Genomic DNA, 72089 nt, shown 5'->3' with positions numbered 1-72089 from the left:
AGTGGGATTTTTTTTTCTAGTTATTTTCTTTTAGTTGACAAAGCAGCATCCTTCATCCCACTCTGCACTGTGTTCCCGATAACATTTTTCTGGGAGACCGTTGATGTCTCCTGTCTACTGTAATCCCCATGGATTAATCCTACTGCTTTTTGGGTCCTACCATTTCTTCCTTCTTGGTCTGGAATACATTGAGTATTTGTCTTGTGTTTTGTTTTGTGTGCAGAAAGAAGGTCTAGAATGCTGATGCTTTGAGCATCAAATTCTTTCTCTCATTGATTCACAGCTTTGGAATTCTACAAGGGGGAGGAAAAAGAAGCTGTTATGGAAAGTGGAGGGCTTTGTTCCATGGTCTCTTCATAACCAATATTGCTGATGAGACATTTAATGCTGTCTGATTTCTGTTTCACTTTCTCTTTATCCTTGGAGGATATGGGTCTCCACTGGTGCCAATGCATCAGTTAGTTCTGGCTGTGTAACAAATCACCCTAAATTTCTGTGGCTTCAGGCAACAATCACTGTTGAGCTCACCATTCTCTGGATTGAGGATCTGAGCATCAGGGGTCAGCCAGGGTCGGTCATGCATCGGTGCTCAGTTGGTCGTCAGTCAGGTGGCTCTGCTTATGGAGAGCGGCTGGCTGTTGGATAGGGTGATGGGGACAAAAGACTTTTTATGTCCCATCTTTTTTTCTCATCAGTGACGCCTTTCAATTTGAAAATGCAAGTGGACTTATGTGGATCCTGAGAAACTTAACAGAAACCCATGGGGGAGGGGAAGGAAAAAAAAAAGGAGGTTAGAGTGGGAGAGAGCCAAATCATAAGAGACTCTTAAAAACCGAGAACAAACTGAGGGTTGACGGGGGGGTGGGAGGCAGGGGAGGGTGGGGGATGGGTATTGAAGAGGGCATCTTTTGGTATGAGCACTGGGTGTTGTATGGAAACCAATTTGACAATAAATTTCATATATTGAAAAAAATAAAATAAAATGAAAGTGGAATTTTTGCTCTGCCAAAAAATATATAAAAATATTTGTACATTATATTTATATATGCTATTATATGTATATATTTAATTTTTATCATATAACACATATATTTAATATATACATATTTTATGCATATTATACAACACTTACATATTTAACATATACATACTTTTATACATTTTACGTATACATATTTTATTTACATTATGTATAGCACCCGTACACATTTGTAATATACACATTTTATTTACGTTATATAGTAGTATCCGCACATGTTTGTATTTACATATTTTACTGACATAATGTATAGCATCCATACACATTTGTATATGCATATTTTATTTATATTATATCTATCTGTACACATTTGTATATACATATTTTATTGACATTATGTATGGCACATATTTTATTATATATGTATACATATGCACATAGAATATATGTTGTATATATGTAATGAAATTGTGTATATATTTACACATACATATTTCATGCATTTTAGTGTATATTTATTATATTTATTTATTTTTTTTTAACTTTTTTTTTTTTTTTTTTTTTTGGGACAGAGAGAGACAGAGCATGAACGGGGGAGGGGCAGAGAGAGAGGGAGACACAGAATCGGAAACAGGCTCCAGGCTCCGAGCCATCAGCCCAGAGCCCGACGCGGGGCTCGAACTCACGGACCGTGAGATCGTGACCTGGCTGAAGTCGGACGCTTAACCGACTGCGCCACCCAGGCGCCCCTTATTATATTTATTTTTATGTTTATTTATATTTATGCATGAAATATTGATAGGTTTATACACACACATGTGTGCACACATAATTTCTCTGATTGCATTTCCTCCAATCATTGTGTCTTTCCTCCGTCTTTTAAAACATTTCGTGAGGGCAGGGTTGGACCTGCTGGATCTCACCCAGAGCATCTCAGCCTCAGCCCTACTGGCCTCCGGGGCTGGACCACTGTCCGCTGTGGGGCGTCCTGCGTGCTGTGACACGTTCAGAAGCATCTCTGGTCTGCACCCATCTGATGCCAGTAGCAACCCTCCCCAGATGTGGCAACCAAAACCCCCCGTGCACACGCCAGGGGTCCCCCGGGTGTGGGGGCCCAGCCACTCGACAGCACGCTGGCCTTCTAAAGGCTCCTCTCCTCCTCTCTCTCCATTTGTACCTTGTTCTGCATCCTGCAACGTTATGTCCCCAAGGTGGGCTTCATGAGGGCGTCGGCCACCTTTATCCTAAAATTGGGCTCCTATGCCCAGTAAATTTCAGGGGCAGCGATTACCTAAGGGAGCATCCCCAGCACATCGCGGTTCTATGGAGCTCTTTCCCGACCATGGAGAGGAGGACGAGTCAAAGTAGTCTGCAAACAGCTTACCCAACTGGACACTCCCCTGTGGGTTGAGGCCTGAGCACGGCTCCCTCTATGAGGCACAGGCTGTGGGGTATCACGCCATGAGGCAGGGCTCATGTGCCTTCACCTGGCACGCCCTCCGAGGAGACCTGAACTCATCGGAGACCTCGGTCTTCCTAGTGTCCTCACTCCCATGACACAGTCCTTCCCAATGCTGCTCTCTGCTCTGTTTACAAACAGTCCTTGGTGGTTATGTCGAGCGCACATCAAGCAGCCAAGTGCTCTGCAAACACAAGGGACAGGCTAAGTGGCCCAGCTGTTCGGAAACACACAAACACAATTAACCTATTGCTTCATTCTTCATTTTTTCAACGCAAATCTTGAAGATTCTCTCGAGAATGAATGTTGAGCCCCAAACAAAGCACCAGCAATGTTTCCAAAAAAAGTTTAAAGATTATGGCAAAATACCCAGAACATAAAACGTACCATTCTAACCTTATGTGCAAAGCTCAGTGGCACTGAGCACATTCACGCTGCTGTGTAACCATCCGTCTCCGGAACTTTCCATCTTCCCAAACTGAAGCTCTGTCCCCATGAAACCCTGACTCCCATTCTCATCCCCAGCCCCTGGCTGCACCTTATCCTATCATCTCTATAATGTGACTCCTCTAGGGACCCCATATACGTGAAATCGCACGGGATTTGTCCTTCTGTGTCTGGTTTATGTTACTGAGCGTCATGTCCTCAAGGTCAATCTGCATCGTAGCAGGTACAGAACATCCATCATTTTCAAGGCTGCGTCTATTCCAGTGTAACTGCATTCTGTGAATTGACCACACACTGTTTATCCCTACATCCCTACATCCATCCACCCATCTACCCACCCATCCACCTACCTCTCTGTCCATCCATCCATCCATCCATCCATCCACATATTCATCTATCCTTCCTTCCTTCCTTCCTTCCTTCCTTCCTTCCTTCCCTCCCTCCCATTGACAAACTCCTTTGCCACATTTCAGGATATTTTATTTATATGACAAAACATGTTAACTCACACCAAATATGGGGCTCCTGGGTGGTTCAGTCGGTTGAACATCTGACTCTTGGTTTCAACTCAGGTCGTGATCTCATGGTGCATGGGTTCAAGCCCTGCATTGGGCTGTGTGCTGACATTGTGGAGCCTTCTTGGGATTCTGTGTCTCCCTCTCTCTCTACCCCTTCCCTGACCATGCTCTGTCTCTCGCTCGCTCTCTCTCTCTCTCTCTCTCTCACACACACACACACACACACACAGAATAATTAAAAAAGCATTCAAAAAAGATTTTACAACATTTGAAAGTATTCTGCCCTGGAGGCTGGTGGCCCATAGATGTGCATTCATAACCAATACCTTAACTGAAAAACCTCTTTCATGGAATCACTCTAGACCTTAGATAACAAATATTGGCTTTCAAACACAGAAGACCATTTCAAACTGCAAGAGGACAAGAAAAAGCATAGCCAGAAAGCATTAAAACCCTACCAAAACTGTGGCTTCATAAGTATGACAACGTAACAATTTTTTTCTGCAATCTTAACCAAATTCCCTATTGCTCTCGGTACAGAAGTTAGCTTGCTTAAGATCTAATGCCCAAGAGACTGAAGGCTTGAAATACCGTTTCAGGAAGTTGACTGGCTTCTGACACATTTTGTGGGATGTGAAATTTCCCCTAAAGGTGGAAACTCAGAATGCACAGGGTAGATTCTGTCCAGAGTAACACACACCTGTTCCCTGTCCTCCCATCACTGCCCATGAAGTCGGGAATCATGGACAGAAAGGTAGAGTTGGGATGTTGAGTACAATCCAAAGCCCCATTTCTTTGCACAGCCCTACCTCAATCACCTTGGATAAAGATTCCCTGCATCACTGACACACCTTCTTTTCCAAGACTTGTCTCGTTCCTACTAATCCCTGAAGATCCTGCTTCCCCTTCCGTGTCTTCCTTATGGTTTTCCTTGCTGGCTCTCCAATTTCTAATGTGTGAGTGAACAGTTTCCTGTCCTGTCTCCTCATGTTGTTTGCAAGAACACCCAAATGCATGGATGACATCCTACCTACGTCTCTTGGTTTCCCCAGACCCCGAGAACTCCAAAGCCAGGGTTTGCTTAGCTATCTTTCTACTCCGGGGATCAGTGAACTTTCTGGGGCCAGATAGTAAATATTTTCAGCATTGCGGGCTGGCCGCTGCTCAGCTACACCATGGCCACGAGAAAGCAGTTGCAGATGGTGCATAAACAAATTAGCATGGCCCTGTGCCCATAAAATGTCGTGTCTCAAGATATTATCCATCCTTTGAACTTTCTTAAATATTTAAAAATGTGGAAACCACTCTTGGCTTATGGTGGTTCAAGAAAGGTGGGCGGCAAGTATGATGTGACCCACAGGCCAGAATTTGCCAGCCGCTCTCATAAACTGATAAGGATTTAAACGCTCCGGACGTCGTCCAAAACCCCGGGGAGACTAATGAAATCGGTCGCGCTTGGGTTTTCTTTCAAACCGTGCTATTGTTTTGGAAGACGGCTTTTATGATTCCTCTCCTTTCCTCAAGTTGCAATAAAATGCAATCGTATTCGCGGTTGATAGAATCTAGTCCAAACCAATATGAGGTTTGGATATGCATAGTGAAACCGAAAATCGTCCTTCAGATCTCCTCATGGAAAGTTGCATGGTCTGGTCTGCCTCTCAAGGCTCTGCATCGGTGATGTAAACGGGCACTTGCTTTGGTCCATGGGAATCTCCTTGGGCGACTGAAGAAAAAGCAGTCTTCTGGAAGGGCTAATTTGCTCAGCATCTGTGCAATGGTTGATTGTTCAAGAACCTCTGTGTTTGGCTACTGTACTTGAGATTGGAGAAATTACAGAAATTCTAGTAAATTCATCATTTAGTAATACAGCTGCGAATGTCCCCAAGGGCTCCTTTTCGAGCCCAGTATATTTTTATCAGTTTAGCATCTCAAAAGATGTCTTTCGTGTGGAGAAAACTCAGAAGCCAATAAAGAAAATAAAGTAAAAGATACACTCTTCCTTGGAAATGTGTCCACCATCATCGTGAAGGCAAAGAGGAGGCTGTTATTTTTATCTCGTAAGATGGTTTTGAACACAGAAACGCTCACATCATAATGGTTTGGGTATCTCCCAAGATCGTCGCGCTCCATGGGCTTGGGATTCGTATGGCTTCCTCCAACTGGTTCCTGCAGAGCAAGCTGGTTCCAGCCTGTCAGACTCCCAAGTCGCGGGCAAAACCAATCGTATTTGCACAGCCTAAAGATGATGCCCAGCCACTGTTAGCTCTTCTAAAACATTCCAATGCAACCACACACAGAACCTGTGACCCGCTCACCACACACTTCTGAAATAGTTGCCTGGGTTCCTAAACATGGGAGTCGCTTTGCAAAGTAAAGAAGGATCCATTTTGCCAATCTGCCGCACCTCCAAGCCGCATGGTAGGCGTGCACAGGTCTGTCTGACAGAGGCCACTGCTTGAAATCGCAGTCTGGAATCTCAGGCCACGGGACCCTCCCTCGTGGCAGTGGCCAGACCCCCGCAGGCCCCACGGGCTCACAGGTTCATGATGATCACCCCATCCCCCACCAAAACCCTGCGTCTGCCAACATTCTGTCCGTCTTGTTCTATTATTTTTCTTGCAAAGCCAGAGCCACCGCAGTATCTTTATAAACCAGTACCAATTACACCCACTGCCAACCAGACAGCAGCCTAGACAGACGGCAGGTCCAATCTGGGAGGGTCCGACATTATTAGGTTTCCCTAAAAACCAGCCCTCTTTGTCCCTAAGTGGTCCAAACGGTTGCAAACCATTTGCATTTTTTAATGTATTTTTTCACGTTTATTTATTCTTGGGAGACAGAGAGGCAGAGAGAGAGAGAGAGCACAAGTCAGGGAGGGGCAGGCAGAGAAGGAGACACAGAATCCAAAGCAAGATCCAGGCTCTGAGCTGTCAGCACAGAGCCCAACACGGGGCTTGAATTCATGAGCCGTGAGATCATGACCTGAGCCAAAGTTGGATGCTTAACCGACTGAGCCACCCAGGCACCTTGTAAACCATTTGCATCAGACTATATGGAAACGGATTCTGAGTCACAGGCGGGCTGGCAGTCAGGTCTATTTGCAAGGAAATGTGCTCAACACTGGACGTCTCCAGTGTGGCAAATACAGATGTTCCTTATCGTTAACCAGGATGAGTGTGTGTAGGGGAGTGGGAGGCATTCGTGCATTTCCCAATCCCTCCACGAACAATGAATCGGAGCCTCCCAAGGTTCCTCCCACTAGATTTAAATGCAAACAGATGTGTGGATACAAGTAAGCAAAGAAGATAAATCACCGGAAAAATACGAAAAGCGAAGACTAGTTATGCATGGCCATGCACTTCAACATTTCTGCTTGTACTTTGAAATTCCACTCATACTGAAACATCATTATTAGAACCTCATTAGACAATTCCAAACCGTCTCTCTCTCTCTCTTTCTCTCTCTCTCTCGTACACACATGGACAGAAATAGAACAGATTTCTCTGTGATGAAACCCAACACCGAAAGGAGCTACATTTCATTGATTCTGACACAAGGTAGGTGCAAGGTAAAGCCAACTTCCCATTAGAGGAAGTTTCTACTGGACGCCCCTCACTTCTGACACCAGCTGCAGGGGTCGGGGTCCCAGAGGTCACCCTCAGTATTGGCAACTCACTGGAAGGACTCCAGGACTCCCCGAGAGGCATCATGGTGGAGGTTTTGATGTATGGCAGACGCAGGGCAAAGGAGGCAGATTGAAGTCGGTCCCCGGAAGAGGTGCATAGGGCAGAGTCTGGGAAAGTACTGAAGGCAGAGGTCCTGTGGACCCGGCCCCATGGAGCCGATGACGGTAGGAGCTCCCCACACAGTGGTGTGTCACCATATGCACGGAACAACCCCGGCCAACGCCAGCCTCCGTCTCTACTGGGGGACTCCATGGTCAATGACGCACGTGGTGGACATCAGTCTCCAGCCCGTCCTGAGCTCTGAGCTGCCATTGCAAGACCCAAAGCCCCCAACTGGCATCACATCATTGCCTCTAGCGTGGACAGCCCCCATCCCAAAACTGCCAGCCAGCTCACCACCCAAAATCACATTAGAAGATCCAGTGGTCCAAGATCTCCAGCCAAAAAAAAAGATACTCCTTTAGGCAGGACATCCCAGGGACTTAGAGGTCACCTCCCCAGAGCTGAGGGCAGAGGTCAGACCTCTCTTTAAACAGGTTAGTGTCTCAACTTACAAAGCAGGGCTCAGGGCACACGCTGTATGCTTTACAGGAAAAGGCTTATGGTCTCTGAGCACTGTGTGTGTGTGTGTGTGTGTGTGTGTGTGTAATTAAACTATTATGTACTCTGGCTACTGGATTTCATCGTTCATGCTTCAAATCCTCTGTCCCCCTCTCTCTCTGCCTCTCCCCTGCTCAAGCTCTCTCTCAAAATAAATAAATTAAATAAATAAATAAAATGTGTGTTTATATGTACAACATTTTATGTACATATATGCATATGTGTGTATACATGGCTGGTTAAAATCATATCCATGTCTAGACATGGATATTATATTGTATGCATATAGAATTTGATGCATGCACAATTATACATATATATACGTATGTACACCATATACTATATAGTTGTTTAAAAATTATATATATATAAAAATATGTCTACACATATGTAATATATTTTGATACAACCAGCAAGTTGTGGTTAATATAATATTCTAGATGTATTAAATTATACATGCACATATATGTTCATACATATATATACTTTTAAACCAGCTGTGCTTCCCAGGGCAAGGCTATGGTAAGGCAAGTGGGCTCAATATTTCAGACACAAAATTTCAAGGGGCAACAAAAAATTCAACTCAATGCAATATTATAATAAAACACATGCTAAAAAAAAATCCATGATGAATAAACTACCGTGATTTTTAGCAAAGACACATTCCCTTTCTCCGAAAGTGGCTGTTTTCACGCCCACTCTTAAGGCTCAATAAACACTGAGGACAGCCGGGAAACTGACATACCTTTCCCCTGTACTGCCTCAGGGTCGTCATTGGGAGGAAAAAAACCATGATTTGTCACCAGGAAACCATAATGGGATTAACACAGTGACTACTTAATTTAGCTTCAGTTGGGACAACTGCACAGAAACCAGGGAGAGATGACATTGAAATGACCACAAGGCGGGGCACCCAGGTGGCTCAGTCGGTTAAGTGTCCGACTTTGGTTCAAGCCATGATCTCATGGTTTGTGGTTTCAAGCCCCACGTCAGGCTCTGCGCTGACGGCTCAGAGCCTGGAGCCTGCTTCCGATTCTGTGTCTCTCCTGTTCAGGCTCTGTCTCTGACTGTCTCTCCCTCTCAAAAATAAATATTAAAAAATTTTTTTCTAAAAAAAGATAAAAGAAATAACCACAAGGCTGTTCATGCACTGGACTGATACCAACAATGCTGTTGTCTGAGGCTGACGTGTTGCACAAAGTCAGTTTCTAGGGTGTAATCTGTGGCAGCTGGTTGAGTCATGCCAACCCAGGAAGGGGTGGTGTTTGGGGAGCAGAGTTTGCAGAGATAGGATCAGACAGCAGGAGCACGCATGTCTCATCAGGAGCACTGGAAAGAAGAACTCTCTCCAGGAGCTTCATAAATGAATACAGAGAAACAACCAACGGCTGCCATGTTGCCCAGAGAGCTTCCGGGAACACCACAGGAGTTACAAACCATGGGAAAAGCAGAACCGGGCAGACTGCCATTTGTGAGTCCTCAAAATTTAAGAAGATGGGGAAAACTGGACTGCTGTGGCAAGCACTATGTTAGGATTTTGCCATTTGGGTCCTCTGTTTAGAAACATCAGACAGACCGCCACGTGCCTATGGGGTATATACAAATGTATAGTCTCCACGCTGACATTTACTTGGGAGCGTGTGACGTGGTTGTGCATGGCCTATGACAGGAACCCATCACAGAGACCCTTCATGTGCAGCAGAAGGATATGGGCCACAATGAGATGCCTGCAGTGACCCCTAAAGATGGCCTCATGACAAGACCCCATACTTTGTCCATTGACCATTTTCATGGAAACTAGGGAAGGAGGAAGGACAGAAGGAAGGCACCCCAGGCAGAAGAGAGAGGATCCTGCTGTCAGGTGGCCTAAATACGGAGGGCTGACCCCATATTTTCTATACCCAATTGGGACGGCTCTTCCTCACGGAGCTATAGAAGGGCAATTGTGCTGTGAGCCTAAGTCCACAATGTGGCTGACACCGTCCAAAGCAAACTCTACCGCCTTTACAGAAACAACAATTTCTTGCTTACTGCGAAGTACCTTGGCAATAACTCTGAGTTTGAAGAATTAATTCCCCAAAAGAATCCTAAAAAAGAGCACAGCACAGTATCTGTCCTCCAATACCCTTTCCAGTAAATTCTTCCAGCCTACTGGGCTTTTCAGTTGGCAAATAGCAACCACGTGGAAATTTCTCTGCCAAAGAGAACTCTCTTTGAGAATATGTATTTACTTATTTGTGGGTTTTTTATTTAATAAACTATGAGAAAGCCAACTTTTCCCCCTAACCACAACTTAATGCACTCTAAATAGCCGTGTTAGATTATGGACACCATTTGTAAAGGTACCTCATTAACCTCTTCCCTTTAAAAAAAAATGAACTGAAAGCCAATATTTACAGAAATCTGATGCATCTCTTTGAGTTTGTTCAAAAGCTTTAGCTCCCAGTGATACCCAGGAGCAATTCTTAAGCAATTCTTCAAAATGTATAGTGGCTCGTCTTTGGGTGTGATGTGATTTTGCTTGTGAGGCTGAGTCACTGACTGCATTGTTGGGCTGAATACGGAAAAGACGGGTTACACCCATGAAGACAAAGGTCCTGTTTCATGACGATGTGGCCTAGGAGGAGCTGATCTTCAGGAAGACAGATGTCTCAGGCTCCCAGGACAACAAGAAGGCACCCAGGTGAGGAAATCAGAGATGTGTCCTTTACCATCCGAGTGTATAAACAGTAGAATTTCTTGGGCATCTGTTCGCAGCCAAGGGACAATCCTGCAGCTTTGAAGCCACATCCTTGCTTATTTTCAGAAAGTGAACAGACTCTTTTGTTTAAAAAGTATTGGTGGGGAGAAAAAACATTTCTGGCCAGTTTGGTTACTTTGTTCTGAAACGCTCCCCCGAGCCATCAACCACCAATAAATAAAGTCCCCACAAACAATTGATCCAATGGAAGACTCATTCTGAGTTCAGAGCTCTCGGGGGAGAAACATGTGTCGTGTGCATGTGAGTGGCTATGTGGAAATGGAGGTTTCTTTGCATCTGCTGGATCAGGGAGATTAAAAATGAAGGGGTAGGCACCCATAGCTACCTTATAACCCAAACTCTCTTTGTTAACGCACAAAGGGGAGGAATTTCGAATCATGGGCTCTTATCATCTGGAAACAAAACAAAATGGCATCAGGTTTGGACATCTGGTTTCAATTGACCTGAATATAAGTTTTTGTGCTGACTTTTTTTTTTTTTTTTTTGATCCACTGCAAGACCAAGGCCCCTGTAAAAATAACCACCGGGAAGTGGTTATGGCTCGTTCCCCCATATATGTATTTAAAATCTTTATTTAGAATCGATGTGAACCCCAAAATAAGCATAAGGTCTGTAGTGTGGATCTGAGGGAGTCTACTCAAATAGCCACTAATAATTATCTAAATGCAGAAGGGAAAAACCAATGCATTGACCAACTGTTGCCAGTGACTGGCATCTTATGTTGAGTCTTTTGTCTTCCCTGATTTCCTTTCTTTCATTGGGCAGCAAGTGTGAAAAGGATAGCCTTTTCTAACAGTCCTAACAGTTCCGTGGAAGCCATGTTTGCTGAGAACCAACTATTTCCTGCTTGGCACTTCCCAGATCACAGCATGAGCCCCCTTGTAGCAGAGTGGGGGCCACGATGCTAATTCTGACCCATCCGTTGTGAGCCAAGAGGACAAAGGCCACAAGTGCTGGTGTGAGACAGCCATGAGCTTCTTTTCCTCTCTGGTGAGGTGGCTGCCAAAGACGAAGAAGGAGATGCCGCATCAGGTGGGGCTGGAAGGGACTCCAGTGAGTAGAACCCCTGGAGATGCTCCAGGGGCACAGGGTCACATGGAGGAAATGATTCTTTGCTGGCTTCGACGTTGACATCGGGGGGACTTGGCCACCTAACCCTTCTAGGTGGACGTAGCTGGTCATGAGACAGGTGTCTCCATCATGACCTGTGAAGATATTGGCGCTCAAAGAGCTAAAATGACTTTTCCTAGGTCATGAACCTAGCGTTGGTAGAGACAGAAACTGAACCCTGTTTTCTGATACAACCTTTACATGACTGTGTAGTTCCGTCTTCCGTGACAAGGAGCTGTCATTAGGGCAGCGTCAGACCAAGGTAAAGGTTTTGTTTGCGCTCTCCAATGTGCCTGTCCTGCTCGGTCAGGAACTGTGGCCTCCCACGGGGCTAAGCAGCAATTGAACATAAATGCAAATCACCCTGGCAGTAGAAACACATTGGCTCAAGTTCAGACAGAAGAAATGGTGGTCACCTCATCCTTGTTGAAAAGCAGAATCTCCACCAGGGAGGTGCGAAGGGCAGCATGTGATTGGCGTGGAGGCAAGAGCTCCTGGAGATAAGGCTGGGAGTGGGATGGAGTGAGTGTAGTGGGGAGAGAGATAGCCTAGAAGCAAACCGCCATATCAATCCATGCCAGGAGAATTCAATCTTGAGCGAGTTTTCGTAGGAAAATACAAAGGCTTTGGGTACCAACCGTGTTTGCTCTGCTTCAGACAAAGCCGTCATGCTCTTACTTGCCTTTGGCAGGGCGTGTTGAGTGAGATGAGTAGAACATTCGTTCCAGACTGCCATTCCATGTGGAAGGCGCTTGAGGGTGAGCAAGGACTGTAAATGTACATCATGGCATCAGCCAAAGGCCTCTCTCCTCTGTCTCCATGCAGTGAATCCTACAGACTACTTTTCCTTAATCGATTGGATGCACAAGAAGACGTACCTCAACAATGGTTAGCAGGATTCAGAAAAGTTCATATGTCCAAATGAGGAACAATTTTAAGTTTTTAATTTGGGATATCATTCAACACATTATCCATCTATCTATCAGTCAATTGATCAGCTGATCTATTGATCTATCTCTCCATTCATCCATCCATCCATCATCTATCCATTCATCCATCCATCCATCCACCCACCCACCCACCTATCATCTCTCTACATACCTATCTGCTTATCTATCTATCCATCATCCACCCATCATCTATGTATCTTCTCTTTATCATCTATCTATCTCTCTATGATGTATCTATCAATCCATTTTTCATCTGAGACAACCTTCTCTGTGTACCTTTTTGAAACAGCTAAAGTAATTTTGAAAGCTGAGATGCGCATCATTGTATAGAATCACCCAAAGATTATGTATATCTAAATATATATATTTAGATAAATAATATATAAATATATATTTACATAAATACATATTATTTACCTAAATATATATTTACATATATAAATATATAAAGATTATATATATAAAGATTATATAGACAGACGGATAGATAGATAGATAGATAGATGATAGATATGATGGATGGATAGACAGATCAATAGATCGATAGATCGATAGATAGATGACAGATAGATAGATAGATATGATGGATGGATAGATAGATTGATAGGTAGATAGGTAGATATTGCTTATACATTGTTTGGCATTCAATGGACTTCAACTATATTGCCAATTTTTTCCACTTAGAGAGTTTATTCCCCAAAGTGAGAGAGGCAAAAATAGATTATCACTCCTTCACCAAGTTATTTAACCATTTGCTTCCCCAAACTTCCTCTTTATAACCAGTTTTGAAAGTCTGTATGATTGTATACTTTCCAAAACCCACCTCCCTCAACTACATCAAACTGCCATCTTGAAATTTTGGAGCAAATTCTCTATGGTTGAAACAAAAGATTAAGTGCTTAAAAAGAATCCACATGTCTTTATATTTAAAGTTCATCTGTAAACACCATGCTCCTCAGACAACAGAGAACCAGGGCAGAACATATCTATGCTCAATTACAAAAAAAAATAATATTAACCACAATAAGTGCAGGGTTTTTATGAGTCTGCTAGAGTTTGGCAACACGTTTCACACATGCAATGGTCATCCTTGCCCCTGAGATGTAAGTATTCTTACACCTGGTCCCCCGTGAGGAATCCGCTCCCAACAGGTAAACCACACTCAGTGCAAAGCTGTGTTGCAAACCTGTGTCTAAAAGTTCTGAACCGACAGCTTCATAGATTTGAATCCAGGCTCAGGCTATCTTGGAGAGGAGCTCCTTAATTGAGCTGCAAATAAGAAGTCAGATCCAGAGTTCAGTCCTGAAACGCCAGAACCCAGGCTCTGTAAAAGGGTTCAGCATGCCACATTCAGAACCTCGTCATTCCTACAGGACGCTTAATTGTTTCATCAATCCCAGCGGGACACTGGCCGTCCTGCCCCCGCCTTCATTGTCCCCCACAAGACGTTACGCGTACGAGCTCACGATTTTTAGTAAGATTACCGAGCTCTGCGATCCCATCGTTAACCAATCTTACGACATTTCCATCATGCCCATAAATGCCTGACAGTTATTCACAGTTAACCCCATGCCCCCTGCTCCGGTCCCAGGCAATGTGCATCTCTATGGACGTGCCTTTTCTGAGCATTTCACATAAATGGCATCTACAATGTGTGGCCTGTGCCTTCTCGCGGTGCATGAGGGTTTGGAGATCACGAATCGCACATCGTGTGTCGATAGTGTATTGCTTCCTTCCTTCCTTCCTTCCTTCCTTCCTTCCTTCCTTTCTTTCTTTCTTTTTTTTGTAAGATGTTTCTAGGGCACTTTTAGGTTCACGGCGACACCAAGGGGTGGTGTAGAGATTCCCACACACCCCCTGCCTGTCCCTGCTCATGCACAGCCTCCCCCATGACCGGCATCCCCCCCGGACGGTGCTTTGGTACAAGTGATGAACGTGGACGGACCACCCAGAGCCCAGAGTTTAATTTACGTGGGGCTTTATTCTCGGTGGTGCACATCCTACGGGTTTGGGCAAAGGTACAGTGACCTTTAAGCACCATTACGGTCCCATACGCAATAGATTCACAGCCCGAAAGACCCCGTGTGCCCCTCCTTGTCCAGCCCTGCCTCCTCCCCAACCCCAGGCCACCACCGATCTTTCTACTGTCTGCATAGTTTTCCCTTTTCCAGAATGTCCTACAGCTGGAATCACGGAGATGAAACCTCTTCAGACCAGCTTCTACCCCTTAAGGAATCTGCATTGAAGTTTCCTCCACGTCTTCTCGTGGTCTGGTAGCCGTGTCTTAATTGAACATTTCATTCTCTGAATCAGTCTCTTTGCACATCAGGAACCACGTTTACACCCGTGGCCTCCTTATTCCAGGACCATCTTTCCAGCCGCCCTCTGGCCGCTTGCAGCCAAAGCATCACAACAGATCTGGTGTCGCAAAAACCCTGGGCACGTCCTGGTTTCTTCCTCCTTCCTCCTTCAGGGCATCTGGTGCACAGCATGGAAGGGGCCTGCCCTCTCACCAAAGCCCCTGCAGCAGGTGTAAATACCGTGCCCTCTGCCTCTGCGGGTCCCCGCCGTCTGTGCTCCCCTCGGCTTGGCTTTCTCTACAGATCAGTCCTCGTCAAGTGCCTGCAACTCCCCCCGGGCATGCACAAAGCAGCTGTCATCACCCGCCCCGCCCCGCGTGGGATCGGCATGCCCGGCCCCCTGGGCCCCCTGAGCTATGAGATTCCTGGCTCTCAGGGGGCCAGGCCCACATGTGGGATTTTAAGGCCGTGCACAGGAAACTCCAACTCTAAACATTCTTCACGGATCCTGCAGGCCAGGAGGGGAAGGCTTGCTTCCACAGGCAATGAGGGTGGCGATTTAGGTCTCCAGGGGCCACCTCTGGTTTGCCTCTCTCTACGGAGCAAGGGGCTCCTTGTGCTGGTGAAGGTGCAGTCACATCAAGCCCGCGCTCCTTGTGAGCTGCCCTGCAGGAATGGGCATGCACGGTCCCCTCTCTGTGAGTCCCCTTCCCCACCGGCTGCGGGGCCTCCCAAGGCAGCCATCCACGGGCCCGACCTGCATACAGGAACTATCATAGTAATTGTCCCCTTCTCCGGTGGGCGAGATAAGACGGACAGAAAGCCCTTAAGGATACCCGCGCAGCTAAGAACGCTCCCCTTCTCCGTAAGGGAGCCAAAATGCTAAGCAGATGCGTATTTATGGGGATTTCCTCCAATGGTAACTTCCGTCCATGTTCTGTGTGCAAACGTTCAGCCGAAGGAACAACGTGGAACGATAGGCTGCATTTCGTCACAGGCGGGATCTCTACAGTTCTTGATAAACCCTACTGACCACCTGGAGAGTTCCCCCAGGGATTTCCTCTGGTCCCATTCTACTCAAGCTCTGGTCTCTGCTGCGTGATGGCCACTATATCTTCTTCTCCTACCTGGACTCTTACCCCACAACCGTGTTCCATGTACTCACGGAGACAACTTTATGACCATTTCCAGTGACCCCACCACCAAAGAGCCTCACTGGGTCCCCCAAATTTCCTGCACCATCCCACCTGTGCTTCCTGACCATTCGCCAAGACCCCACCTCTGCTCTGCAAACCCCAAGTCCTTCCTGCCGAAATGGGGAAACTGTCTTGCCCGCACGCTCAGTCCTGGCCTGCATCTGTCTAGTTCCCATGACATGATTCCATTGCAGGCAATACAGCTCTTGTTTCTATAAAGAGAGAGAGAAGGGAACGGAATGTCTTCACCCAACTTCAGTTGTACCCAACCATGGAGGGCACAAGTTCCCGCCTCACTGCACCTCACAAAGCATCGGGAATGGGATCACCAAGCATCGTCACAGCAGGGTTGACTTCTGATGGGTCCCCAAAGGCCAAGGACCTCAAGAAAGGAATCAGTGGGCCACGTGCTGTTTGACCCGAGGATGGAAAGGAAACACGTCGAGAACATGGCAGTCCATCTGGGACACGTAGACACAGGGAGCATTACAGGTGGATAGGGAGACACCCCAAGGGTGTGTTTTGGGCCCTCCAAGCTTGCAGGAGCTGGGGATACAGGACACCCAGGACAAGCCACACCTACTCTGTACTCAAGCTTTTGCAAAGAGCCCATCCCGCCAGGAAATTTTGAGCATCTTAACCAGCAAAGTGTTCTGCTCAAGGACACACATTGACCCCCAGAGCACAGACTTGAGGGCAGGTATGAGCACGTCCAGGAAGAGAGAACGTGTCATCCAAAGGGTCTAGTGAAAGGGACCAAAGAGGAAGAGACTCATCAAGGACGGGTTGGTGGTTCACCCATAACCCTGACCAAAGCACGGTGCACCCTGCCCAGCTGAGGTCAAGCCCATGCCTCCAAGGGCATGCCCCCCATGCTTATAGAGATGGGCTCTGTTCCTATTACGTCCTGCTTCAGGAAACACTCTTGCCTTGAACTCTGACAGTAGGCATCATCGCCAAGACCTGGGAATGCTTCCATTCACAAGTCATTATTGAAGCAAGATGGGTAAATGCAGATGTGGATATTTCCTATGCCAGCCTGGAATTTTCTTTTTCAAGGAAAGAATGGAATTATGGAATCCCTTGGAATATTTCTCATTCCTTTTGTTCGTTAATGGAGATCAGGTCACACCAGCGATGGAGGCATCACCGTGACTTATTTCTTTAGGGCCGGGAGGCTCGATTCTGGGGAGGACCACCGTGAAGTGACCCATGTCTGAAGCTCCTGGCCCTTCACGCGTGAGTCACTGTGGGTCATGAGCCATTTAACGTGCTGTGCCTGAGCCTGGGGCTTGAAAGGTCACCCGACTTCCCGAACTGGATTTCGGAGTTCCATTAGACCGTGACCCAAGGTGACTTCTGTCACTCGAGGACAGCACAGATGAGGGATTCCGCTGGGTCAAACCTCCCTCCAGCTCCTACGGCTTCCTTAAAAGGTGGTGACTACCCAGTTACCCAACGTTTCCCAAAAGTGAATCACACTTCCTGGCGTTGGAGCAAAGATTCACCTCGAACCACCCGTGCACGCACAGCATCACCTTCCCGACGTTTTATTGGAGGCAAAGAATACGGGGAGGGGGGTCAATCTGCCTGCACTACACACACGCAAATGAGAAAAGGTTTGGGAACATTTTCTCGGTCTTGGTGTCACGTACGATGCTGCACCATCATGTACTCGAACTATCGTAAGTCAAGCTATTGTAAGTCAGGTGCTTTCTGAAAGACTCCCAGGGGACCCTCCCCCATTAATTTACTGGCTCCTGGACCCCCTCCTCAGCTTCCTCCTCCACTTGACTCAGAGCTGAAGAATTCACCCTCCATCAGGGATGAAGCATCAAACCTCCCGGCCTCACCCCCACCCCCACCCCGGGCCTCCTCGTCTAGCCCTGCTGCTTCCCTTCCCCTGCGTCCGGCCCTGATTCCACCGCTGCAACCACGGGAGTCAGCCTCCCTCCCGAGTGCACAGGATGGTTTGCGGGAGGCGGGGAGGTGGCAGGGTCACATCATAGGCACAAGGTAATTTCTGTCCCCCAAATGCAGTCCACGCAACTCTCCTCCAACACAGGCACAGAGCAGATCCGCTCCAGGGTGCGGGGCAGACGGTTCCATGGTTGGAAAGGGAATCACACCAAGGACCTAATAAAACTTGAAACAGTCTAAAAATGAAATGTGTTCAGTAAAGGCATGGAAGGAAGGAAGGGAGGAAGGAAGGAGGGAGGGAGGGAGGGAAGGGGGGAAGGGAAGGAGGGAGGGAGGGAAGGAAGCAAGGAAGGAAGGGAGGGATGGAGGGAGGGAAGGAAGGAAGAAGGAAAGTAGGAATGAGGGAAGGAAGGAAGGAAGGAAAGAAGGAAGGAAGGAAGGAAGGAGGAAGGAGGAAGGAAGGGAGGGAGGAAGGAAATAGGGAGAGAGGGAAAGATGGAGGGGAGGAAGGAAGAAGAAAAGAAGGAATAAGGGAAGGAAGTAAGGAAGAAGGAAGGAGAAAGGTAGGAAGGGAGGAAGGAAGGAAGAAAGGAAGGAATGAAGGAGGGAGGGAAGGAAGGAGGGAGGGAAGGAAGGAGAGAGAGAGGTGGGGAGAAGGGAGGGAGGGAGGGAGGGAAGGAAGGAAGGAAGGACAGAAAGAGGGAGGGGGGAAGGGAGGGAGGAAGGAAGAAGGAAGGAGGAAGGAAGGAAGGGAGGGAGGGAAGGAAGGAAGGAAGGAAGGAAGGAAGGAAGGAAGGAACGGAGGCAGGGAGGAAGGAAGGAAGGACAGAAGGAGGGAGGGGAAAGGGAGGGAGGAAGAAGGAAGGAAGAAGGAAGGGAGGGAGCAAGGAAGCAGGGAAGGAAGGAACGAGGGAAGGAAGGACAGAAGGAGGGAGGGAGGGAAGGAAGGAAGGAATGGAGGCAGGGAAGGAAGGAAGGAAGGAAGGAAGGAAGGAAGGAAGGAAGGAAGAAGGGAGGAGAGACACCGTAAGGGTGGGGGAGATGTTACTAAGCACAGTTACAGAAGAAATCGCAGCCGGCTGACCGCTGGCTGCCTAGCTCTCGGCCCCAAGAGCGAACGTGGCGAGGGAACTCGCAGCCTGGCCACCTTCCCAGGGTCTGAGGGACAAGGACAAGCAGGGTTCCTCGACGAGCGTTTCCTACTGTGTCTTCCCTGATGCTGACACCTGCAGCGTTGGAAAGCCCAACACCGAGGGGCACGAACATGTACACGCGAAGCCTTGAACTCCGCTAAGAGATCCCAGCCGGCATGGTCGTGCACATGTGTAAACACCTACTTTTTTGTCTGTTTGCTTGTTTGTTTCCACGCATGGAATTTTCCAGAACTCCCGTATGGCCCAGGTCCGCCTACCTGCTGCAGGACGAGATCGCTACAGTCAATAAAGCCTGGAAAATATCTCCTGAGTAGGTTCCCCACCAACTTTTTCCTCGGGTTTTCCATGGTGAAGCCATCAAGGTCCCCGTGATGGCATCTCGGGGCACATGTGCGTGCACACGCACTTGTATTCAGGGACAGACGTGCAAACGTGCAAAGGATCGCCTGGACACGTCAGCACATAAACAGGGCTTTATTGTACACACGGGCTTTTTTCCTTTTGCTTTAGTTTTTCACTTAAGGAACCAAGCGGCCAAATAACTTTTTTAAGACTGTAGAACAAAATAGGGGCGTCTGGGTGGCTCAGTCGGTCAAGCATCCAACTTCGGCTCAGGTCATGATCTCGAAGTCTGTAAGTTTGAGCCCCGCATCGGGCTCTGTGCTGATGGCTCAGGGTCTGGAGCCTGTTTCGGATCCTGTGTCTCCCTCTCTCTCTGACCCTCCCCCGCTCATGCTCTGTCTCACTCTGTCTCTCAAAAATAAATAGATGTAAAGGAAAAAAAATTTTTAAAAAGACTGTAGAACAAAATAAATAAAATGAAACAAAATGAAGTAAAATAAAATTAAATGAAGTTAAATTAAATTAAATTAAATTAAATTTAAATTAAATTAAATAGGGATGCCTGGCTGGCTCAGTCAGTTGAGCATCTGACTTCAGCTCAGGTCATGATCTCAAGGTTTATGGGTTCAAGCCCCATGTGAGTCTCTGTGCTGTCAGCTCAGGGCCTGGAGCCTGCTTCAGATTCTGTGTCTCCCTCTCTGTCTGCCCCTCCCCTGCTCACGCTCTGTCTCTCAAGAATAAACATTGGAAAAAAAAATTAAAATAAATAACATAAAATAAAATAAAGTAATAAAATAAAAAAATGAAGTCAAATTAAATTAAAATTTAATAAAGTAAATAAATACAATAAAGTAAATAAAATAAAATAATGAAATAAAATGAAGTCAAATAAAATAAAATGAAGTAATACTAAATTTAATTTAACATAAACAAGATAAAATAAAATACAATAAAATAATAAAATAAAGTGAAGTTAAATTAAAACAACCGAAGTAAAATAAAGTAAAATGAATATTAAATTACATTAAATTTAATTTAATTTAAACAAGATAAAATAAAATAGAGTAAAATAATAAAATAAAGTTAAAAAATAAAATAATAAAATAAACTAAAATAAGTAAAATAAAATAAAACAAAGGAATTCTTAATTAAATTAAATTTAAATTACACAAGATAAAATAAAATACAGTAACATAATAAAATAAAGTGAAGTTAAATTAAAATAAGATAAAATAATAAAATAAAATGAAGTAACGTAAAATGAAGTAATACTGAATTTAATTTAATTTAAACAAGATAAAATAAAATAATAAATAAAGCAAGGTTAAAATAAAATAAAATAATAAAAAAAAGCAAGGTTAAAATAAAATAATAAAATAAAGGGAGGTTAAAATAACATAAAATAATAAAATAAAGCGAGGTTAAAATAAAACAATAAAATAAAGTGAGGTTAAAATAAAATAAAGGGAGGTTAAAATAAAATAAAATAAAATAAAATAAAATAAAATAAAATAAGATAAAATAAGATACAATAATAAAATAGTGGTAAAATCCATACGGCACCACTTTCTGTGTGCAGGCCAGTGGTAAGAAGTTTATTCACACTGCTGTGCCATCCGTTTCCATAAACATTTCATCTTGTAAAACTGAAACTCTGTGCCCACTACACCCCAAAGTCCCAACTCCCCCTCCCTCCACCTCCAAGCGACCTTAATTTTTTTTTTAAACAGCAAGGCGTTACTCTATAACATAAAGGAACCAAGCTGTGCTAAGGTTCCCCCACTACGGAGCGCCCCCCACTATCTGCAATTCTTCCACCTCCAGAATTATTGTGGAAACTATCCCTGGCATCCAGCCTGGGATGACAATTGATTTAATGACTGTTTTGAGCCGGGAGCCACTCAGCAGACACGGGGGCAGAAGGAGGCGTCCGGGACCGAGTGGGGCCTTAGCTGAGCCCCAGCAGAAAGTCCTGCAAAGCGATCACGGCCGTGAGGCCCTCTCGTGGGGAGAGTCTGATGGGCACAGAGCGGGCACACAGAGGGCGCACCTATTCCAGTGGCTTCTCCCACGACCCTCGGCCGACCTCGGAAGCCACAACCCCGTCCTCCGCCCTGTGCATCTCTGCGCACCTGCCCTGCTCTGTCCAGACGCGTCACACCCACGTGGGAACCATGACTTTTTTGAGATGAGATCCGCCCTCTCCCTGTGGGTGCAGGACGCAGGCCGGATCCCCTGTGTGTGTTTCCCTCTTCCTCCTCTAGGCTCAAGGAGGCCAGCGCTGGTCAAAGTCCGTCTTTGCAACTTTTCTGCAAATCTAAGACTGCTTCAAAATAAATTGCATGCTCGGGGCGCCTGGGGGGGGGCTCAGTCGGTGAAGCGTCTGACTTCGGCTCAGGTCATGATCTCACAGTCTGTGGGTTCCAGCCCCACGTCCGGCTCTGCGCGGACAGCTCGGAGCCTGGAGCCTGCTTCGGATTCTCTGTCTCCCTCTCTCTCTCTGTCCCTCCCCTGTTTGCTCGCTGTCTCTCAAAAATAAGTAAAGATTTAAAAATTTTTTACAATAAATTGTATTTAAAAAACCAGATATAATTAAATTTACAAAGCTCTGGTAGCTTTAGGGATAAAGCAGACTCAGTGGGGTGTGGAAAGGGATGCTGACTGTCTCAGAAACTTTAGGGGGCACGGGGGCAGCCACCTGTGTTTTATCTCTGCATGGACATTGAGTCCCCAGGGTTAAGGACCAGAAACAAACCCCCGTGTCGCAGGGATAAAATCAGCCAGAGCGCAGCGGTAGGATGGACGGTCTGAAGCACTTCCCAGGGCTCTAGACGCAAGGCTAGGAGTTTGGTTACTTTTATAGAAACAATGCCAACGTGTTGGGAAAATGAACTGAAACCGACTAAGGTTATAAATCCTGCATTTGCTCTTGCTTTTACACTAAGAGGTAATGATGTTCGAGAGCCGGGAGACATGATGAGGAGGGTACCGTGGTCAGGTTGAAATCTGAAGGTCAGCCGGAGTAAAGGGGTCAATGAGGTGACTTCTAGTGGTATTGTTGCTATGAATCAAAGAACAATGTCGGGGTACATGAGGGATGGTCAGTAATTGCCGACAAGCTTTTGGGAAGTAAATGTCTCAATTCCAACATCCCCAGCATTTAAACATTGACTGGTGTTCAGATCAAATACTTCCTCTACCCTCTTAGATGTGATTCCCGGGAGGTGTGAATTAAACTCTTAGAGGACAGTTTGAAGGGAGGGGGTAAAAAGCATAGAATTTTATTAATATTTTACGGGCACCAACATTTGCAGAAAAGAAGTAAAAACTCAAGTAAGTGGCTACATTCAGGGGCATCTATACCGTTTTAAGGAAAGGGGGTTAGGTTTTGAGAGGTGGCAAATTGTGGGAAAGTGACTAGGATTGATGGGGGCAATTAATGGAAGACGGGGGGAGGGTTGATAAGGTTTTTTCTTTTTTTTACAAGTTTTTTTGCTAAGTTTTCTTTAGGTAGACTCTTGCCACGTGCAGTGATAACAGTCACCTTCCCAAGGGACAACTTATGCCCTGCTTTTTGGGCAGATAGGGCAGGGCCCAGAACTCCTCAACTGCCTTCAGTTCAGAACAATTTTCTCTGACAAGGCACGTTGTGAAAATCCATCCGGCTGTGATGAAGGAGCCCTTTCCATGAACGGAGGTCCGTTTGCATGTTTATTGTCCCTGCTCAAGCTTGCCTGTTGCCCCGTTCCGCCGCATTGGTCTGACCCACCCACCCTTTCCTCAAGCTAAAGTGTGACAGGTTGCCTGTAGAAAATTGGATGTGAAGTTCACGTTTATGTCGGGTTTGTTCTTAGTGTGCTTGCTAGATAAGAGTCTCAGAAAAACATTAAAAACAGGAAGAACTTAAGAATGGGACAAGAGGATCAGAAAACGCACCGTGTTGTATTTTTCCTGGGTAGATACGTGGCCAACGCGCTTGTGGCCAACACCTTCCGTGTCCCCGCAAACGCACGCCTTGAACAGAAGCTGCTTTTTCAAAAATCCTTTACTTCATTACATTCTTTGCACAAATCCCATCACGCGGCTCGTTCGTCCTAGAGGAAAAGAGTAGAGAAATGTCCTTCCCAGAAGAGAATTTCCGGGTCCGCCATAGTTGGCGCAGATTTGACTCATTTTCATGCCACCCTGGCAGCTTTATGTTCAACCTTCATTCGCATCCTGCAGACGGTCGTGCGTTCACAGATAGCGACTCCCTTACAGGGAGCACCGCCTCCTTTCTCATTGTCCTGTGTTCACAGAGAGGAAATGTCAGACCTGAAAAAAGAAAAGTTAGCTTTATTTTATTTTATTTTATTTTATTTTATTTTATTTGGTTTTATTATTTTATTATTTTATTTTATTTCATTTTATTTGGTAAGTTTTTTGAAAAAAGAAAAAATGATTTATTTTATTTTGTTTATTTTTGTTTGCTTTCTTGAGAAAAGAAAAAGCTGTTTATTTTATTTTATTATTTTATTTTATTTTTGGCAACTTTTTTGAAAGAAAGAAAAAGCCGTTTATTTGATTTGGTTTTATTATTTTATTATTTTATTTTATTTGGTAAGGTTTTTGAAAAAAGAAAAAGTGATTTAATTTATTTTGTTTACTTTTTTGAGAAAAGAAGAATCTGTTTATTTTATTTTATTATTTTACTTGTTTTTGGTAAGCTTTTTGAAAAAAGAAAAATTAGTTTATTTTACTCTGTTTATTGTTAACTTCTTTGAAAAAAGAAGAAATGAAAAAAAAAGAAGAAATGGTTTATTTTATTTATTTTTGGTGACTTTTTTTTTTTAATTTTTTTTTTTCAACGTTTATTTATTTTGGAGACAGAGAGAGACAGAGCATGAACGGGGGAGGGGCAGAGAGAGAGGGAGACACAGAATCGGAAACAGGCTCCAGGCTCCGAGCCATCAGCCCAGAGCCCGACGCGGGGCTCGAACTCACGGACCGCGAGATCGTGACCTGGCTGAAGTCGGACGCTTAACCGACTGCGCCACCCAGGCGCCCCGGTGACTTTTTTGAAAAAAAGAGAAAGCTGTTTATTTTATTTTCTAATTTATTTTATTCTCTCATTTTATAATTTTATTTATTTTTGTTAACTATTTGCAGAAAAGAAAAAGCAGATAATTTTATTTTATTTTGTTTGTTTTTTTGGTAACTTTTTTGAAAAAAGAAAAAGTCATCCATTTTATTTCATTTTTGTTTTTATGTCGTTTTATTTTGTTTTATTTCAATTTAATATACTTTTACTGTATTTTATTTCCTTTCATTTCATTTTACACTTTTCGGTAGCTCGGTGGGGAGGGGCCCTAACATACTAGAGAAATAATATTTTTTCCGTGTGTTCCTTACCCGTCCTGGAAATTCACTTCTCATTCACAAATCCAACACTCTAGAAATCAGGTCAGCAAATTATGCCCCCCTCCCCCACCCCTTCTGCTGCCTTTCTTTGCACAGCCCTTGGAGAACAGTTTTTCTATTTTTTAATAGTTGGGAGTGGGGGGGAAGAAAATCAAAAGGAAAACCGTATCGTGTACCTATCACAATTACAGGAAACTCCAATCTCTGTGCCTATAAGGTTTTATTGGAACACGCGCATGCATTGGGCACTGTCTGTATACAGGTGAGCAGACCTCCAAACAGAAGATGAGCTTTTGTCCAAAGGGAAATTGAAAACACACAGAGTCTGGATCAAATAACCCGCATGTCAATAATTTTAGTGGAATAGTTATTATTAGCTCAACAGTATAATCAGTTAAAACAGCGCCAGAAAAAAAAAAAAAACAGCTTTTCTGAATTATGCGATCCGTATGGCCGCATGGCTGTGTGATATCACACACACATGCTATCTGTCTACACCCCTATATGTCCACGCGCATTTATATGTGCAGGTACACGCGCATGTGTGTATATGCAATTCTATAAACGTACAAATATACACACAAAAGCGTGTGCATCCGTGGATATGGTACATACCTCCACCAAAACCAAAAAACAAACAAAAAAAGGAGTCAAATACCCAAAGTTTATGACTTCCTCCAAATGGGAAGGGACCCAATTGCTCAACAACCATAAAATGAATCCATATTCCACGGTAATGGAGAGAAACACGCTAGAAACACAGGCTCCAGGAAGGACAGATTTCACAGGCATTAAGTGCCCGCCAGGAGCCCGACACAGAGAAGCCTGTGCCTCATGGCCGTTTGCAAAGCTCCCAGCCACCCGCCCAGCTGCCCATGGCCACATGGGACCCTCAGAGACTGGGTCCTGGGTCCCCTCCGTGTTATTTCCTGACGTGGATGCTGGTAATTAAAAAAAAAAATTAATGTTTACTTTTGAGAGAGAGAGAGAACGGGGTGGGGACTGGAGGGGCAGAGAGAGAGGGAGACGCAGAATCCGAAGCAGGCTCCAGGCTCCGAGCTGTCAGCACAGACCCTGATGCGGGGCTTGAACCCACGAACCGTGAGATCATGACCTGACCCGAAGTCTTAGCCAACTGAGCCACCCAGGAGCCCCTCGATTTTCCGAAAGCACATTGGTCTGACACTGTGCACGTCCCCAGACAATCCTAAATGTGTGATGCTTATCAATTTACGTTCTTTTTTTTTTTTTTTAATTTTTTTTTTCAACGTTTATTTATTTTTGGGACAGAGAGAGACAGAGCATGAATGGGGGAGGGGCAGAGAGAGAGGGAGACACAGAATCGGAAACAGGCTCCAGGCTCTGAGCCATCAGCCCAGAGCCTGACGCGGGGCTCGAACTCCCGGACCGCGAGATCGTGACCTGGCTGAAGTCGGACGCTTAACCGACTGCGCCACCCAGGCGCCCCGTATCAATTTACGTTCTTAATAAACAACGGGGCCCCTACGCATGGAGCTCATCTCCTTATTTGGCTTTGCATCGTCTACACGGCTTTTCTAACACCTTTACTCGCGTGCAGATATCCTGCTGCCCAAAGTCATCAGGAGCTCAGAGCGCATTAAAAGGAAGGAGAACATAGGGGCGCCTGGGTGGGTCAGTCCATTAAGCCTCTGGCTCTTGATTTTTTAAAAAGGCAGAAGGAACGCCTTCTGTTTGGATACTTGAATTTTTTTTTTTCTTTTTTTTTGGATACTTGTATTTTTGCTAGGAAGTGTAGCTGATCTTGGAAGTGAAAATGCAGTTTCCTTATTCTCTGCCCCTAGCAAATGTGTATTCTATGCTGAAATATAGGCTTTTTAAAAATTTTTAATGCTTATTTATTTTTGAGAGATGGGTAGAGAGAGAGGGAGACACAGAATCCGAAGCAGGCTCCAGGCTCTGAGCTGCCAGCACAGAGCCCTATGTGGGGCTTGACCCCACGAACCGCAAGATCATAACCTAAGCTGAAGTCGGATGCTTAAGTGACTGAGCCACCCAGGCGCCCCAAGATGCACTTTTAAATGCAACTCATTTCGGTCCCGCGTGTGCAAATAACTGGCTTCCTTCTCCCCGGCTGTAGGATGTCGGCTGTAGAATTAAAGCTGATGCTTTTCTCCCTGGTGCCGGAATGCAGCCCCCAAATTCGGTGCCTTCCTGCACTTTCTCCCCCATCCCGGGGTGATCACCTACATTCCTAGGGAAGACGGCTGTCTGGGGGACAGGTGGGCTCAGGTTTGTTGCTACAGAGAAATCCTTCCAGAGCGACATTTTACTCGTCACAAAAAGACCAAAAGACGTGACCCTCCCTCTGGCTCTCTTTCCCCGTCATAAAAGCAGAGCCACTGTGAATAATAAAACAGGCCAGTGTTTGTGGAAAAAGGGAACAGAGGGGTTCACCCCGTATTCAGCGTCCTGGTGCCCAAGCGCCTGAGAGTTGACGGATTCCCCTCTGTGGCTCCAGCTCAGGATGGGGGCCTCAGGCTTTTTCTCTTGCAAAAAGGGGGTGATAAGAGGAGACCCCCCCCCCGCCTTGCTGGTGTCGTGTGGCCTTATGTGAGCTGAAACGTGGATACGGTTTCTCCCCAGCAGGCGGGAAAAAGCTAACTAATGTTACTTCACCTTCCCAGTAGGGTTCTTTGCAAAGGGGTGTGCACGGGGATTAACACGCGGTCACCTTCCCTTACCAGTAATAACTCATCAGTTTTAGACAGAATTTGTTTTGTAAAGGGCTCAGCACCAGGATTAATGCCATGTAACCTTCCACTGGAAGTAACAATTTATCATTTTTACGTAGATTTTTTTGTAAAGGGGTCAGCGCAAGGATTAATGCAACCTAACTTTTCATTGGAAGTGATTTTTCATTCTTTTTAGGTAGGGAGATAGAGAAACATATATTGCACTTGTCTTCATTGCTTGTATACACATTGCATACATCCTGTGGGGTTGAATTCTATGTAGAGATATTTAGTGTTTATAACTAATAATATAGATACGATAGTTTTCCACATAACTTTATATGTACGTACATATATAAATGCACACACATAGATACTCTATTAGTTATACTGAATGTTTATAACTAATATACATAGTATAGTGACACATATAAGTTTATATATGTACATATATTAAGCCCACACATATACACCCTATCAGTTATATTAAATATTTATAACTATATATATATACATAGTATAACCACACATGTAAGTTTATATATATATAAACACCCATGTACATCCTATTAGTTATATTTCATGTTTATAACTTTATATACATAGTATAGTTACACATGTAAGTTTATGCATGTACATATATAAACACACTGATATACAGCCTATTAGTTATATTTACTGTTTATGACTATATATATATACATAGAATAGTTACACATATAAGCTTATGCATGTACATATATATATAAACACAGGTGTGTGTTTATATATATATATATTTAACGTATTTATATTTATATATATAAATACAATCCTGTTACTTGTATTTAATGTTTACAACTATATATATGTGTATATATATATATATGTATAGTCAAACATATAAGTTTATGCATGTACACATATATATAAACACACTGATATAAGCCCTATTATATTTACTGTTTATGACTATATACATAGTATAGTTACACATACAAGTTATGTATGTATATATAAACACACACATATACATCCTATTAGTTATATTTACTGTTTATGACTATATATATACATAGAATAGTTACACATATAAGCTTATGCATGTACATATATATAAACACACACATATACAGCCTGTTAGTTGTATTTAATGTTTACAACTATATATATGTGTATATATATATATATGTATAGTCACACATATAAGTTTATGCATGTACACATATATAAAAACACACTGATAGACACCCTATTAGTTATATTTACTGTTTATGACTATATACATAGTATAGTTACACATACAAGTTGTGTATGTATATATAAACACTCACATATACACCCTGTTAGTTGTACTTAATGTTTATAACTAATATGCAAACTATATACAGTTACACATATACATTTATATACATATACATAAACACACACATATAACAGAGAGATGTATTATAAGAAATTGACTGATGCATGATGGAGGCTCACACGACCCGAGATCTGTAGGCTAATTTGGCAAACTGGGGCCCCAACCTACCCGATGGTGTGAGTTCTCACCCGAACGCCAGCAGGCTCGAGAGCCGGGAAGAGCCCGCGTTCTAGACACTCCAAAAGCGGGAGAATGCACCTGTCCTGCTTCGACAGCACTCAGCAGGTGAAATTCTCTCTTCTGCCCCACACGTCTGCCTTTTTGATGTGGTCGGGCCTTCAACTTATGGCACAGGGCCCACCCACACTGGGGAAGGCCGTGTGCTCTACTCCGTGCACGCATTCAGTGCTCATCTATTCCTGAAACACCCTCACGGACACACAGAGGATCATGTTTCCCCACACGTCTGGCACCCCCACGGCCCAGCCAAGTTCACACGTGCAGTTAACTGTGACTCTCCATCAATGTGCTCTTTCAGCAAAGCGGTGATGGCTCCAAGGACGGACCTTCCCTTCCCCCACTCCGTTCCAGCCCTCAAGCTCCAGGCACGTGCGGGTTAATTGTACCTGGACTTGGACCACCGAGGTGCCCAGCTGTTTGGTCAAACGCTAGGCGAGGTGTTGCTGGGAAGGTGCTTTGCCAAAGGGGTGAACACCCACCATCAGCTCATTTTTAACAAAGTACACTTTTTCCATATGAGGTGGGTGGGCCTGGTCCAATCAGTCGAAGGCATGACACAAACGAACAAAAACCAAAGTGGACTCTCCCAACAAAAGGGGGCGATGGTGCCAGACCTTCCAGCCTGCTGCCCTGTGGAATTGGGACTCCAGATGGCCACGTCGATGCCGGCCCGTGTCTCCAGCCCGCTGGCTTGCCCCACAGATTTCAGCCTTGCCGGCCCCTACAATGCCTCGAGCCCACTCCTTAAAATACACCTGCACATGCACACGCATCCTGTTGGCTCTCTCTGGAGAACCCTGAGGAACACCACGGTAAAAGGGGCAACCCAGTCATCACCCCGATTCCCGGAGCATGTCCCCTCCAAGGGACAGGGGCCGTCTGCAGGAAAATGCATCTTAAAACAACTTCCAAGGAAATGCCCCAAAGCAGGAGGCATGCATTTGGAATTGTGGGATCCGCGCTGGGTGCCCAGCTCTCCCTGGGGGTGTGTTTCACTGCAGGGGGGGGGCGGGGGCTTTCGAGCCTGTGAGCGCATCCCCGGGATGTTGGGACGTCCTTGACCACACCCACAGGCGGTGACACGTCTGGGGCAAAGGCCCTTGGGTGGCATCAGGGTGTCAGTAGCACAGGGGTCGATTACTACCCCGGGTAGGACAGCACCTGAGCTGGCCCCAGTGCCCCAGGGGAGGTGGGCTCTACCGTATATATGATAGTATAAGTCCAGCTCCAGTCCCCCAGGGAAGGTGGACTCTACCGTATATATGATAGTATACGTCCAGCTCCAGTCCCCAGGGGAGGTGGGCTCTACCGTATATATGGTAGTATACGTCCAGTTCCAGTCCCCAGGGGAGGTGGGTTCTACCGTATATACGGTAGTATACTTCTAGTTCCAGTCCCCAGGGAGGTGGGCTCTGCCGTATATATGGTAGTATAAGTCCACCTCCGGTCCTCTAGGGGAAGGGGACTCTACCGTATATATATGGTAGTATACGTCCAGTTCCAGTCCCCAGGGGAGGTGGGCTCTACCGTATATATGGTAGTATACGTCCATCTCCCGTCCCCAGGGAAGGTGGGCTCTACCGTATATATGATAGTATAAGTCCAGCTCCAGTCCCCCAGGGAAGGTGGACTCGGCCGTATATGGTAGTATAAGTCCAGTTCCAGTCCCCAGGGGAGGTGGGTTCTACCGTATATATGATAGTATACGTCCATCTCCCGTCTCCAGGGGAGGTGGGCTCTACCATATATATGGTTGTATACGTCCAGTTCCAGTCCCCAGGGGAGGTGGGCTCTATGTATACATGATGTATATGGGTTTATTGTGTTCTCCATGGTGAAACAATCATACTGAAGGATTATCTGCTTCACCCACACCCCCCAAAACGAGGTAGCTTTTTTGGTAATTATCTGGTTAACTCAGTCAGTGAAATTTGCCAAAGTGATTCATCATCCCTAAAAGTTTTGTTTCTTGTTCTTTTGCTCTTTGATAGCACCCTTGAGATTTCTAACAATTAAATGTGACAGCCTTCCTTTGCAATAGCATCAGCACGTTTTGCAATCTCTGCTGAGCGTGGCTTTTTCTTAATCTCAGTTAAATTTCCTTGTAAGTCATTTATCTTCCTGATTCACTTTTGAAGGACCCACGTCTCCCTGTGGGATGTCACGTCAGTGGATGTTTAGAGCTCCAACTCCTTCTGGCTTTGATGTTGACACCGTAAGCATCTTTCACAAATTCCTGTGTCCATATTTTCGCCCCATTTATTGAAAAACCGATTCTGGGGAAACCACACATTACCTCACGATGTGTCAAAATTTCTTGTCCTGCAAAGAAACGCTGGGGAGTCACAGCATGGCTGAGCTCGCTGTGTCTGGCCTTTATCTGGCGCGGACAAGAACTGGGTGAGTTTCTAATTCTTCAGACCCGATTATGTGACTGACGAGCATTCGACAGGACAGAGCACATGGAACCATAATTTCCCCCATCTTATCAAGACTGCTTTGTCCTACTTACTCCTTTCATGCTTATGGATCTTCCTTGCTTACAAATTCTATACATGGTGTTAGGAAACTCCACAAAAGGTGCGGAAAGGAGACCTCTTTAACCTGTACGCACATCGCGTTCCGTGATTTTCTTGTCACTTCATTACTTGTAAAAAAGGTACAGTTGCTATGGGATGTGGTTGACCCAAAGGAGCCCAGCCAGCGAGGAGGGCATCGATCCAGTCTTGGAACTCTGTTTTTATTCTGTCTATCCTATTCTGAAATCTCTCTGATTCCCCCTCCCCTCAAAAAAGCATTTGACTGGCAAGCCTCAGGATGACTCAGTAAGTCGTGAATCCTCCCTGAAATAAGGCACCTTGGATTCAAACCTAATTATATTCTGAATCAATATTCTCTTCGAGGACCAGTACATGATTGATCGTTGACGGAGACACGTACACGCACACGAGCGCACCAGTGAATTCAGCCCCCGTGAGCCCTGCCGTAATATTCCCACCCCTCTCCACCCCTCTCCATTCCTATTTTCCTTTCCCCCTTTTCCTGGGTCTGAGCTGTAGCTGAATCGGGTCGCACAATTTGCACGTGCTGGCCAGCGCTAAACGAATTTTCTAATTCCATTTATGTCTGATGCTCCTTAAAACGCACCTCCCTCTCTCTCTCCGTCTCTCTCTCTCTCTCTGTCGTGCTCACAATGCACGTCTTTGTTCTGTCCATCCTGAGCAAAACGCCAGTTCACAATGAACTATAGCAAGCTTCCAAAAACACCCAGGCTTTCAAGCCTATAGAAGGGGTAAAAAACCCACACCACCGGGACACATGGTTTTCATCTAAAGGACTAAAATAATTCAAAAGAGGTCAGCATTTTTAAAATTAATTAGTGCTCTGCCTCTTGGTGAAAAACCAAAGAATCGTCTGTTGTACAGCAAAATGAGGTCATGGATTTCTTTCTTTTTTTTTTTTTTTCTATTCAAGCAGATGGTTTGCATTAAAAATGATACGGGCTAAGGGAATTTCAGCCTTTGGGGAGATTCCTGCACGCAGAGTTTCTTGAGATGCCCCTCTAGTCTCAAGGGGCGCGTAGACGATAACCCCACAGGACCGGGCACGCGGGCAGTGAGTTTCTGTCTTTCCTGCATCATCTTGGGTGACAATATGCCTGAAGTCACTGAGAGCCAGCTTCCACCCCCGCATAGACTCAGACAAACCCCCGGGGAACCTGCATGCTGGTGGGTTTGAACACACAGCCACTCCCGGCAGCCAGAACACTCATTACAGACCCAGCTGATTTTCTGGATACGGTAGACAGGCGGACTCCACAGGTAACCGAAACGGCAAGATAACAGAATAGGAGGAAAATTCTCTGAGCTCGGACGCTTAAGTGGCCGCCATTCCCGACAAATGCTCCCAGATCCTCCCTGCGGAGAGACCGAATAGAGAACCGGCCGTGGCCAGACCAGCTGTGCAAACAGAAGTCTGACCCGGGAGCTGAAGCGAGCTGGCCTGAAAACCCCTGACAGCAGTGGCCCCAAATGTCCGGGACCTGATCACCACCCGCCAAGATCCCTCACTCTTGCCCCTGGTTTTCTTCCCACCTTAGGACCAGCCCAACAAGGCTTGGGTCAGGCTCCCCCTGACCGATCCCATAGGACGCCCTGCTTCTGGCAGCCGCTACCAGCTCCTTCCAGAGCCCCCAGCCCCCAGCCACGTGCACACCTGCCCTTTCCCATTTTTGTCCGCAAGGCAGGTGGGCCCCACCTGTGCCTGCCTCGGAGCCTCCACTGACACATCTGTGCTCAGCGGCCGACTCCTTCCCAAGCTCTGAATAAACCGCTCGCTCAGGTGGTCTCCAGCATTCCCCAGCATCACGTCCACATCCTGCATTAAGTGTCCCCTGCTCCCTATTTGCCGTCCCCGAGCTGCTCTGCGACTCACTCCCCTCCTCTCTCCCCTCCAGGTCACGGCCACCTGCCCCCATCCTGCACACCCCAGGCAGGTGCTCACCCTGAGGAAGCCTGCTGGGACCCCTGTGCTCCCACCACCCCTAGGCCACGTAGCCACTCGTGGTGCGCACATTTGAAGGAGCCGCTGATTGTCTGCAGGCCTTCGGTGTCCTCCGCTCGGGGAAAGAGGGGCGTGTTGCTGAGATCCGTTGAACCTTGTCTCCTGGCTGAAAGCACGGCAGCGTGAATCATCCCCTGGGAGGCTGGAGTCAACCTGTCTATTCATCTCTTGCCTGTAAGACAGAGAGAAGCAAACTCACTTGGCTCGTACATCGAATATGTTTATTCTCATTGACTTGCCCAATCTCCCCTTGATAGGCATTTACATCGCTTTATGTTTGTAAACGTTTATTTATTAGTTTGAGAGAGAGAGAGAGAGAGAGAGAGAGAGACTGAACAGAGGAGAGGCAGATAGAGAGAGAAAGAGGGAGAGAGACAGAATCCCAAGCAGGCTACGAGCTGTCAGCACAGAGCCCGGCGCGGGGCTCGAACCCACGAACCGCGACATCATGACCTGAGCAGAAGTCAGATGCTTAACCAACTGAGCCACCCAGGCGCCCCTATATCGATTTATTTGGATTCACTGCACAACATCACGATAAATACTATGACGCCTGCAACGTACCCTCTGTCCTTGCTTGTATTCCCGGATGGTTTCCTTCGCCCAAGGGTCTGCACATGAGAAACTTGCTTTCCGCGGTAGACCAGAGATCCCAGATGTTGCTACTATGAATCCCCAAAACTGCCTTCTTTTTCACGGGCGTTGGGAAAAGCAGGTCTGGACGGACCCCTGCCAGATTCTTGGAGGCAATGGGTCTCAGCCTCAGCCCACGGACGGTGCCAGCTTTCCAGGGCGAGCCTTCCGTCCGCAGACACACGGCTGTGAATCCGACGAGCGAGACGTTTCCCGACCCCAGCTCTCCGCTCTTATCAAAGCCTGACCTTCCCGATGCTTTGGGCTTGATGTGCAACCGAGTCAAGGCTGGCTGCACAATACTCGTGCACCTGTAAAAAACCTCTTTCAAGAACCAGCAGCCTCATGTGGGATGAGTGAAGATATCCCTGATTTCCGCAAACTTGTCAAAGATGTGATCGTGTGTTTTCACAGAAGGTGCACACGTCAGGCTTCCCACTGGTTTCTTTGTCTGTCTGTGTCAGGGTATGCGTGCTTGCATAGAGTTTTTAAAAATTAATCTCGGGGCGCCTGGGTGGCTCAGTCGGTGAAGCGACCGACTTCGGCTCAGGTCACAATCTCAGGGTTCGTGGGTTCGAGTCCCGCGTCGGGCTCTGTGCTGACAGCTCGGAGCCTGGAACCTGCTTTGGATTCTGTGTCTCCCTCTCTCTCTCTCTGACGCTCCCCAACTTGCACTCTGTACTCTCCTTCTCTCTCAAAAATAAATAAACAGTGATTTCTGACATAGTCTTTGCAGGCCACATGAGGACCACAGCCACTGGTCGTGGACGTTAACAGAGATACCAACGCCATTGAGTATAGACAGACTGTATGAAATATGTTTTTTTTTTAGTTTATTTATTTATTAAGAGACAGAGAGAGAGTGAGCAGGGGAGGGGCAGAGAGAGGGAGAGACAATCCCAAGCAGACTCAACACAATCAGTGCAGAGACCAACATGGGGCTCGAACTCACCAACCATGAGATCATGACCTGAGCTGAAATCACGAGTCAGATGCTTAACCGAGGGATGAGCAGCGAGGGATGACCTCACAGCTGTTAGGGAGGGACCACGGACAAGGCAATGACACCACGTGTTGGCGAGAATGTGCCCGTAACACAGCCTGAGCGACAAAGTTCGTTCTTCTGAGAATCCTTGACTGCCCCATGCCGTCCTCACATTGGGGACGTAGCATCCCGTGCTAGAGAGTGACAGTGCTGATTCAATCTAGTCACGGAAGTCATACGCCCCCGACAGGGCGGAGAAAAATACACCCACATCTGGAAAGATCACTCTCCGATGCCTGGCCTCCCAGCCCAGATCCACTTTTATTAGGACCCCTTTCCCCTTACCCTGTCCGTGCACCTTAAATCCCAGGGCCCAGCATTTCCACAATTCTCCCCAATTTGTAACTCTGTGACTCAAGAGACTGAGTCTTGTAGAGACTTGAAGAGTGTCCCCCTCTCCCAAAATGCACATCCATCTGGAACTTCAGAATGTGACTTTATTTGAAAATAGGACCATTGCCATTGCAGGTTAGGATGATGTCATGTCCTGATGGCAGTGACAGGTGTCCTTTGAAGAAGAAGAGACACAGATCTAAAAAAAAAAAACAAACCCATGTCAAGACAGAGGCAGAGATTGGGGTGATGGTTCTACAAGCCAAGAGTAGGGGAGGGAAAGTCATTTTCCTCTACCCTGCTAATTCTGTACGGGAGGGCTGCAAATTAAACGGACGATAAGTTCACAAGAAAATAACTAGCTTTAATTACGTACGTTTGTAACCATGGGAGCTCACAAAGAAAGCTGTAGCTCAAGGAGGCAGCCGGATGATTAGAGTTTGTGTAGCACCTTAGAGTAAACAGAGGAAGAGGGGTTTGTGCTTCCCATAGGAGGAAGTAAGTTTGGAGAAAGGGAAAGGTAAATTGTGTTGTAGATGGCATTGTCTTCTTATGTGCATAGAGAAGTCTCTGGGGGGTGGGGGGGCGCCTGGGTGGCGCAGTCGGTTAAGCGTCCGACTTCAGCCAGGTCACGATCTCGCGGTCCCTGAGTTCGAGCCCCGCGTCGGGCTCTGGGCTGATGGCTCGGAGCCTGGAGCCTGTTTCAGATTCTGTGTCTCCCTCTCTCTCTGCCCCTCCCCCGTTCATGCTCTGTCTCTCTCTGTCCCAAAATAAATAAATGTTGAAAAAAAATTCTAAAAAAAAAGAGAAGTCTCTCGGATAGTAAGAAATGTCTCCAGAAGTTACTGTCTTTCAGGTAAGAGGTGTTTCTGCAAATGTGGATTTCTTTTAGGAAAAGGGGAAATTCACATACTCTGTTTTTAGGCAGTTAGGGAAAAGTAAAGAACTTTTCCTGCACCTGCTGGCTTGCAAACACCTGTAGCTCAAAATCGTCCATATCACCAAAAATCTATAGTTTAGGGTAGCACATTGTGGTCCCCTTTGGAGGGAACGTCGAAGGTTAGCAGAAGCCCCCATGGTGGGGTGGAGGGAAATGTAGGGGACAGACCTGGGAGAGGACACACCTGTTGTTGTAAGTCCCCAAAAGTGTGGTCATTTGTGAGGGCCACCCCAGGAAAGTCCCACCTGTGCCACCCTGGGATTATCCGATTCACAAGCTGTGCACCCTGACAACTGGACCTTCCCCTGCTTGGTCCCCATGGCGGCCTCCACATCAGCAGCCTAAGGGACCTGATGCCAGGCATCCTAGAAACAAACAAAATGGAACAAAACAAATGCCTTGACACACCCACACCTCCCCCCAAAGGGGGAGAAATCACATTTCTTTTTTAAATTTTTTTAATTTTAATTTTTTAACTGTTTATTTATTTTTGAGAGAGAGAGAGAGACAGAGTACGAGCAGGGGAGGGGCAGAGAGAGAGGGAGACACAGAATTCGAAACAGGCTCCAGGCTCAGCCGTCAGCACAGAGCCCGACGTGAGGCTCGAACTCGTGAACCATGAGATCATGACCTGAGCCGAAGTCAGACGCTCAACCAACAGAGCCACCAAGGTGCCCCGAGAAATTGCGTTTCTAATGTGAAGCAAAGTAAATGAGCCAGCACAGACAAACAACAACAGCAACAACAGACAAACAAAAAAACAAAACTCACAATTTTACATTCTGCTGGGTTTACTGGGTCAGCGGTGAGGGCGGATACATGAGAGGTAGCAACAAAAAGCAACAGTGTTCAGAAGCATAAAAAACACTAGTGAAAATTCCTCTCCTCCCCGCCTCATCCACGACGTCAAATGAAAGCTCACGGAAATACCGCTTGGCCCTTTTTCGATTGCCATTCCGAATGACCATTTCTGAAATCCTGTGCAAAATCAGCGTATGCATTCGTTGGGGTTTCTGCACCTTGAAAGAGGAGGTCCTGATACCCCGTGACCGTCCCTGGACCCCCTCGTCTTTCTCCAGATGGCTGATTCTGTGTACAGAATGCTTGATTCCCCTGCATTCTGCACCGAGCATGAAACACCCACCGAAATTTCTTTTTCTCATTCTGCAAGGTATAGACCGTTTTTTTTTTTTTTTAGGAAGACAGCACTGTGTACAATGATAATTTTAAATAAATTTCAATCTGCGTGGAGTCCACCTGATGGCAAAAATAATCCCCGTTGCGTTTTCTTACCAGGAGTACCACTGTTTTATATCATATATGTTCTCCTTACATATATCATATGCATGTATATGATATATGCATATATCCATTATATCCACACATGTATCTGAGATGCTTACTTATATACATTTCATGCGGTGCTGACCTAGTTATGCATTTTCATGCCAAACATCTTCATCGAGGCCTGGGAGCTGGGTCCGTCCAGTGGTGCCTACGGACCACACCCAACGTCAACGACCTTCCCAATTCCAGTCGTCTCTGACCCAACAACATGCCCCAGGAAACACCGGTCTGCCCCCCTCCCCCACAGAGGACACCAGCCCTTCGCCAAACTGTAAAAATAGACAAAGTTGGGATTCACACCCTGAGGCCACAGGTTTTGAGTAACACGTGACGTTGTTGCAGTTATGGCTTCCATGCTCCCACTTTGGAGGATGTAAGAAAAGTAAATCCCAACTCTGCACCAGGCCCTGTGCTTTCGCGATAAACACGGATGCTCAGCTGGCGGGGGGAGGGGGGAGGCCAGCGTTTGCGATGGGGCGACAGGTGCACAGCGAGAGTGAAATGCAGTGGGTGGGGGAGGGGAGGTGTGTGCCCAGAGCCCCGCCCCCGCGTCCAGGCCGCAGCCCGGGCACTGTCCCCTTCCCTGTGGGCCCCTGGCTGGTCTCTAATCACAGGGACACCAGGTCAGCAGGAAAAACAGGGGAGGGAAGTCCGTTCCGGAATGAACGTTGAGGGTCAGCATCTGTGTGGTTGTGTGTGCATCTATCTGTTCACGGTGCTTGTGGCTGTGTCTGTGCACGGCATGGGCACCCTCCCTCCCGTCCCTCTCGCTCTGGCTCTTTCTTAACCCATTTTGATTTGAAAATCGCACATTTGGGGGCGCCCTGCCCTGAACCGGCAGCCTCTCAACCTGGACTGAGAAAACCAAACAGCCCAGCATCTTTGTTCCTTCCAGACTAGTGAGAAGAAAACTCGGCAGTAAACCCCAAAAGGGCCCTCCGTCACCCCTAGCTGAGAGGTTTACATGCTGGAGGACCGTGAACCCTCCAGAAGGGACAGGAAGGGACGGACAAGGCAGGCGTCCCCGGTCCCCTGAAATTACGCAAAGTCCTCTAAAGCGTGTCCGCTGGCCTCCATGCTGGGTCCCCCAGAAGGTTCTGCACTGTGTCAGCATCCATCCTTGCAAAGGGGAACCAGCAGGTCTAAACATCGCAGGGACAAACAGGCTCGTCGTCTTTCCAGCCTCATTTTCAAAGGCTGGCTGTCCACAAAATGAAAATCCTCCGATCAACACATTCTTTGCCCTTGGAAAACTCCCCCTCGGAGCTCACCCCGCCCACACCATCCCCGAGTTCGGAGCAGAAGGCAGCCTGGCCCCGAGTCAGATGGAATCCAGGAGGGAAAATCCGCAAGCCGGGATCCAGGGTGCTTATCCCACGGGACAGGAGTGGGCAGCCCCTCTCGCAGCCGGGTTCGGGGGTCCTGGAGGTCTGGGCACCTCCGTGCACGGGGACCGGGGCTCCTGGGTAGGAAAAGAGGATGCAAAACGCGGCTGTGTGGACACACAGGGCAGACGGCACACAGCCAGGCACAGCCCCCTTCCTCCTGCACCCTCCGCAGGGCTTCCACAGGGTGCAGAGAATACCGCCCCGCTCAGCTGTGCACCTGGCCCCAAATGGGTGGGGGTCCCACCCCAGGCCAGGTGTGACCACCCTGCCGAGCTGCAGACACAAAGCGTCCGCAGGTGTAATTGGCGGAGAAGAGACAGAGACGGAGACAGGAGAGAAGGCGAGACAGGGAGGGAGGTCCCACCCTGGGGGGGCCCACCGCTGGAGCTACGTTTAAAAAGCCAACAGACCCCAGGCCCCGGAGAAAGACAATGAGAGACAAAATAAATCCCCCGATGCAGATAACTCAGCACATTTTCTCTCTTCCCCAGGAGAGCACATGGAAAGTCCGGGATGACTTTTCTCCGGTTCTGACTCATCGGGGAAATTCCTCCTGCAATGTGGCAGTGATAGGCGTGTCTGTCCTCGTTCAGGGCCCAGGAGAATTCTGGGGCTTCCTCCTCCCTCATGTGCCGGTAGACAGGACGGGAGGCATTGGGTGGGGGGGTGTGGTGCAGACGACCTGCTCGTGAACGGGAGTCCCCCTGATGAAGCTGGAGCTTGCACTCAGCTGGACGCCGCGTTTTACGCTCCTTCGTTTTCATTTCGATGCGTTTGCTCAAAGAGGACAAGGTCACCTTAGCAATGATGCGTGTTAGATACAAAGGTTAGCTGATGCTTGGAGCTCTCCACGTTACTTAACGGGGATAAAATATTTCCTCCCCCACCTCACCCTGCCTGAAAGAAATGCAACATCGCAACAAAGTCTCGAGTTCCCTCCTGCAAGCTAGCAAATGACAGTCTCAGTCCGTATCCAAAAACTGTCAGTGAAAGCTCTACAAGTCAACACGTGCTGTTTTCTGGGGTATTAATGAGGTCAAGAGGGCGGCCTTGCATGACAGACTTTTCCATGCCGTAGGACAGAGCAGGTCTCCAGAAAAAATGGGTCTCGGACATTTGCTCACGATTTCACACGTCTGTATAGTTCCTCACTCAACTAAGCAACAAAATTGAATGATGAACCAGGAAGATACCTTCATATGCGTGGATATGACTTATCCGTCATCTATTGTCTATCAATCATATGCAACATGTGTCTATGTATCTATCTAGCCATCTATCTTATTTATCTATCATCTAGCCATCATATCCATGCATACATATGTATGTATGTATGTAACATCCATCGATCAATCTATCATCTATCAATGATACTTCTATGTATATATTTGTCTGTGTATCCACCCATCATATCTATCTATCCATCCATGTATCTATTTATCATCTATCAATCATGTCCGTCTATGTATGTATCAATCTATCATCCATCCATCCATCCATCCCTATATCTATCTATCTATCTATCTATCTATCACCTATGTATCCACCCATCATATGTATGTATGTATCTATTTATTCATCCATCTATCCATCCACCCATCTAATCATCTATTATCTATCTACCTATTATCTATCCATGTATGCATCTATCTGTCACCTATCATCTATCTATATACCTACCCATCATCTATCTATCCATCCACCCATCTATTCATCCAGCTACCTATGTATCTTTCATCTATCTATTAATCCATCTATTAATATATTAACCCATCTATTATCTGTCTAGTATGTTTCATCTATCTATTAATCCATCTATTAATATATCAACCCATCTATCATCTGTCTATCTATCAATCGTCTATATCTATCCACCCATCACCGACCTAGGCATTTCTACGGAGTCATCCCTTTTCCCAGTGACCATGCACACATCATGATGTGAAAGCAAGCAGCCACCCCATTTCAACAGCATGTGCTGTGTAGGAGGGGTTTGCAAAGAGTCCACATTCCTTTGTCTTCAGGAAGTGATCAGAGCCCTTTGGTGGTGCGGCCGGCTAAGCTGTGATTCCATTTGGATTTAATAAATGATTCCATGTAACCCTGCAAAAACAACAACCAGCTCTAGATTTCATGCATGGTGACAAGATCTGGGATACGCATTAACGAGAGAGGGGCAGTGATGAACTTAACATTTGTCTCGTACAAATAAGATTTGCCGTAGATTTTTGTGCGCGTGTGTGTATGACCCAATTATAGTTTCAACATCAATTTTTAAAATTACTCTCTCTGCTTTTGCTAAGGGTCACTGACGCCTTATGGTTTATGGTATATCCATCTGTTCAGAATTTTTCCAACATTTTAACAATTTCCGTTAATATTTCAACTCCACGAGTGATGTTTAGAAAGCTAAAGCGTTTGGACTCCGGGTTGATCCTGCTGTTTCAAAAGCACGAGTTGGGTTTATACTATCTGAAGTGGAAGATTTTTTTTTTTTTCAGGGGAGTGGAATTTCCACATGGCTTTGATCATTTTTTTTTAATATTTATCTATGTTTTAGAGAGAGAGAGAGTAGGTGGGGCAGGGACAGAGGGAGACGCAGAATGTGAAGCAGACTCCAGGCTCTGAGCTGTCCGCATAGAGCCCGACGCGGGGCTCGAACTCACGGACCGTGAGACCATGACCTGAGCCGAAGTCGGACGCTGAACCGACTGAGCCACCCAGGCGCCCCTCAACTGCGTATTCCCGGGGCGATCCTGGCTGGCATTGCATGGTGTCTGTGACATTCTTACAGGGAACCCGAAGCCTGTGCGAAGCATGGGCCCCCATGCTCGCACACGGCACCGCTCGGGTTAACGTAACACCTAAGACAAGGCGCTCCGAAGAACTTTCCCCTGTTAGTGGATACGCGTCCTCTACTGCTGATGTCAATCAGTTTTCTCCAAATCTTAGAATTCTTTCCTCTACAAAACAAATAAATAAGTCAACAAAAGCGCTTTCCTTGATCTCCACACCAGCAAGCTTTGGTTTTAATGAAACGAAATCTTGAGAATTCCCGTGCCTGCATTCTGCTGGCTGTTTCCAAACCAGCCACTTTTTCCACTGACGTCGACGTGTACGTGGAAACCTTGCTCCTTCGGAAATTATATTTCTTTTGCTGCTTCTGCAGCATAAAAGGTGTCTGGTGAGCTGGCAGGAGGCTTTAACAACTTTTGACTTTTCCTCAAATGCATCCAAGACTCAAAGCAAACCAGTAACTGTCGGTTCCCCGCTGTGTATTATAAAGGTTCGTTAAAGCAAATGTAGAGAATTTTTTAAATTTTGCCGAAATCCCAAGGGGCAGGTCAGGAATAACACTTGGCGATGGCTTCCTTTTCAGCCTCCAGAAACACACAGAAACCCAGGATAATCCACTGGCCGCTGGGCAGTTACCTAATACGGAAACTCTTGTGGGTTAAATGGTGACTCCCAAAATATATGTCCAAGTCTTAACCCCAGAACCTTCCAAAGTGACCATATTTGGACAAAAAAAGATAGTGTCATTGTAAGAGACAGAAGAGGAGAGACACAGACCTAGACGAGAAGCCACGTGAAGACAGAGGCAGAGACGGGAGGGACGCGGCCACAGGCCCAGGGACGCCTGGAGCCCCAGAAGCTGGAAGAGGCAGGAAGGACCTTTCCCCAGAGTCTCAGGAGGGAGCACAGCCCTGCCCCGCCTGGATCAAAGGTGTGTGGGTGTCGGGCTGAGTCTTGGTTTCCTGGCATAAGAAAATTGTTGCCCATGAGTGTTCCTGTCTCTGCCACATCCTGCCTTTCTTGCCATCTCCGGCTCCGGGGAAAAACCGTAAGATTGCGCACAGACAGGAACGGAGAGGCTACACCTGCCAGAGATGCTTTGTCTGCAGAATTGAACAGGCAGGTTGGAACGTCTTCCTCTATCGGAAAGAAGGGAAAATAGATGCACAGGGAAAAGGGAGTTCAGAGGGAGTCAGGACGATTTGTTCCGTGCAAGAGTCTTTCCCAAGCCGGCACGGTTTTGTAAACTTACAGATTCAAATCGCTGTCCTCATGATAATGGAAAGACTGGCCTTCAATCTGGGGCGGGGGGTGGGGGGCAAGTGTGATTTTGAATGACATGGTAAGACATTACATGAAGACTGGAGGTCAAAAAATCAACAGGTAACTTTTGGGGGCTCCTGGGTGGCCCAGTCGGTTGAGTGTCCCGTTCTGGTTTTTTTTATGTTTATTTTTGAGAGAGAGACAGAGAGAGACGGAGAGAGAGACAGAGAGAGAGAGAGAGAGAGAGAGGGCACAAACAAGGGAGGGGCAGAGACAGACACACACAGAATCCCAAGCAGGCTCCAGGCTCCGAGCTGTCAGCACAGAGCCCGACATGGGGCTCGAACCCACAAACTATGATATCATGACCTGAGCCAAAGTTGGACACTTAACCGACTGAGCCACCCGGGCGCCCCGAGTGTCCCTTTCTTGATTTCGGCTCAGGTCACGATCTCACAGTTTGTGATTTTGAGTCCCACGTCAGGGCTCTGCACTGACAGTATGGAGCCTGCTTAGGATTCTCTCTGTCCTATCTCTCTGTTCCTAACACACTCAAACTCTCTCTCTCTCTCTCTCTCTCTCTCTCTCAAAATAAATACATAAACTTAAAAAAATTATAAAAAATCAACAGATAACTTTTATAACCCCCTCAGTTCCTGGTAGACTTCTATTCAATTTCTGGTCAAGCATGGATGCTTACTTTGAAGAAATAGCCCAGTTGGGAAATGGTAGAGTGGGCAGAAAAGGTAATGAGGTGGGGAACACCAGCGTGCACAAAGAATTCAACCCCGTGAGTGATTTTCTGTACCTGAAAAGTGAGGTCCAGACATGTGACGGGGTCATGGCTTTCCCGTGCGGGCCCCTAAAACGCAGCACTGGGGCCATCACGACCTCTCTGCAAAGACGTTCAAGGCTGCAATGAGGGGAATCTGTTGTATTATAAGCACAGAACAGACTATGGAGGGGCGTGGGTGATTTCTTCCGTCACAGGAGATCAGCGCCTGATCCGCAGAGAACTTCCCACCAGACATTTCCATACAGTTGCCTCAAGTCAGGAAAACAGTTACAGACAGAACCAGAACTGTAGGATGCCATCCCTCAGAACCCTGTTAGCCGAGCTTCATGGGAACCAACACCAGTCCTTTTCTCCGTATTTGGAAAATATGGCCCGAATGATACAGACCACTAGTCCGTGTTGCTGCGAACCCACGTTCCCCAAGACCAGTTCCCTCTTTGTCCCTACAGTAGATTGTAAGATGAAGACAGGGACTGTCTACATCCCTGACAGACACCCCTACCTGTATTGTTCCCTCATGATGTGCTTGCCGAGTAATGTAAGGAACATTCACAATTCTGCCTGAAAGCAGATTTTAACTCATGAGAGAAAATAAATACATCAAAAGCAATGTGGGTGGTTCTCGATTTTCCTTGGTTGTGCAATATCTCCTCGTAGGTAATAATTTATTGGCACAGACAACATGACATTTAACTCTTCCACTCCTAAAAGGAGTATCTGTTGGCATTCTTGGGGCATCAGACAAGAAAGAAAGAACAAATTGGTTGAAATCATGGCTCTCTGAAGGCAAGAACCCATTCGAAGCATCAGGGGATGTACGTTGATGAGATCAAGGAAACCACCCGCGTGGCTGGAGCCGGTGTCCCCAAACGCCCACTTGTCGTCTCCAGACCAATGGTACCCTCTCATCCAGTCCTCACCATCTCCTGCCTCCTTGGTATTTCCACTTGGATACTTGTCAGCCATATCTCAAATTTGGGCTTTCCACTTGTGGGATCCCCCCCTTCCAACTGCCGTCTTTGCAAATGGCACCCGTGTCCCTGCAACGGCTGACACGAAACAGCAAGAAGCCATCTGTCGTAAACGTTTTTTCTCTTCCTTTGCACCCCTTCCCCACAACCAATTAGCAGCACATCCAGTTACTTCTACTGGCGATGCGTGTCCAGAATCCAGGCGTCCTTTGCCGTTTCTAATGCCCGTGTTGTGGGGCAGGCCATCACCGCCCACACAACCTGGGGCAACCACCCTCTCTTCTCCTGTCCCTGTGTCCTGTGGCTCAGTTTTAGCCACCCAGCTTTGATCGCCACCCCTAGTCCTATGTTTTTCCTCCACGCCTGGGTCCTTTCAAAGCCAGGTCCTCCCCATCCTTCAACGTCAACCTAAACATAGCTCTTATCTTAAACATCCAGAGAGTAGGGACAGGTTTACACTCATCCGATACTACCTAAAATTTCAGAGATGCCTTCGATAAGCGCGAAGCTTGTCCCAGAAGAGACTCTCAGGGAAATCACCAGCAATCAGGGCCAGCTTCCTGATGCCTGACCCATATTGTCACACGCTAGTCCCTCCCCCAAGGAATGGCCCGCCTGGCTGAATGCCCTGCCCTCCCTGTCCCCACATCCTTAAGGATTTCCAAAGAAGGAGCCCAGGGTTTTAATTCTGCAGTGTGCCCCTCAACTGACATAGCACATCCTGACCCCAAAGGAGGAGGCCCCCCAGGCTGATTGTGGTTATGGCATTATTACTCAGACTGAGAACCTACAGAGGTAGGTTTAGATGCACAAAGCCTGTCTTTGCAAATATGCCAATTATACGTGTTTCTTGCAACTGGGTTTTGGGAATGGTCCCTCAGGGTGACAGGGCGTCTGGATCGCTGGGTAAAATTCTGCTAAAAGGAAACAAAGATTTCTTTACAGTTAAGAAAGGACACAGGGGCGAGACACATGAGGGGATATTTGCATTTTCCTGGCGGAAGCTTTGCTTGCCTTTTATGTAACTGCAGTGGGAAAGGGGGGAACCTGGGTGGCTCAGTCGGTGAAGCATCCGACTCTGGATCCTAGCTCAGGGTCTTGAGTCATGAGTTCAAACCCCAGGTTGGGCTCCACGTTGGGGGTGTGATGGCTGGACAACTGTCCCTCACACCACATCCTTGTCCCCGAGGAATCCAGATGTCCCATAGACATTGTCCTTCTGGGATACTTGGGCTGAGTCTACCTCCCACCATGTTCTGGACACTCACTCTGGCCAGAGGCTGGGGTGGAGCCCCAGACACCACATAATGCTAACCCTACAGGTCTTCACTGTCTATCAATCCATCCAAGTTGGGATTTCCTCCTGAAACCCCAGGGCATCCAGAGTCACATTCCACGAGAGATTTTGAGTCTAAAATGCCATTGCAGGTAGGTCCACCGTTTCCTTAGACACGCTATGTGCAAGACTGGAAGAGTAGATGGTGAGGGCAACAAAACATCAGAATCACTTGCACGCATATCCCACCTCAAATTATCATTTTCGCCCCATCCCTGGAACAGGAGGGTCTCAAGACAAGAGAAACGATGCATCTTTGGTCCACATTTGTCGGGATTCTTCCAGGTGTCTGATGAATGCATCACCATACTCAGGATGGATGAACAAAAACACATCACAAATAGTAGTTGTGATCAACGTGTGATTGCTTAGAAAATTCCAGATGGTGAAGTATGCATGCTGAGTATTGTCTCTAGGTCTGACTGTGTTTCTTTAATTTTTTGCTTTCTGCTATTCTTACCAGAAAATGTGTGATCATAACCACACACCCCACCCCCCATCTTACCTTGTAACATAATTACGTCTTAACATGAACAAAGCAGGTGGGGGTGAATGTCTTGATCCAATCAGAGGGGAAACATTGAAAACGGGGTCCATGCCTTGCAAATTCCTTTTTCGGGAATGGAGTTGAAACTTATGCTTTTTGGTTTTTTTTAAATGAAAGATGTGTATACATTTAAAAAGTTGTTTCTTAGGAATTTTGAGTCAGGGATGCACACAGCTATATCAGTGTGCCCCCTTGTGGTTAAATTAATCTAATGATTAAAAGCATCTAACACTCAAGAAAGCTTAAATTATTAGGTATTGAGAATGGGGGAAAAAGAATTTTTTTATGTATAAAATAATTTTTATAGCATTTTTAGTTTCCTGGCAATATTGAAAAGAAGGTGTAGCTTCCACAATACCAACTTAGGAAAAAACACTTTTAAATCAGTATATATGTGGAGACAATTTTATGATTTATAACTCTATCTGGGACAATGGTTAACCAATGGCCCTTTTGACAAGTGGCCAAGACATGCACCATTTTGATCTATGACATGCCTTACATTCTAACCCACATATTTTAAGGTATCTTCAAAACAGCTCATCGAAAAGCAACTATTTACCTAGCAGTCTGTGTGGGACCGGGTGCTAAGTCCTCCGGGAATCTCCACGCAAGTCCTGTGATGTGAGTGTGGTTGTTACCTGCATCTTTTAATTAACATTCTTTTTTTTCTTAAGTTTATTTATTTTCTTTTTTTTTTTAATTTTTTTTAACGTGTATTTATTTTTGAGACAGAGAGAGACAGAGCATGAACAGGGGAGGGGCAGAGAGAGAGGGAGACACAGAATCTGAAACAGGCCCCAGGCTCTGAGCTGTCAGCACAGAGCCCGACGCGGGGCTCAAACTCACGGACCGCGAGATCATGACCTGAGCCGAAGTCGGACGCTCAACCAACTGAGCCACTCAGGCGCCCCGGTTTATTAATTTTCAAGAAAGAAAAAGACAGAGAGTGAGTGGGGCAGGGGAAGAGAGAGAGGGAGACACAGAATCCAAAGCAGGCTGCAGACTCCGAGCTGTCACCAGCACAGAGCCCAATGCCGGGCTCAAACCCACAAGCCATGAGATCATGACCTGAGCCAAAGTCGGACACTTAACCCAACTGAGCCACCCAGGCATCCTTATTATTGACATTTTATACACAGAGACACTGAAGCCATAAGTGGGCCAAAGACACATGGCTGGGGACAAGGTCAACTGCTATTGAATTCTGTACACGATTTGTCTCGACTCTACAGATACCACTGTGCAGGATGGGAAGGTGTCCTTGACTATACATGGCTTGCTTTTTCCTGCAGTCTTCACTTCAATGTGTGACTTGGGGACATAGAAGGAACAGAGCTGGGACCTAAGAGCACTCCTGAATCCTGTGTCACCAACCTGCAGTCTGGAGTGGGTCACCCTGGTCAGTGTGGGATGTGGCCTTTCTTGGTCAATCCCTTTAACCACCCCCCACTCTGTCTCCTTCACCCATAAAATAAGGGGGCTTGGTGAGAAGGTCTCAGAAGATCCTTCTCAGGCTAAAGTGCTCCGATTCTCCTCTGTGACATCCTAAATTGAAAATGAATCTTCTCGTACGATGTGTCATAAAATCAGGATGTGTTGGAAGTCTTAGGACAAGCAGTGTTAGAGAGATGATGCAGCCTGTGTAACTAATCCTTTCGTGAACTAATAAAGTCCAAGAAGGCTGCCTGAGATCACTCAGGAGACAAACAATACCCTATATTAACACGGTTATTTGTGTTTGATAGTTGTGTATGGGGACTTGGGGTGTGTTCTCTTGAGCATGTGACTCAACAATTTCCAAGCCCCGGTTGGTTATTTATTGGTTTATTATTGGTTATGTGAACGTCATAACCCCTGGTACCTGTGAATGTTCCCTTCTTTGGAAATAGGATCTATGCAGATGTTAAGATGACGTCTTACGAATCCAATGACAGGTTTCCTTTTAAAGAGAGGGGGGCTTGGGGACAGGCACACAGAAAGGGAAGAAGACCGTAGAAAGACGTTGACGGGAACCAGAGCGATGTGTCTGTAAGCCGAGGGACCTTGAGGATTGTGGCCACCACCAGAAGCTGGGACAGATCCAAGCAGTGAAGGATTCCACCCATAGCTTCAGAGGGAGCACAGCCGTGCAGATGTCTTGATTGTGGCGATCTATCAAGGCAGCCCAAGCAAACTCGTGCAAGGACTCCTACCCAAATCATGGAGGGGAAGTTAGACTCCATCAAATCTCTGGCACATCCTCAGGGGGAAATCCACGCACCTGCCCCTCCCAAGCCTTGGATGGACTACTCCCCATTCAGTTTCTGTGGATGAAGATAAATCCGTTGGCTCAGCAGCCTACGGGTACTTTAGACTAGTTCCTTTCAACGCATTACTATTTAATCCATATTATTTTTCAACTACCCAATTATTTCAATGACTCAATACAAATTCAATCATAATTTCAATGATTATTCTTTAATGGTTGATTTTTTTGTTTGTTTCCCCATCAATGGTGCACACAGGACCTAGATACACATTTATCCCCAAGAACAGAGAAGAAGTTGACAGATAGCATCACCACCAATGGGCATTTAGTAATCTGGAACAGAAGACGAACCCATGGGCTCTCCAATTCCTTCCTTGAAATTTTGCAGGTGCCACGATCGGTTGACTTTGTCTGCCTGTGCTCAATCTTTTCCTCATGCGCCCACGGCAGATGTGTTCCCTTCTGTGTCGCACAGACAAAATGGGAACACCCCACAGCAAGGCTTTAGCCATATGTTGCCCTGATTCAATTCGGAAATCTGGTGCCGGACAGGAATGATGCTTTTCTTGTGTTCCTTCACAGCATTGGCCACCGTCTGGATCACCACATTGTAAGAGGGCTCCGTGTCTGGCGTCAGAGGTGTGGACTCAGAGGGGTCCCTTGTGAGGTCAAAGAGCAGAGGAGGGTCATGGTAGGTGACCAGTTTTCCAGAACATCGGCAATATTGGGTCTCATAGCAGCCCTGAGCTCCTGGCGGCTGGAACACAGGTGTCACGTAATGAACCTTCCACACTGCCTCACCTGGACGAGAAAAGACACGTCAGCGACATCCAACCCATGTGCCAACCCATCTTGTGTTCTACCTTCTCAGGCATTTTCCCTGTCCTTCCTCCTTGCCCACAGGTTAAGGCTAAATGTCATTCCATCCTTAGAACAACACTAAGAAATCAGATTCCCCTGGTATAATTTTATATATCCTTGGAATCTGTCACACGTTTCGCATCTCAAAACATATTATTTCTTATAGATGACCCTCTACCTTTCTAAAGACAGTGATTCTTAGAATGATTTCAAAGAAGGTGTTTTCAGTGGCCACCCTAGAATAAATGGACTTGTCTCAACAAAGTGTTGAGAATGGACTTGAGTGGCTATAATCTTGGCATCCATAGCAAGCAGGGGCTCATGTACTCACTGTCCTTTGGATGCCAGCGTGCTGCGTGGAGAAAGGCACCACAGTAGTGGAACAAGAACTCATGCTCTGAGCGCTCGACATCTCCCTGAAGCAAAGGCATGAGGTCCTGGCCATCGATCACCCTGCAAACACACGCAAAGGGCATCAGGCAAGGGGAAGCTGACCACAGGGCTGTTTGAAGGATGACATTCATGGGACGCCTGGATGGCTCCATCAGTTAAGCGTCTGACTCTTGAATTTCGACTCCGGTCATGATCTCGCGGTTCATGAGTTCGAGCCCTACATCAGGTTCTGCAATAGCCTGTTTGGGATTTTCTCTCTCTCTCTGACTCTCTCCTGCCCTTTCTCTCTTTCTCTACCTCTCTGTCCATCCCCTGCTGTCTCTCTCTCTCTCAAAAATAAACATTCAAAGAAGCAAACAAACAAACAAACAAAATACAACCAAATCACAATTTCATGTGCAATTGCCTTCCTACTTTTACAGGAAATCTTATAGAACCTCTAAAAAATCTTATACTTTTTCTCTTATATTAGAAAAAAGGATCTTCTACCTCATGTTAGAAAACAGTAATAATAAAACCTACCTTGTCATAAGAAATGCAATAAGTGTCAGATAATCCTAAAAATGATCATGAAAGAATGAACACTCTCTTTATTCTCAGATACAATGGTTACCTGTGTTGATAATCCCTTAAGAGTTACTGTACACTAATTCAGTTTAGCAAGGTCACAAGTATAGAATTTTATCTCTATATCTTAGCAACGAACACCTAGGAAATCCATTTTTTTAAACTAGCATTCACTACAGCATCACAAAACACAGTTTCCAATGTTAAAATTTTGTGTCCCAAAGCCACAAAACATCTGATAAGAGAACTGAATGTCCAAGAGATGTACAATGTCCATAGACTGGAAGACGCAGAATTGTTAAGATGTCAATTTTCAACAAGCTGATCTATAGATTTAATGCAAACTCAACCAAAATCCCTAAAGGGTCTTTTGCACAAAGTGAGCAACATGTTCTAAAATTTACATGGGAGAACGAACAAATAATGGTTAAAAAGAAGGAACTAGTTTGAGGATTCCTACTAAATCATTCCAAAATTTAGTACGAAGAAAGACTAATCAAGCCAGTGTAGTAAGATCATAAGGGTGAGCATATGAATCAGTGGAACAGGAGACATCCAAGAAACAGACCAACACATATGTCGGTCAGTTGATTCTCAACAAATGTCCAAGGTTATCTAGTCAAGGAAGAACTGTCTTTCCATAAATGTCACTAGAACGATTAAATATCTAAATGCAGGAAAAATAAATCTCAACCCATACCTCACACTATATAAAAAATCATCTCAATATGGACCATAAGCCTAAATGTAAAACCTGAAACTGAAAAAAAAAAAAAAACACACACACAAGAAGAAATCATAGCAGGAAGTCTTTGTGACCTTTGAATAGAAAAATGCGATTTAGATACACTACAAAAATTACAATCTGTAAAAGAACAAAAGAGGTGCCTGCATGGCCAGTTGGTTAAGCACCCAACTCTTGGTTTCAGCTCAGGTCACGATCTCACAATTGGGGGGGATCAAGCCCAGCATCGGGCTCCGTGCTGAGCATGGACCCTGCTTGGGATTCTCTCTCTTTTCTCTGCCTTTGCCCTGCTTGAGTGCATGAAATATCTCAAAAAAAAAAAAAAAAAAAAAAACAAACAAATAAACATTTACAAAAAAATTTTTAAAAATTTTAAAAATTAAAAAAAAGTAAATTGACCCTTATCAAAATTGAAAACTGCTTTTAAAATAACAAGCTAAGAGAATGAACAGAAGCCACAGAACGGAAGATAGGACTGGCAAAATGCAGATCTGATGAAAAACTTGTGTTCCTAATATATAAAGAACTCTTACAATTCAACAAGAAGAAAATAAAATGCCCAGTTTAACAAAACAAAAATGGACAAATGATTGGAACCAACACTTGGCAAAGAATGGACACGGATGGACCAATAAGCACATGGAGATGTGTCCAACACCATTAGTCCTTAGGGAAACACAAATTAACAGCATGATCAGATTCAGCTGCATCGTTATTATATAAGATGGAAAAGAATGGCCATAGCAAGTGTGGCCAAGAATGTGGAGCCACTGGAAATCATACTAGTGGGAATGCCAAATGGGGCTGCCATTTTGAAAGTCCATCTGAGAGTTTCTCATAAACATTTATTGATACTATGACCCAGATTTCCTGCTCTTGGTCATTTACTCCAAAGAAATAAAAATTGATGTCTACCCAAAGACCTCTGTGCAAACATCCAATGCAACTTTCATCATAAAAGCCAAGTTTCTTTCTCCAAAGCACACATGCCTTTCAGAATCTCATGGAGCCTCTCAGCTCAGTTTTCCACTGAAGAGTAAAAAAAGTACTGGGAATAAAGAGAAGATGTTTTTAGAACTAATTCTGCAAAAAATAAAAAGCAAATCAATTCTATGAAGGAAATCCTAATCAGAGATCAGAGGACAATATTTCTTGGGGTTGTAATTCTGCAGAACACTTTGAGTCCAATATATAGATTATACCAATGTCCCAAAGTCAGTGCACCCCACTGATGTCTTAGAAAATTATTTTTATGACTGTGATCAGCTCAATTAAATAAAAAGGTACAGGGGCACCTGGGTGGCTCAGTCAGTTACGTGTCCGACTCTTGATCTCAACTCAGGAGCTCAGGTCTTGATCTCATGGTTTTTGAGTTCAGACCCCGTGTTGGACTCCTCACTGGTCATGAAGCCTACTTTTAAAAAAACCACTATTTCTTCACTAATATTTCTATGGTTTAAAAAAAAATGGATCATTTAGGGGAGCCTGGATGGCTCAGTTGGTTAAGCACCCAACTTCGGCTCAGGTCATGATCTCGTGGTTTGTGAGTTCAAGCCCCACATCAGGCTCTGTGCTGACAGTTCAGAGCCCCTGAAGCCTGCTTTGAATTCTCTCTCTCTCTCTCTCTCTCTCTCTAAAAATAATGGATCATTTAGCTCAAATCAATAAATATATTTCTTAGGAGACCAGAATTGTATTCTGTTCCTATTTTATATAAATTCTCAATAAGTCCTATTACTCCCTAAAATGAAGGTTAAAAAAAAAATAAGTTGGTCTTTCTTTGCTGCTGTTTCTAATTTGTTTTGGGATTTATTTTACTTTCCTTCAGAACTAGGTGAATATGGAAACATTACAATCAGTCTTTGGGCTTATGATGAAGACGTGTCAGTGGGTTGGAGCCGCTAGAATAAACTATCCAAAAGGCGCCTGCAAGGTTGCCTCGGTCCGTTGTCTCCAGGGAGTGTTAGGATTCAGTAGGAAGGGTCTCCTCCTGGTGGGATTGAAAATCACGATAAGCATTCGAGTATCCATGCAACGTCTTACCTTCACATCAGCCTCTGGATCTTGAGCAGCAGAATCCAGGGGACTGTTGTGTCTCTTGCATGGAGGAGTGTTTTACCACGTGCTCATCCCCAAACCTCCCCAGTGAAAACCGCACAGTGTCTGAGACCAGTGTCTTGTGCACCCATGATGTTCAAGAGGCACAGCCACGCACGAACCCAAATCTTTTAGGTACGTGTTGAGACAGTATGCTGCCTGTGTCCCGAACGCTCTGAGAACCACAATGGCGTGAACAGACGGTATGACATCACCTGTCCTGAGGGACCATGCTTCCTGACACGGCCGCCAGTGTGGGGAAAACGTCCATCATACTCGTCGGTTCCTCGATCACTTTCCCAGCTGGTAACCTTCCCGGCCAGCGGACCAGTCCCGGGACGCGGATTCCACCTTCCCAGCCGGCCATGCCTTTCCCACCTACAGGGTGAGGTGACAGACGTCCAGGTAAAACAGTCGTGGGGGCAAAAGTGTTTAAAAATGTATTTGAAATGTATTTCTACTATTTAAAATATACTTAAATGTATTCAGATGTATTTAAAATGTACTCAAATGAATTTAAAAATTAATAGCACGGACGATGTGCTCGGAGCCAGCACTGTGCAGAACTCTGAACGGGTCACCGGTACGTGTCCATGCAATTCCTTTTCCTTGGGCTGCTGATAGGTGTTCAATTGAATAACTGATCACATTCAATATGGCGTATTAGCACTGGCTATCGCCTTCACCTGTACGGCTGTTACCCACATATACACCTGCCTCGGCCCCAGCCGCCTTCACACCTCTGCTCCAGAGGTACTCTCTCTGTCATTTCTGCAGGCACACTTCTGATCAAATGACAGCCTCATCCTAGAATTTTTTCAGGCTTTTTTTTTTGTTTGTAGATTTACTAACATATCCTAGAATTTACTCATTCTTTTCTTTTTCCTGGTATGCCACCCTTCACGACAACGTAAATTCCCTGACGGCAGGGATTCATTACTTTTGGTCACTGCTGAATCCAGAACGCATGAACACACGTTGAATGGAATAGTATGGATTTATGCAAATTTATTACCCAACCCAGGGCATTCTAGAGAATGCGCGTAGGCGTCAGCAATGACCCCGCGACAACAGGCATAAACCAGGATTCCCTTGAGCAAACCAGGGAGAATGGCCATCTTACGGTGTTCATGGATTCTTATTATTTCATTAAATTACTCAATCACAGCATGTTCAGAAATGGAGATTTTTAAAAAATATCCTCATAGGCAAAAATAGAATTTCAAGAATTTGAAATTGAAATTGAAATCCCAATTTCCTTATGGGATTTATTTGATTTCCTAAGCGTGCACTTCACTTGTGCACTGATGCCCCACAGCTAGACTGAGACAGGGACGACCCTATGCACACAAAAACATTATTTCCTACTGAATCTGTATTATTATCGTTCATACAATTATAGATTCAGTTATTCTGCATTCAATAAGAAAGCATGAATATCATTAATATTTTCCTCTGGAAAACACTTTGAACTGCCTTTCAATACCCATGCTAACACGTACTGAACATTTTCCAGACAATTTTCTCTTCACACCAGGGTACGTATTATACAGACCAGGACAACATGGCCTAATGGAATGTGTTTTCATGCACTAAATGTTCCATCAGGACAAGGAGTCGTTACCTGTGCATTTAATGACACAACCGGAGACATGCTTGCTTTTGTGTGTGCTAAGCCATATCCTTACAAGACAGCACTGAATCTTCCTTCATAACCCAGGGGCCTCTGCTTTTTGTCCTCCATACCCTGGCTACCAGATTTTTCCATGTCGAGTCTTCTTTCGACAGCCTTATAAATGTAATCAATGAGTAGATAGATATTCAGTTCATTGGCAGAGTTGTGCAAAGGCACATGGTTATGGTAATACTTTATAACCTCACAGGGTTTCCAGGCAGGCAGATTTCTAGATGCCCCTTCAGCAGAGTACCAACCCTGGGGGCTAATTTCCCCAGAAATCGTGGCAAACTTAAGGTCAATTTCCTTGGTTAGCACGTTATTTTACCCAGAGCCAAACAAAATGAACTTGTTCACTTTTTCATGCATCAGTCGGTTCAGTTCACAGATTTCCATTATCATGAGCACGAGAGAGCTTACTTACAACCAGACCCGGCTCACCATCCCCCTCCTCACCTTTGTATATTCCGTTCCATCCCCCGAGCTGGGCGTGGCCCACCCGTGCCTCCAAATGTCCGCCGTGGTCTGATGTAAAGTAGACGAGCGTATGGTTCCTCACACCAAAATCATCAATGGCATCAAGAAGCTTGCCTGAAATAGTAAAAAAAGAAAGAAAGAAGGAGGGAAGGAAGGAAGGAAGGAAGGGAAGAAAGAAAAGAAAGGAAAGAAAGAAAGAAAGAAAGAAAGAAAGAAAGAAAGAAAGAAGAAAAGAAAGAAAAGAAAAGAAAAGAAAAGAAAAGAAAAGAAAAGAAAAGAAAAGAAAAGAAAAGAAAAGAAAAGAAAAGGGACACGTGTAATGAACGTCATGATGAGCTTTGGGCTATAATGTTAGTCTGTGTTGCTTCTGCGGGAGTCATTGCAAAAATGTTTCTCATTCACGACGCGCCCCGCTTACAGTGGGTGATAGTGTGAGCTCCAGAACAGTGTGTGGTTGTGAACTTCTTCTCAATTCCTCCTCCACATCTCATGTTGGACGGACGATTATGTTACATTACTAATAAAAATTGATTTATTTTTTATTATCATTACCATTACCCATTGCTATATTATTGCTTAATCGTATTTATTTTTTAAAGACTTTATGATGCAGATGCCAACATTTATATAGGTGACCCCTAAGTCATGTTTTGCTTTTGCTGATTTTTCTTTTGGGGGCGTCATTGTTTCTATTCTTGATTTCCATGGACTCCTTTATTCAGGAATGAAACATTACATTGATGCTAATTGTTCCTCTGTTTGCCAGGAGCCTGAGGCATGCTACTTTTGGGTACGTTTTTGGCATTTCGTGAGGCCCAGCGCTCTTTGCCTGTGTCGTGACTTCCCTGTGTTTTACTAGCTCTGTGCTCATGTGCTATTGTGATCCGTGTGTGTGTGTGTCCGTGTGTGTGTGCGCACATGTGCACGTGTCTGGGCCTTCACACGGCACACACATCCTCTGTGGGTCTCTGTGTCCCCACCTCTTATCTTCTTGCAAGGTCACCTGTCCCTTGTTGCAAGCACCCACTCTTATGACGTCACCATACCTTGATTCCATCTGCAAAGCCTCTATTTCCAAACACTGTCGCATGTAACAGATTCCAGCACTTACAACGTGGACCTTTTTTTGGGTGGGGGGGGAGCTCAATGCAACCCCCAACACCAATTTTGCCTCACGCATCCCATCCCTGCCACTGTGCGTTAGTGACCTCCCTCCTACATTCTCCTCCTCATTGGACCGTCTTCACGGCTTCCTGTTTCGGCATCCCTGATCTGAAAGTCAAATCTTCTGCACGTCATTTAGTGTTTTAAGGTTTATTTTCGATAGTGCTTTCTTTGCGACCATAAAAATGAGACTTGACACTTTCCTTCAACTGGTGTCCTGTCAGATGTCCCTCAGGCACTTGGTAAGGAGGGCTCGCCACGTAAGAGTAATTAAGACTTTCAGTAGACTCGACTTGGGCCTCAATATTAATTTTGGAATCACTAATATTTTATAAGAGTCACTGTGCCCACCCAGAACCTGGTATATTTCCATTCGTGAAAGTCTTCTTGTATGAGTCAGGTGTCTTCAATGTGGTCACCTACTTTCTGAACATATTTGTATATATTGGTAATGGGTATTGGAGCTACTATGAATAGTAGCCTATCACCCACTGTATCTTGAAACGGATTATTTTTAACATAAAGAGAAAGTATTACTTTTGGTGTGCATTTTTAACGGAGAAACACTGTCACGTATTTATGTATGTACATGTATATTAGAGTATATACATATATATATAAGCATAATAAACTAAATATACTATTACACTAATTCTATACTAGGAGTATACTATATAATGATCTCAGTATCTTTTTTAATGTTTATTTAGGGGCGCCTGGGTGGCTCAGTCGGTTAAGCGTCCGGCTTTGGCTCAGGTCATGATCTCACGGTCCGTGGGTTCGAGCCCCGTGTCGGGCTCTGTGCTGACAGCTCAGAGCCCGGAACCTGCTTCGGATTCTGTGTCTCCCTCTCTCTCTGCCCCTCTCCTGCTCATACTCTGTCTCTCTCTGTCTCAAAAATAAATAAAAACATTAAAAAAAAATTTTAAAAAAATATTTATTTTTGAGACAGAGAGAGACAGAGTGTGAGCAGGGGAGGGGCAGAGCACAGAATCCGAAGCAGGTTCCAGGCTCTGAGCTGTCAGCACAGAGCCCAACGAGGGGCTCGAACTCATGAAACGTAAGACCACGACCTGAGCCGAAGTCGGACATTAACCGACTGAGCCACCCAGGTGCCCCTCAATATCTTATATGTTATCTTAATGCCTATATTATTATATATTATTGCTATAGTACTTATTAATTTAGCATGCTATTAATAATATAATATACTGATGATACATGCATTTGTTGTATTATATAGTACAGCATATACAATTACTAATGATCTATGTACATGTTATATCATTACATTTTATGTTATATATTATATATGTGAAGTATATATTTAAGTTGATGTTGGACATCATGTATTTTCATGGTTACTCCCTAATTCATGATTTTTTTTTGTTATATTTTTGAGAGAGCGAGCACAAGTGGGGCAGGGGCAGAGAGAGGGAGACAGAGGATCCCAGATGGGCTCTGTGCAGACAGCAGAGAACTCATGAACCATGAGATCATGACCAGAGCCGAAACCAAGAGTCGGACTCATAACTGACTGAACCACCCAGATGCCATTTACGCTTTAAATGAGCATGTTGTGACTTGTCCTGAGATGTGTGTGTGCGTATGACTTTCTCAGACAATTGTGTCCTCTCCTGGGCTCCTGCCGCCCTGCCCACGGGGCCTGCCCAACACACCCAACCCATAACCCACTCCCAGCCATCACCACCGCTCTGCACGCAGGGCCAGCCAGGCCTCTCCTCCTGCTCACCTGTCCCATCCGTCCGCCTCACCCTGGACTCTCACCGTCCCCTCCCGTTCTCCGTGAACCTGCTCTGAGCTACTAAATTCTCTGGGACTCATTTTGGATACCCAACCAGAGGATTGCCCCTGGGTGGAGTAAGGGATGTTATTTGCATTGAAAGCCTCTAGGCAGGTTTGAGGAACCAGGAAGCCAGATGGCGTGGGGGTGGGGAGTTTCTGGAGCTTTCCAAACACCTGTGAAGTGGCAGGTGGTGTAGGGCAGGAAGTTATATGGAGGGAGACGAGGAAACATGGCTAGGTTCTTCCAATGCATCCTGTAAGCCCTCAGACTCCTACAGGCGGAAACCAAGAAAACCTAACAAAGAAAACGTTGTAACACGGAGATCAGAGATTTTTGGGATTTGGGGTTTTGATATAGTTTCCAGGATGGGTCTGTTGGAGAAAAATAAACTTTTTTTTTATACTATTTCTGAAATGACATATGGAAACGTGATTATTTATCCTGAAAGCTCACGTCTGCCTGGACAGACAGCATATACACGGCCCATGAGTACCCACGCTTAGATATTTCGAACACCTTGTATTGATTTACAATATTAAAGCAAATGGAATTTGTTTTTGTTCTTTTTTTTGTTTCTACTGACCCCATCCTCAGTTGGAGTTAGTTTCAGACACACACACACACACACACACGCATACGTATGCCTGCATAAACACAGACCTGCGTGCCTGTATTTCGTTCAATACTATTTCTATTTCTAATAATGTTTCAATCATTTCTGTATTTTGAAGACTGTGAATTGACAAGCTTGATTTCCAAGGCGTCTCTCTCTGTTCCCCGAAATCCATTTCGTGCTGCCCACCGGGGAGGCCAGCCTCGCGTGCGTTTCTGTGTTTCCCCGGAGGAAACCCTGAACCTGATGTGCCAACTAATACACGTGTGACAGAAACACCGGGACTCGCACTGACGGGGAAGCACTGAGCGTGCTTTTGTGGGAAGTTTGTCGAGGGCTGGCACTTGTGGCGTCGTCGAGGCTGGCCGGGGGGCCGCATGAGGCTGTCTTCGACTATCAAAGCCCGGGCTTCCCGTGTCCCTACGTCCTGTGCCACTTACCCACCATGAAGTCCATCTCCTGAACGTTGTCCCCATACAAGCCGTGCTTGCTGGTGCCGATGAACTCGGTGGTCGTGGGAAGCGGCACGTGGACGTGCAGAAAGGAGAACACAAGAAGGAACGGTCCCTCACGGTGCCTGAGGACACATCAATGACGCGGCTCGCGAGTTTGCAAAGCCCGGGAAAGGGAACCACAGTTAGCGAGACCGTCCCTCCTCTGCCTGCCCTAAGAGAGGGGATGCACGCACCAGGTGTCATTGTGGCTGCACTGGACTCCAGCATCCCCCAGCGTCCGGACCGCCCCCGGGGACACCTGCGGGACGGCTGCAGTCCTCAGTGACCCCGCCTGGCACAGCCCCACGCTTTCCCAGGGCTGACGAAATCTGCAGGCCAGAGTCACATCCAACAGACCCAAGGGATGCCAACTCTTTCACAACCCACGAGCAAGCACGGACAGAGACATCTTGGCAAGCTGTCCCCACACCTTTGGCCCTTCCTGTGAGGACAGAGAAGACAAGGCTGACCTACTTCGAGCCCTGACGATCCTCCGGGAAGGCAGGTCCTCAGCTAAACAGGGCAGTGCACGACTCAAATGCCAGTCTTTGGGAAATTTCTCCTCTGACGACATGTCATGAGGGGAAATAATGAAATCATCATCATCATCATCATCATCATAAAGTTGCACCGTGGTGAGCTGGGCAGAATGGCTGGCGTCCCTCCAAAAGTGATGCCCATCTGGAAGCTCAGAATGTCATGGCATTGCCAATGGAGTCTTTGGGGATGTAATTAGTGGAGATGAGGTCATCCCGGGGTAGGGTGGGGCCAGAATGCAAGAACAGGTGTCCTTCAAAGAAACGGATGGTTCACAGATATGGAACGCACACAGGGGAAGGAGTCTTTGGGAAATCAGAGGCAGAGGTCGGGGTCATGGAGGGACACGCCAAGGAACACCCAGCACCGACAGCAGCCACCAGAAGCTAGAGGACGCCAGGAACGATGCTCCCCTCACGACATTTGCAGGGAGCACAGCCCAGCTGACACCTTCCTTTGGGACTTTTCCAGTGTCCACAGCTCACAGAGAGTACGTCTCTGCTGTTTCAAGCCCTTCCGTTTCTGGTACTTTGTCCTTGGAGCCCAAGGAAGCTGCTACATGTGCTAGTGAAGAATGAGATTATACAGATGCCGCCTTGCATGGCCAAAGGGAATCTGTAGATGCAATCAGGTTCAGGATCCTGGGACAGTGGGTGGATAATCCTGGATTATCTGGGTGTGGACCCAATGCAATTACAAGGTTCCTTTCGAGAGGGAGGCAATAAGGACAAAATCAGACAAACATGATGTGGGTAGGAGGTAACAGAAGCAGAGATGCAGGGAGAGAGCTATAAGCCAAGGAAAGTCTGCAGTCTCTCCAACCTGGAACAAAGAACACTCTTCCCTAAAGCCTCCCAGAATGAGCTCGTCCACCCAAAGCCTTGATTTCAGTGCCATGAGTTTGGGGTTCCTGACCTCCAGAACCATCAAATAACAAATCTGTGACGCTCTGAGCCACCCCCACTTGCGGAAATGTGTTCCAGCAGCCAGAGGAAACTCACACACTGAGAATCCAGATAAAAGTGGTCTCTAGCAATCTCGAATCTATGCCACCTGTTCACGGCCACATCGCTAGTCAACAGAATGGCTTCCGAATCTTCGGGTCCCCATTCCCCTTCGACATGGTGCCATGATAGATCGTATAGACCTTCTGAAACTCAGCACAGGTTTTGGTGATGGAAGTCCATTTCCACACCCCAGCATTTGTTCCTGACGTACTAATGTAAATGGTAAGCAACAGCATGAGTGGAACAGAATCGCTCATCTTGAGCTCTCAGTGTGACGGACCCACCTTTCAACCTGCCAGTGTGTCCCTCTGTGCATCTATGCCTCTGCACATGTGGAAGTTACCAGGGAATAAGGCGTTTGCCCTGATGAAACCAGCCATTGCATTGCATCTACAAGGCAAAGACGGTTTGATCTCTCTCTCTCTCTGAGAGTATACATTTGTTTTGTGTCCTCGTGGCCTATGGGGTAAGGACAAAGCTAGCCACACATGGCCCAAGATCCTTTATATTACCAATCAACTCTACAGGGCAGTCAAACACACCAGCTTACAGACCCCTACCCTGTGATGACCTCATCTTCACAAATCACATCTCCAAAGACCCGATTCCAAAGTAACATCAGATTCTGGGCTTCCAGATGGATGTGAAGGTTCTAGGGAATTCCATTTCACACTAGCCTAATCCAACTCACCATGGCACGACTGCTTTTTTAATTCATTTTTTTCCCTTTCTTTGCGTTTCCATATCTCATGGCAGCCGAAGTTTCTCAGAGTGGCACTTGCGTTCTGTGTGTCCCTGCTTAGCCGAGGACCTATCTTCCTTCTACTTCAGCTTCATTTGGGAATGCCTGGCCCCTTGTTCATCTTGTTCTTGCTTACCTTTCAGGATTTAGTTAACATGTCTTCTCAAGTATGGCTTCCCTGATATATTGGAAGGTTCCTACAGTTTGGACTGATAGCACCCTGAACTAATGCCCATTACCCTATTTCTTATCATGGGCTTGTACAACTAATGTCATCACTAAATGTGTACTTGTCATTGAAGCCCAGACCCCAGGATGGTGATCAGTAAAGACAAAAGGTGAGAAAAAATGTGTTCACAGCCTTTTTCTAAAAAAAGATCCATCAGGGGCGCCTGGGTGGTGCAGTCGGTTAAGCGTCCGACTTCAGCCAGGTCACGATCTCACGGTCCGTGAGTCCGAGCCCCGCGTCAGGCTCTGGGCTGATGGCTCGGAGCCTGGAGCCAGTTTCCGATTCTGTGTCTCCCTCTCTCTCTGCCCCTCCCCCGTTCATGCTCTGTCTCTCTCTGTCCCAAAAAAATAAACGTTGAAAAAAAAAATTAAAAAAAAAAAAAAAAAGATCCATCAGCTAGATGTTTCTAAATGTGGCTCCCTTGAAAACTTTCCAGTGATTATGTTCGGGATGCATAGGACTTTCTAATGATCACCACTGCTCTAAGCTGAATAAAATCCCTATGTATCACATGCTCAGCGATAAACCCTCTGATTTTAACCTCTCAAAAAGTTTTTTTCCCTAACAGGAGAAAAAAAATGCAATGGCCAACTTACTCTACTGTTTCCTGGCAAATACATTTCCCATTGTACATTAATATACAAACAATATGCATTGCAAATTAATAAGCCAGTTTTGTAAGTCTCAGTCTAGTGTGAGTCTACCTGCTTGGTATGACCAAATCTGAATTTCGAGGCCAACAGAGATATTGTGATTTTAATAAGAGATAAGAGGAGCTCAAATGAGATACCACCTCCTCAGGCACTTCCTGAAGAGTCCATGTGAACTCCAAAACACGCACTACTGTATTGTCTAGCCCTAACTAGCAATATTCCATTTCTTAAGTCAACGTTGTTCAAGCCATCACCTTTTATTTTTAAAAAACACTCATTCTCTTATGGTTTTTAAAAGACTCCTGTCTTATCCAAATGGCCAACAGGCACATGAAAAGATGCTCAACGTCAATCCTCATCAGGGAAATACAAATCAAAACCACACTGAGATATCACCTCATGCCAGTCACAGGGGCTAAAATGAGCAAATCAGGAGACTATAGATGCTGGCGAGGATGTGGAGAAACGGGAACCCTCTTGCACTGTTGGTGGGAATGCAAACTGGTGCAGCCACTCTGGAAAACTGTACAGGTTCCTCAAAAAATTAACAATAGATCTATCCTACGACCCAGCAATAGCACTGCTAGGAATTTATCCAAGGGATACAGGAGAGCTGATGCATAGGGGCACTTGTACCCCAATGTTTATAGCAGTACTCTCAACAATAGCCAAATTATGGAAAGAGCCTAAATGTCCATCAACCGATGAATGGATAAAGAAATTGTGGTTTATATACACAATGGAATACTATGTGCCAATGAGAAATGAAATATCGCCTTTTGTAGCAATGTGGATGCAACTGGAGAGTGCTGTGCTAAGTGAAATAAGTCAGTCAGAGAAAGACAGATACCATTTGTTTTCACTCTTATGTGGATCCTAAGAAAATTAACAGAAGACCATGGGGGAGGGGAAGGAGAAAAAAAAAAGTTAGAGAGGGAAGGGGCCAAACCATAAGAGACTGAGAACAAACTGAGGGTTGATAGGGGGGTGGGGGAGAGGGAAAGTGGGTGATGGGCATTGAGGAGTGCACCTGTTGGGATAAGCACTGGGTGTTGTAAGGAAACCAATTTGACAATAAATTTCATGTTAAAAAATATATATATGTATATATATATATGTATATATATGTTTTAAAAAGACTCCTTCTTTAAAATACTCATTGTTAAATCCATTAAAATACATGGATTTTGAAAGAAAATGACCTTTACCTTTCCATAAATGAAGTCGCTTCCCTCACCATGATGGAACCAGCACGCTCTGCCTTCATCGGCTGTTCAGTGATCTCGTGCTCACGCATGAGGAGGCAATCCCAGTACAGAGGGGATTTGTAACTGGAGAACCAAAAGTAGCCCAGCAGAAAAATAAAAAGAATCATGGAGAAGATGAAGGACCAGGGAAGACAGATCAAGCGACTCAGCTTCCCCAAGGCAGCCGTGAGTGCAGCAACGGCGACCAGCTGAATGCACAGCCAGACTTTGCCCCCGATGGCTAATTCCGTGTCACGCGAGGGATCCGGCCAGCAAGGTTCAACGAGAGTGAATGGCATGCCATAGAAGTAATCAAACCCATAATTATATGGGTGATGGCAGTGGTCATGTCGGGAATCACAGTTTAAGCCTTCGTGCCATTTGCCTGAAATGACAAACAGACAAATAATGCATAATATGCACACACGCCACCAACACTGCGTGACTTCTTTACTGCACAAAAATCTGTGTCAAGACCTGGTTGTGAGTGACCAAATAGGATGAAAATTAAAGGGAGGAAAACACACTTGTGAGTTTGCAGCAAGGATGTGAACGGGGCAGTTTCTCATTCACAGGAAGGAAAAAAGTCATAGCCACAAAGATGAAGACATGAGAGAGTCAGTGTAGACTATAGATGATGGATAGACAGGTGAGTAGGTAAGTAGATAAATAGATATTAGATGATGAGATACATATGATATAAGATGGATAGATGGATACATGAGTGGCAGATGAATGGATGGATGTATGGGTGGATGGATGGATGGACGGACGATGGATAGATAGATATGATGGATGGATAGATAGATAGATAGATAGATATGAAGGATGGATGGATGGATGGATGGATGGATGGATGGATACATATGTAGATAGATGATAGATATGGTGGATGGATATATAGGTAAATATGATGGATGGATGGATAGATGGATAGATGGTTGGATGAATGGATGGATGGATGGACAATGGATAGATTAGAAAGATAGATAGATAGATAGATAGATAGATAGATAGATGATAGATAGATATGATGGATGGATAGATATGATGGATGGATGGATGGATGGATGGATGGATGGATATGATGGATGGATAGATGGATGGATGGATGGATGGATACATATAGATAGATACGATGGGTAGATAGATGATAGATATGATGGATGGATGGATAGATGGATGCATGGTTGGACGATGGATAGATTAGATAGATAGATGTAAATTATAGCCATAAAGATAAATGATAGAGGTAAGATAAATGATACATGATGAATAGAAGGTGGGTGGGTGGAGATAGTACATAGATAGATAATGATAAATACAAATAAAATCATGGCAAACAGATGGGTAATGTATATATGCATACATAGGTGGATAGATAGGTATATGATAGATGAGTGGATGTGTGGGTGGATGGATGGATGGACACATAGGTAACAGATAGATACAGAGAATAGATAGATGGATAGATAGAATGATAGATAGATAGATAGATAGATGACAGATAGTTAGTAGATATAGATAAATGATGGAGAATGGACCAGGCATGCATGAATAGATGGTTGGATAGATGGCTGGCTGGAAATCCCAGAGTCTCCCACTAAACTTCACTGAACTTTATTTGATAAAACTTGCCACACGTTTTGAATGGTAACAAAAAGATCCATGTTTGTCCTGTTAACATGAGGACTGTAACAGAATCTGATCATGTGTATCCACTAAACCGTTAATGGTTCCCCCCATGGAGTTAGGGCCTCATGAAGGATGCACAGATTCACATCTCAGAGCACCTGAGGGACTAAGCACATGAGAACCAGGACTACTGGCCCAGGCTTTCCTGTCCTGCACCTCCATGAAGACTGTCTTCTCTGATCAATGTCAAATTAGTTACAAAAGTCAATTTAAAATAGCATGTTAGGGGCGCCTGGGTGGCTCAGTCAGTTAAGCGTCTGACTTCGGATCAGGTCATGATCTCACAGTTTGTGAGTTCGAGCCCCACATCGGGCTCTGTGCTGACACCTCAGAGCCTGGAGCCTGCTTCCGATTCTGTGTCTCCTCCTCTCTCTGCCCCTCCCCTGCTCATGCTCTGTCTCTTTCTGTCTCTCAATAATAAATAAGAAGAAAAGAAAAGACAAGAAAAGAAAAGAAAATAGCATGTTATTCTGGAGATACCCAGGTGGTTCAGTCAGTTAAGCGTCCAACTCTTGGCTTAAGTCATGATCTTACCGTCACTGACAGCACAGAGCCTACTTGGGATTCTCTCTCTCCCTCTTTCTCTGCCCCTCTCCCCTGCTCTCTCGCTCTCTCTCACTCTCTCTCTCTCTCTTTCTCTCTCAAAATAAATAAATAAATAAATAAACTTTAAACTAGGATGTTATTCTCAAGCCAATTGAAACCCAGGCTCTCAAATAAAGACAGTAGGCGTAGCTGCACTTGATTGGGGTGACAGATACAGGGTGTTGACATTTCTCAAAAGTCAGTTTTTAGATTTTTTTTTCTATTTGGGTGATGGTTATAGGGCATAGACTTTTTTACGGAGTCATTAGTTTATGGAGTCATTAGTTGATGCATAAAGCTATTTGTGTGTTCTTGAGAGAGCATGTCACATTTCACAAGTGATGTGTGGTGAATGGGATGACGTATTCCAGCGTCTGCGGAGAATAATGTAGAAATCACAGTATCGTACAGAGTTCTGTGCAAAGACGAAGAACACAGGATTATACAGAAGCACGTGGGGTGGCCATCTGGCAAGGACTGGGGGTGTGGTGGGAAGCGGTCTTCTGTCATGCCTGAATTCTGTCTGAAAAGAGTGAACGGGCGTCGTTTAGGAAGAAGTGTGTGTGTTGGTCAGGGGACATTAGGGCAGATGGTCCCAGGTGAACAAAGCATGACGAAGAATTCTGGAGGACGCAGGGAACACGTTTCCTTGGGAAAGACCGTATGATAGATTAAGTCTATCGATAGAGTCGATATCACACGGAGGGCCTTCTCTGCCACAGCCAAGATGCATGCTCCTTTGGAAACAAAGGGCTTCCAAGAAAACCACATCGAGCATAGAACGACGCAGATTGTTCCTTTGGGTAAACGAGGCATGCCCGTGGTCGCTTCTTACCTATCAGTGCCGTACTATACCCTTGCCTCTTCAGTAAGGCTGCAAATGTTGTCTCATTGCGAGGGAGTCCAGCAGGAGCTCCGAGCGTGGAGATCACACGGCTCACTCTGTTAGAAACCATTCCTACACGGGATGGGAAAAGAAAAGCAAAAAGCAGAAGGGACGCACAGTGAGTAGGTCCCCGTGAGATGGAGAGGAGAGGGAGTCACGGGGAGTTCAGGAGCTGGAAGATGCAGACATGATGAGAGAGGATCAACAAAACCATCACGTGGGCGAGGAAAATCACGTCCCGCGGACAGAACTCACACCGGGCCCCATGACACACCCCTTTACCCGCTTGCACGCACACGCACGACACTACCAGATATGCACAAGCACACCACTCAAATAACACTCTACACGTAGCCTCTTGCAAATTTACAACAGGACAGGGTGTCATTTCAGTAGACATGCGTGACTGAACCACTAACACAGGCCTACTCTTGGCAGGGGGATCATTGTGTCGGTTAAAGAGCCAAAAAATGAAATCACGAAAACCTGAAACCCTATGAAAAGAGCCAAAAAATGAAATCACGAAAACCTGAAATCGTACAGTGTGTGTGTGTGTGTGTGTGTGTGTGTGTGTTTCTGATAATAAGTTTTAGTATTTGTAGAAAAGACGAATAAGCCAAATGTCTGTGAAAAACCTGACACTGGGGCATCCGGGACAAGTGGACATCTAGGTTTTGAACTTCTCCGAATTTACATAAAGTGAGCAGCACAGAAGAAAAAAGAGAGTCAAATCACATAGAAGTTTACTACAAGACGAAAAAAAGAATAAAGAGTTTAACGTTCACTGGACCTGATGCGCCCTAGCACCCGCTAAGCCAGATATCATCAACCTCAAAAGATCTGAAAATGAGTCAAATATGTGTCTGGGCAAGTACACAACAGAACTTTTCGTAAGAGCCTAAAGCCAGAAACAATCCAGTGGTTAGTCAATCAAGGGACAGATAAGCAAAGCCTGTTGCATCCATACAATGGTTGAAATGGGTGCTGAACGTTTGAGACATTGTGCTAGGACATCCTCATGACAGCCCGGATTAGCGTAGGCGTGTTCTGTACGTTAAGTCCTTCTGAGACAGCTTCTCGTTCTTGCCCTGGGATGGAAAGTCCTGCCTACGCCCGATTGCAGGCCACCGAGGAGAAACATTCAACTCTAGGTGAATAGACATAACTCAGCCAAGCGGGGTGGGCTTGGGTTGACTAGGATAGCAGTGCTTTCCACACAGATGTCGGCAGCTGTGTGTGCACGGACGTGTGTCTGCCCTCTTTGGGGCAAACTTTTCGAAATGACCTAGTCGCCTACTCACTTCCTCGTGGCTTAACATGTTCACAGAGAGTAGCAGAGATGCATCCATCTACACACCTGATCGGATGGGGTATCTTCCCGTGAGGAAGGCGGCCCGGCTTGGGGTGCACATTGACGCTGCAGAGATGTGGTGTTTCAGTTGTACGCCTTCCCTTGCTAAGCGGTCGATGTTAGGAGTCCTGGAAAGAGAGACAGAGGGGAATTGCAGAGGGGACAAGAGGGGACAGAGAGAGAGAGAGAGAGAGAGAGAGAGACAGAAACCAACAGCTCTGTTTGCTGTGATTCCCTGAGCTCAGAATCAGAGAAAAAGTAACTGCACACAGCGCCTAATTTCCTGGTTTCTGCCCACATCGTGGAGAAAATACAGCTGAGGTTTTAGGCAGTGGCTGTGTATTGCACAGTCGATAGAATTTGGTTCTGCAATGTGGTATCTACTGCATATATTCAATGAGTACATTTAATGGCACTGCCTTTTAAGATATATGTAAAATTGGGGCGCCCGGGTGGCTCAGTCAGTTGAGCATCTGACTTCAGCTCAGGTCATGATCTCACAGGTTCATGGGTTCAAGCCCTGCATCGGAGCCTCTGCTGACAGCTCAGAGCCTGGAGCTGGCTTTGGATTCTGTGTCTCTCTCTGCCCCTCCCCCACTCTCTCTCTCTCTCTCTCTCTCAAAAATAAATAAACATTAAAATTTCTTTAAAATAAAATATATGTAAAAAAAGTCTGTGTTTATGGGCTGATGAATTAAGGCTAATGACTTACAGACCTTAGTTATGCCTAGCTACTAATAGACCCAACGACAAGTTCAATGCACAAGTTCTATAGACAGACGTCTTTGCTCCAGACAAAGTTTGCAACCTCTGCCTCATGATTCCCTAGAAAGGTGTGTGGAGGTTGCAGAAAATCAGACAGACTGTACAGAAGAGAGACAGCCCCCTGGCTGGAAGCCAATAAAATGTAATGAGACCTGGCTTTCTTCATAAGAGAGAAGATGGGACAACATGGAATTGTTGAATTCCACGTATAGACTTCACACGTCTTGCCCTGATGCACTCCTAAGCCTACGTGTTTTGTTTTGTTGCCTACCACAAAGCTCTGGGTCTATTTCATGTACAATTTTTTCCTTCAGAATGCCCATTCTTACAATACAAGCACCTCACTGTAAAAGGTCTGTTGGCTTCCAGAATTAGGAAGGGGGCAACGTCCAGTCCCGCTGAGAAAAAGTATGCGTCAAAATCGTCGCTCATCATAAAAAAGTGCATATCGCAGAGGGCTCATGACATGGTAGGTAACTACTCTAAATGCCTTGCATATGTGAGCCCACACCTGTATACTGCTCACCTGCACGCTTGACCGCTAAGAAAGATAAGAAAGACACACAGAAGTCAAGTGACTTGTGCCAGATTTCAGAACCAGTAAGTGCAGAATCAAGATTCAAGTCCAGACGGTCCTGATTTTAATGTTATTGGCTTCTTTTAAAGGCAAATTCCATCCCATGAGTTTGGTTTTCCACATGATGTGGTCATAAAACGTTATCAACCTCCCAAGCCTAGACAACAAGTGAAACAGCACAGCTCAACTCGAAACCATACCTCATCGTGTCATTGCCAAAGCAGCCCAAGTCACCGATCCCAAGATCGTCCACTATCATCAGGACAATATTCGGCTTGTCCTCATGCACCTCCTGGGCCCCACGTGGGCTTAGGAGTAAACACGTCCAAGACAGAGCGATGGCGAGGATCCTGAGAAGGGACAATGGATTTTACAAGGATGGCTTCAAGAGCTCCTTCCCATTACCGCGTCCCCGTGAATGCAGCGGGGCTCACGGGAGACCAGGCAATCTCCAGAGGAACAGGCGGGCCTCGAGAATGTCTCCTCCCAAGCATTGACTGCCACTGTCGAATGGGGCCCGCAACGCGCAAAGAGAGGCTCCCCTGGGTTTCCTGCTCACACACACAAAATGCTCCTCCAGGACATGAAGTCTGAAATCATTTACTTGAAGACAAAGCATTGTTTACGTCAGGGGCAGTAAAACTCCTGAGATCACATCCCTGGAAGAAGGAGCCCGCCGACTTTCCTTTGCACTGGAATTCAAACGCGGGTGGGCACAGAGTTTTGCTGAAGGGACATTTGGTTGGAGGGAAGGAAAACAGCAAGCCAAACAAAGAGAAACCAACCCCAGGGCAAAGGAGAAGGGAGAACATGGTTGAAGACCTGAATGGTGGAAAAGGAGCACCCCGGAATCTAAAGACTAGTTTAGTCTGCTTCACGATTTTGCTCAGTCCCCAACAAAATCCCCATTTTCCCGGAGAAATATATAATACCCTTCCCACCGGGTCCCTACTCAATTAGCAGGTAATGAATATTGGGTGCTTGAACTATTAGTTGTATCATCTCCGTCTGGTTTTTATTCATGTCTGAAGACCCACCTCAAAGATTTCCTCTGTGAGGGAGGAGACGAATGGTCACTCACCTTCCTCTGCTCCCAAAACCTTTGTATAAACACTTGGAAACAACACTAGCCATATTGAGTTGCTTTTCTCGCATCCTGTTTTGACATCATTTCACCTATTTTGTCTTAGACTTACTGAATCCAGAACATCAGTGTAGACATCTATGGCCAACCCTACCCAGGAATGGCTGTCACCTATAAATAACAGAATCTATAAATCTCGGGAATCCACAGATGTCCCCAGAGTGTCCATTAGATTCAACACACTTGCACAACAGCAACTTGCCTCACCTGAGCTTCATGATACAGTGCAGAGTGGCTTCCTATTATTTTCTTTGGCCAGAGGAAAAATGTGCTGAAAAACATAAACATGTGTTATTGCCACACTCATTACATGAGTCCCCATTATGAAAACCTCATGAGATTACAAAGCCATTATTTCTTTTTCCAACATTTCAAACTGGTTTTCCAAATCTATCAAGATATGACCTTTCCATCATTAATGACCTACTGCTCATAGTTTATTTTTAAG

At 45.7% G+C, this 72089-nt stretch overlaps 1 protein-coding gene and 1 non-coding gene across 2 annotated transcripts; both read right to left on the bottom strand.

Moving 5' to 3' along the window:
* Positions 1-34094: 34094 nt before the first annotated feature.
* TRNAR-UCU lies at positions 34095-34179 on the bottom strand. Its single transcript has one exon. It is a non-coding gene; the product is annotated as a tRNA-Arg (tRNA).
* Positions 34180-49763: 15584 nt separating this feature from the next.
* Positions 49764-71859, bottom strand: ARSF (arylsulfatase F). Its single transcript, XM_030306148.1, has 10 exons — positions 71849-71859; positions 70698-70847; positions 69162-69283; positions 67754-67876; positions 64600-65023; positions 60170-60306; positions 56125-56259; positions 54209-54371; positions 50523-50644; positions 49764-50131 (listed from the first exon to the last, which is right to left on the bottom strand). The coding sequence occupies exons 1-10, from the start codon at positions 71857-71859 to the stop codon at positions 49764-49766; spliced, it is 1755 nt and encodes a 584-aa protein (XP_030162008.1).
* Between the last annotated feature and the right edge of the window lie 230 nt (positions 71860-72089).

The sequence above is a fragment of the Lynx canadensis genome, chromosome X (genome assembly GCF_007474595.2).
Source record: "Lynx canadensis isolate LIC74 chromosome X, mLynCan4.pri.v2, whole genome shotgun sequence".
NCBI lineage: Eukaryota > Metazoa > Chordata > Mammalia > Carnivora > Felidae > Lynx > Lynx canadensis.
The sequence above is the reverse complement of the archived record's forward strand: the minus strand, read 5'-3'. Positions and strand labels throughout refer to the sequence as shown.

Bases quoted from the DNA above. Each gene is read 5' to 3' on its own strand.
- ARSF (XM_030306148.1), bottom strand. The intron at 65,024-67,753 runs GTAAGAAGCGAC...TTGTCATTTCAG, and splicing joins GTATAGTACGGCACTGATAG to GCAAATGGCACGAAGGCTTA. The intron at 60,307-64,599 runs GTAAAGGTCATT...ATGTGTCCTCAG, and splicing joins GCGACTTCATTTATGGAAAG to GCACCGTGAGGGACCGTTCC.